Raw genomic sequence first — 72089 nt, forward strand, 5'->3', positions numbered from 1 at the left:
TTTAAAATGTTGCGTACTTCAAGCCTCTCCAATCTAGCCTCTACCCCTCTGTGTTTGTAGGGATGGGTGTAAGCAATAATGGCGTTGTCTCAACCTAGACTTCCAATTGATGGAACTATTGCCATGTTGCTTACTCCTTCCTATCTGTTTATTTTCTGATTTGTTAAGACAAATTACCTCAGCTTGGTGAAGGGGGCAGAACATGCAAAAATCACAGCATCTCCATGTTTTGGTTAGCAGATAAAATGGAGATCAGAGTTTGAGGAGCACAAATATTAATAAAACTATAGTGGCAGACCTGGAAATGAATCATTATGGCTTCAACTCCATATGAAGAGTTTCATTCCAAAAAGCTTTATACCCATTTTCATAAATGTTGGTAAATTGGCTTTTATTGTTTAAAGAAATTAGGAAATGCAATAAAAGATTTTATAATGAAGAAATGTACAAATGAGAACACATTGTGACGTCAATATAAAAAAAATGTTTTTGTAAATAATCCAATCTGTATGTAAAACGTTGATATTTGACATCAGGCATTTAGCATATGCTCTTATCCAGAGTGACTTTCAGTGAGCACATTCATCTTCAAATGGCTAGGTGAGTCCACCACATATCACAGTCAAATATACAGGATACTAACATTCCATTCCAGCTAAACAATATAGCGTTTTGCAAAAAAAAGTGTCATTTTCATACACATCCAACCTCTATGAATAAAAAAAATAAAAAAAGAATAGTAATATTTTACACACATGAAGGTACCTATAATTAATGATGTGGGGGGAAACACAAATGTGAAAAATTGGTGCATAACTCATTTTGGAAATAAACTCTTCATATACATCAATATACTCGAGCACAGAAAACCCTCAGAACTATTCTGGGGTTGCTGCTATAGAAACCCCTGCGAATATATTTAGCCCACTACCAGTCATTCAACTCAAGTGCAAGTCTCATGTGTAAGATCCAGCTGGATTTGGTTGAAGCTAAGTCTCTCATTAGCTGCATTGCTTTTAGAGGGGAAAACCAGTTTGACAGTTAAATTGGCTAAATTGCCTCCTGTTTTCCTCGTCATCGCGACGATCAGGCAGAAAGCCTTTGAAGGCCGGGATTAAAACCATGTGATTTATTTTAATTGGACCATTAGTGGAGAATTAGCATTAAGGCCCATACCCTTGTTAAGGAGAAACACCAGGTGCATACCAAGACCCCATTAGCATTGCCTTCGTTAGGCTTCATTAGGCCTGCTTGCTTTTAGTCTCTTGTTTGCCACTGGTCTATGGCACTATCATGTTTTGTGAGACTTGCCATTCTGATGCAGCTCTGTGTAGATCCTATGAGGGACTCAACCCATGGATGTGGTTCTTCTCAAGGCTCTCTTCCACCACTGCAGATTTCACCCTATGCTACTTTTTTAACGTATGAATAAAATGATAATACGTTAAGTCCTAGTTAATGTATTATCAAAGCAGTCGGCTACCTGGGTTGTGTTCAGTTGGCATGAAACATAGTGAAAAGAGGAGATAGATAGTATCTGAACTTGTCCAATGAGAAACTAAAGTTTATTTCCTAATTGGTGTTTCCTAATGAAGACAACCCACATCATTGCCTCTCTTTCTCCACCTCCAGGCTCTTTGGGATGACGGGGAACTGTGCAGCTTGCAGTAAGGTGATCCCGGCCTTTGAGATGGTGATGAGAGCCAGGGAGAATGTCTACCACTTGGACTGCTTTGCCTGCCAGCTGTGCAGCCAGAGGTAAGATGAGGGGAGCCTCAAGGCTATATTCATTAGGGCACACAACAGAACACGTTTCGCAATGGGAAAAAAACTTGAGTCCCAAGTACTCCCTCCCGGTTTGATTCTGTTTTCTTCTTTTTGGTGCCTAATGAATGAATCCCAGTTCACCCCACATACTGTGTATGCCTTGAAAGCAGGCATCAAGTGACCCTGAAAGGAAAATAATCATGATAGATCCTGTAAACAGCTTGTTTATGTGAGTAACAACAGGCATGTTGAGTATCTGTTTGACTGCCTGGTGCTTTTGGAACATTTTTAGCCTATAAGGGGGGCTTAAGGGATGGCCTCTTAATGAGCATTTGAGGTCAGACAAAATGGCGAAACAACCAGCTAAGAGTTTGGGCTTGAAGCAAGTACAGCAAATACCAAACAATCAAAATGTATGAATGCTTTAAGATACTCTCTGGAACAAGGTCAAATGTTTTTTCGAGCCTGAAATTGAAGCACTGTATATGGTGCGGCAGGTAGCCTAGCGGTTAAGAGCATTGGGCCAGTAACCGAAAAGTTACTGGTTCGAATCCCTGTGCCAGCAAGGTAGAGCAAAGCACTTTTTCCCTTGAGCAAGGCAGTTAACCCACAACAACTGCTCGCCGGACGTCGGTTTAAGGCAGCCTCCCCCACACCTCTGATTCACACATTTCAGTCGAATGGATTCAATTGTGCAACTGACTTTCCCACAACGTGGCAGTAGGCCTTCATACTGTATGGAATGCAGCATACTGTATAAAGGCCTATTCATTTCCTTTACCCAATGACTACTGCTTTTAAGGACTTGGGAAGTTTCATTGGTCTTAAATGAAGGCACTAATTTGTGTGTGTTTGTGTGTGTGTCTGCAGATTTTGCGTGGGAGACAAGTTTTTCCTGAAGAACAACATGATACTGTGCCAGCTGGACTACGAGGGGGGGCATCAGAATGGAAACTCTGCTGATCAGGCTCTGTAGGCTCTACTGCTCTCTGCTGGTCAGAGACTAGCTAACGCCAGTGGACACTACTCCCTACCGGTATGCCCGGACAGTCCTCTTCTCATCACATCAGGGCTGTATTCACTAGGAACCAAATGGAAGAAGGACCTACACTACATGGCCAAACGTATGTGGGCACCTCTTCAAATGGGTGGATTCGGCTATTTTAGCCACAACCGTATGCAGTAGAATGGCCTGTAGAGCTCAGTGACTTTCAACGTGGGACGTCATAGGATGCCACCTTTCCAACAAGTCAGTTTGTCAAATTTATGCCCTGATATGTTTCTAGAAGATTTTGTGCTTCCAACTTTGTGGCAACAGTTTGGGGAAGGCCCTTTGCTGTTTCAGCATGACAATGCCCCCATGCACAAAGCAAGGTCCATAGAGAAATGGTTTGTTGAGATCGGTGTGGAAGAACTTGACTGACCTGCCCAGAGCCCTGACATCAACCCCTTCGAACACCTTTGGGATGAATTGGAACGCAGACTGCGAGCCAGGCCTAATCGCCCAACATGCTCTTGTGGCTGAATGGAAACAAGTCCCCGCACCAATGTTCCAACATCTAGTGGAAAGCCTTTCCAGAAGAATGGAGGCTGTTATAGCAGCAAAGGGGGGCCCAACTCCATATTAATGCCCATGAAGTTGGTATGAGATGTTTGACGAACAAATGTTCACAAACATTTGGCCATGTAGTGTACTTCAACTTTTTCAATAAGAAACTCTTTGTTGCAAAATGTTTTGCTGCGGTGTGCTAATGAATACACCCCAACTGACAGTTGTGGACAGTGCAGGATTAAGCGCCCAGTTCCCGATGCTCAGCGACAACGGTGATGCCACTTTGCCTTGACTTCTGCTATCCTTACTGTCCTTGACGGTAGACTCACCACAGAGTTATTAGCGAATGAAGCGGCCTTGTGCATGGGATATTACTCTCATTGACTGAAACGAGGAAGGAGAACTAATGAGCATTGACGTGCAAAACAACAACAAAAAAGTAAAAGACGTTCAGAGCAATATGTTTGGACTCTATTATTATTAAAGCTGCATTATGTTACTTTTTGGCTGACCTGACCAAATTCACATAGATATGGGAGTTATAGATCTGTCATCTTTGCATTGAAAGCAAGTCTAAGAAGTGGTAGAGCTGTTTGATGTGCACCATTTTTTTGCTTCCCATTTAAATTTTGTTTTTGCATCTTTTGGTTTTGTACACCCGCTTCAAACAGTTGAAAATTCAATATTTTTGGTTATGGAAAATGTTTCCAGCTGTTTAGATGGTACAATGATTTCTCTACAGTATACTTGCTTGATTTGTCACTAACTTTTAGAATTTTATCAATCAGGGAATGGCGGAGCAATTTCTGCATAGTTCACCTTTAATGGTTCTGCCCAAATCATGGCTAAGGAGAAAGCCACAGCACTCATTTGTTTGTAGGGCTGCCTCTGTTCACAATAGGCAGGTCCACTGGTATTGCTGGTATTGAGTTCTGATGTACAGACCCTTTAATAAAGGGTAATAACTAACATGCTCTGTCTCTGAAGATATTTGTTTTTAAGTTACCTTTATGAAGAGTAGTATGATTTGTTTGCACAGCTTTTGACTTTCAATAAAGACTGAAACATTTTATTTGAGCACTCATGTATTCACCACTCACACTCGCTACTTATAGCTGGATAGCAGCAGCATATAAAAGGACTGACACTCTAATTAATAATCCAGGCCATCTGTGTGTGAATACACTAACAAGGATACCTACACCTTGATGATACAAGTCCCTGGGACCTTTGTGAAATAGCTCCTTGATAAAGCTGGATACACCTGTGTTCCTTTTTCAAAGCCTCTCATTTGAGGGGCAGTGAGCAGACTGAGGTGATACCCTTCTCACATTAGTGACCCTCTCCATACTGTACAGGCTCAGATATTTCCTTTTCATACTGGCCTTCCACCATGGTTCCAACAAAGATTAAGGATATACTCGCAAGATTCTTGCCCCCCCCGACCAATAATGGGAGTCGTTGTCCACAAAGTGGCATGGCAAGCTGTCACGCTCTCGCCTATTCCTCTCTTTAGATTGATGGATATATCTCATTATTTGAATACATTTTTGAATATTTGATGAGGGTTGTTGACGTCAATCGCCTGTATTGAAGGGAGAGAGACTCTATGCCACTAGCCACAAGTTGGGCCTCTCGCTTTGCCTCTCTTGCTGGGTCCACCAACTATAACCAGTCAGTTGTGGACTCGAGTCACATGACTTGGACACACATTTTATGATTTGAGACTCAACTTGACAGAAAATAAAACAACTTGAGACTATTTGGAGCCTCAAGACTCAGGACTTTGACTTGAGACACATGACTTGGAATTATCTGGCCGGGTTTTGTAACGTTTTGTCAATCATTTTGGAGCACAGTCTCCCTATACTTCGGCTCCTCTCCACGCAGCCAGAAAAAAAGCAGCCGCAGCATCCCCCTCGCAAAAACAATGTGCAACAGACTGATTAGACCAGAAAACGTTCAACCAACACAGGTCGGGTGGGATTGGGTCGCATGCAAACGTCAAATTGTAGGGAGAGTTTGGCGTAATAAATATGCAGCTCCTAAAAATGTAGATGATCAAGAATATTAACTGTTTACTTTTCAAGCTCACCAGCAATAGAGTGTCAAACAACAATTACTAGCATTGGTATTCATTAGGATCACCATTAGACGCTGCAACAGCAGCAGCTACTCTTCCTGGGGTCCACATGAAACATGACATAATACAGAACATTATTAGTCAAGGACCATACTATACTGAACAAAAATATATATGCAACATGTAAAGTGTTGGTCCCATGTTTCATGAGCTGAAATAAATGATCCCATGAATTGTCCATATGCACAAAAAGCTTATTTCACTCAAACGTTGTGCACAAATCTGTTTACATCCCTGTTAGTGAGAATTTCTGGCTCCCAAGTGGGTGGGCCTATGTCCTCCCAGGCCCACCCATGGCTGCGCCCCTGCCCAGTCATGTGAAATCCATAGATTAGGGCCAAATGTATTTATTTCAATTGACTGATTTCCTTATATAAACTGTAACTCAGTAAAGTTGTTGTATGTTGCATTTTATACTTTTGTTTAGTATACATAATGTACGTTTAAAACGTCACAGACAGCCTACACATCAGTACACACAATACCTAGGTGTAATACATAATACAGAGCAAATTACAATACAATATATATAAAATGGCTGTGTCTCTTCACAGTCCCCTTTGTGCAGTAAGGTGTTCTTTTATCTGTTTTTTTTAAATCTGTTTTTATTACTAGTTTGTGGGTCTGGCCATAAGACTTCATCCACATCATATGCGATGTTGTCTTGACGAAGGCAGTGTGAAAAGTATCGCCTGGAGTGCCGTATCCAAGCCTGGCATGACCCCTGACCGATGTCCCCACACGCCTCCTCCATTGCCTGTAGAAGGGGTATGCGTTGGTAGGGCTGGCGATCGTACACCTTCCAACGCCATGCAGAGAAGAATTACTCAATAGGATTAAAGAACAGAGAGTATGGGGGGGAGATTTGAGTGCGATGAAAAGTGGGTGACCTGTGAACCAATTGCGGACCACAGCAGCCCGGTGGAAACTAACATTGTCCCAGATGATAACATACCTGAGCTGCTCTTGCCCCTGGTCATTGGGGATTAGTGTGTTGTGGAGGGTGTCCAGAAATAAGATAATGTGTGCAGTGTTGTATGGGCCTAGGATTGCATGACAGTGAAGGACGCTGTTTTGACTAATAGCTGCACACGTTATGTTGCCACCAGGTTGTCCCGGGATGTTGATGATGGCACGGTGTCCGATGATATTTCTGCCACGGCCCCTTGTTTTTGCAAGGTTGAAACCTGCCTCGTCCACATATATTAACTCATGATGCACTGCATCTGCTTCTAGCTCCATGAATCTCTGAAATAGACGAGACAAAACAAGGTAACACAGTATGAAAAGACAGGGAACAGTCAATATGATGTAGCACCATACACTTCCAGATCCACTACCAATGATAGGATAGTACAGCTTACCTGCACATATTCATACCTCAGTTGTTTTACACGGTCTGAGTTTATTTCGAAAGGGACTCTGTACAGCTGCTCCATCCTAATTCTATCGCGTTTCAGTAGACGAGACAGTGCAGAGAGACTCACTCTGTTGATGTTTTGGAATATGGTTTTATCTGCCCTTATGTGGTCCTGCAGTTCTCTGAGTCTGATGCAGCTATTTGCAATGACCATATTTACAATGTGGGTCTCCTGCTCTGGGGTGAACAGTTGACTTCTTCCACCAGATACTGGTTTTCTTGCAGTTCTGTAAAACATTTGAATGGTTTTAGTGATAGATCCTTCTCATTATGTAAGTACAGTACATGCTAATGTACCAGTAAGACTACAGCACTTATAGTTACTTACCGGTTCTCATTTCGATATATCCGGATGATACCTGCAACAGTATAACGGCTCAGATTTGGTTGAACCCGTTGCCCAGCCTCCCTCATGCTCATCCCATGGTTGACAACATGGTCAACCACAGTCGCTCTGATTTCATCAGTTATTGTCAGTTATAGTGATGCAATCAATCTCTTCTCAACTTTGAGCCAGGAGAGAACGTGTCGCTTTGTTCTGGACCAACTGCAATTTACCTATTTTACTTGTCCCTACCTGTACCTACTTTACCTGTCCCTATTTGCTTCACATGACCACACACTTGGGTAATATTCCTTGTGAAACATTATCTAGGACCTGTCTGATTGACTGAGATGTCAAGAAGGCAGAGGTCTGTCCTGTTATGGACAGACCTCTTCCCATTTTAGCAACCATTGAGTCTATGTTTTGACCACGATAGCGGCATACTATGTTTACACCAATTAGTTTAGTGTCCTCAACTTGCTCAATCGCGACATTATTCAATAATATATCTGGGGTTAGGTTAGGCCAATGAGGTTAGGCCTACTGATGTTTTGGTATGTCAAAATTGCTTGAAATCTACTTATGAAGCTTGCATTTGGAATTGAATGTTAATATTAATTATTACTTGCGCAAGTCGAGCTCTCCAAACTCCCGCCAGTGGAGAGCGCTTGTTCCGATGTTGAAATGTTTGCTGCTGCTTTCACACGTTTAAATGCATATGTGGTAAATCTATATTCCATCTAATCCTACAATAATTGCAAGCTTTTCATCCCTGTACCGTTTATTGCAACCCGTAGACATTTCTGTTTCTGTTTCATGTTTGAATAAGATTTTCATTTAGCCCCATTTAATGCCTTTTCAGTGGGCGCTATGTTTCTTGTGCACATGGACGTTTGCAAGACTCGTGAGAAGTTCTGTGTAATAGGAGCGTGCGCCTTTCAACGCGCATAGAAATAGGCTACGTGGCCTGGGCGCCACACTTTGGAGTCAGGATTTTGAATAAGATAAAATGATTTCTCCATTAATAAATGGTGATAAAATATCATTAATACTCATTCAAAATTACTAAGAAGGATGTACCAATGTAAAAATGTATGTAGAAATGGCATTTTATATTGTAGAAGCACTGTATTAGTTGTAATTGCCAATTAGGTAATTGTATGGACCAAGGGAGGGGCCAAGTGCTTATACGAGACAGATTCGATTTGGTTTCTCAAGGGGAGGATGTGCAGTTTTGCCCTCTACCTGTGTCCATTCAGATAGGACAGGTTAAAGGGATTCTTCTGTACTTTTGTATACTTTTTAGCTAGTAGTTCTGAAAGTAGCACCCACCAGCCAAAGGTGGTCCCAGAAAATGATGTATTACATCAAATGCCAAGGAGCTGAAGCACATTGGCTAAAACTCGAAATTGCTAGAGGGTTGGCCCTCATGGGGGGAAATGTAGGGAAAATGGTAATACACAGCTTTCAGAAAACAGTCGCTTTCAAACTAGGGATTTTGTGGATAATTGAGGTAAAACAGTAATTTGCTCATAGATTATGCATGTATGAACTACACATTGACATATCCAGCGCAAAGCGGGAGGTTTAAAAAATACCTACTAGTTGCCAAAGTACCGGAGCATGTCTTTAAGCCTGATACAGAAGCTATTTCTTTTGGGCTATTGCCTTTGTATATTTGGTAAATGCACTGGTATATTTTGGATGATATGGTGCTTTCACCATTGGATCACCAAGACCTGTAAATAAATCTACCATCTGAGCACGTCAACCTGCTGATGTCATGTCCTTAGACTGCTACATGGTCCCCATTTCACAATTACATCATCAAAATGTGTTGTAGACAAAATAATGAAAATGGCTGCCTAGTAGTCTCAATGAACAGACAAAGATTTGTAGTTGAACAAGTTGCTGCATGGATAGATTTTTTTTTACTTGACTTGAAAAAACTTGTGACTGGACTTGCTCAGAATACAGGACTTGGACTTGTGACATAAGACTCATTCAACTTGGAACTCAACTTGAAACTTGCTTGTGACTCAAATAATAGTAACTTGGTCCCACCTCTGTAACCAATACAGCTGGCCTGGTCTTTGCACAAATTGACTTGTCTCAGTGGTGTGAATAGGGTGGCTTAGTTTCCCTGAAAATTCACAGACAGTGGTTTATTCGTATCTACATGGTAAATGTATAAAATTGATATCATAATGAATGTTATGGGGCAATGAATGCTGGACTAATCTACAGTAAGTAGTGACGGAGTGGCTGGTCGGATGGTGCACATTCTTGACACCAAGGGAGATTCTCGTTTGTAAAAAATTCTCCTGCCCTCTCTCCTCCGTGACCCGGAACCAATAAAGTGATCGAGAAGTGGGTCAATTCTTTAGTAGGCAAACGGAAGAGTGCCCTCCCCTCCTCGATAGCCACCTTTCATCGAAAATACTCGTGTGTATCCTATTGCAGAATCGTTTTAAATCTGCCACCCCCTTTGAATCAGCTTTTGTTTTGTCAGAGAAAAACACGCACACGTTTAAAAACAATATGCTACGTATTGTTTTATCTATAGAATGTCTTGCACAACTACCTTAACTTGTTTACACATTTATTTTGGGATCCCTTGCCGTAAACATAATTTGACTCATGACGTGCGAGTGGGGAAGGACCGTCTCATTTTAAGCAAGCACAATTCCATCCATGTTCACTCTCTTCGCGGACTGTCCTCGATTAACGTTGACCTTTTTCAAAAGGAGGCGAGAGGGCACAGGGGGTGAGCAAATCAAATTGATAAAAGTCCCAACCAAGTCTTCAACGCACTGGGTTGACAGTTCCAATTAGGTCTTTCCCTAGGTATTACCATTATCTAATCCAGTGGCGACCCGTCTTTCAGGGCAGGTGGGGGCTTGCCTGTTTTGCATGTTATTTTGGCATTAATATGTGTCACATATCAGTTTGCAAACAATGCAACAAAAATATATATCATTGAGTTAATAAATCCGCATACAAACAGGCAGCTCCAAAATACAGGTGTTTCTATGGTAATGGGGCAAACCAGCAGAAAATAGGAGCATTGCACCGTGATTGGCTCAGCATTGCACCGTGATTGGCTCAGTGTTCTGTCACTTATGGGGACACTGCGTCACTCTCCTTTAGTAAGGGTAGACATCAAGAATGTGATCCCTTTGGGTCCCTGCCATAGACTTAGATTGAAAGTGCCCTTCCAAGAAGGCTCAAGGTCATTGGCCACAGATAACATGATGTCAAATCATGTTACATCTACAGTAGCTTTGATTGGACTGAACATCATACCTTCAAAATCTTCATCATCATAAATCAAGTAGACAATCTACTGGCAAATCCTTTTTAATCATTGTCATATGAAGAGAAAAAATTAAGAGAAATTATAGATAAAATGTATCGGTGCTCATCGGCCATTGGACATAAACATTACACAACCATTTGGAAATCGTAAATTCAACAATGAGTTGTTTGGAAGGAATTGGTGACAGTGGCTAACCGCTAGCATTGCAACTGAGTACTCTCAGACTGGGAAAATACATTTTGAACGGTCATCCAACTCGGAATTGTAAATCTTTCTCTTTCTTTGATGACAAAATTTGCCAACGAAGGACCACCGCGCACTAAAAGGTGAGTCCAAAAATGTCTGCATAAATGATGTAATATGTCAGGGAGAGCTGGTCAAACATATCAGCTATGTTTGTAAAAAGGCATTAAACGACGCTTTATGAACTGTTTTGCTGCCAGTCAAGGCTCTGCTGATAGCCAGGTGTAGTAGTGGTAAGGATTCACTCCATGGAGCTGAAAAGAAAGCTCTGCTGTTGGGACAGATTTATGTAGGCCCTAATAGTTTGTGGGCACCGCTTGACACCGTTATTGTGCAATTAATGCATTGTTTAGTCTTGTGTTATGTAGTGGCTTTGCTGGCATGCGTCTAAACTTTTTTGCCCTACCAAGATTTTCATGCTAAAATCGCCACTGATCTAATCTATCACACAGTCAGTAATTATAGCAGGTATAAAGAGTTTTTAAAACGATTTTACCATATTTGGCTATTTCTTACAAAGGGGATGTAGTGCCATCACAGCCTTTCTATTTGGTCGAAATAAATGAAGGTTCTCTGGCGCCATCTTCTGGAGAGGTACATCCACTACAACAAATGTTACACGAACAAGAAAGTGTACACAAATTCATGATGCTGAGGAGACACGCATCATCTACATGACCCTCTTGTGTTTTCAGTTGTTTGTGTAATGTTGTCGTTTTTTTGGGACATTTCTCTGCAAAAGCAACATTGCGGATGTAACAATGTCGATGTCAACATTTCAAAACGTTACGCTCGTATCTTGCCTGGTGTTCTGCGTTGCTCTTCTGGTTCCGAAAATGCTTCTAGGCGGAGGGAAGAAGGGTGCACAGACCGAGGATAAGTTCTACGCTCTAAAAATTATACATATCTTTATTATTCTAGCTATTATAGGTTCCAGCATTAACTTTTTTTTATGCATGTGTAACGGATGTGAAATGGCTAGCTAGTTAGCGGGTGCGCGCTAGTAGCATTTCAATCAGTTACGTCACTTGCTCTGAGATATTAAGTAGGGTTGCCCCTTGCTCTGCAAGGGCCGCGGCTTTTGTGGAGCGATGGGTAACGCTGCTTCGTGGGTGACTGTTGTTGATGTGTGCAGAGGGCCCCTGGTTCGCGCCCAGTGTTGGGGTAAGGGGACGGTTTAAAGTTATACTGTTACATTGATGCTGTTGACCCGGATCACTGGTTGCTGCGGAAAAGGAGGAGGTTGAAAGGGGGGTGAGTGTAACGGATGTGAAATTATTATTTTTTTATTTTTTATTTCACCTTTATTTAACCAGGTAGGCAAATTGAGAACACGTTCTCATTTACAATTGCGACCTGGCCAAGATAAAGCAAAGCAGTTCGACACATACAACAACACATAGTTACACATGGAGTAAAACAAACATACAGTCAACAATGCAGTGAAAAATAAGTCTATATACAATACAGTGATGTGAGATAAGGGAGGTGAAGGCAAATAAAATATATTAAAAAATAATAATAAAAAAATGGCTAACTAGTTAGCGGGTGCGCCACCTCTGTCTCCTCTGTCTCCTTCCCCTTAACAGGGTACTTCAGAAATGTGGGCGCATAAAGTTGTTGCTCCAGTGTAGCCCGCGTATTAGATCACAGTGTCAGGTTTATCTACCTCATTTGCGTTGCAGGTTCAGGACGCTTTCCTCCCATGGTGCACAGGCAGATGGTTCCGGACAGTCAGGGCCAGAGGGCTGCTGGGTACACCAGGACACACAACATCGAGGCCAGGGCTAAGGGTGGTGGTGGCACAGGGGTAGGGACTGGGGGCAAGTCCAACCTGGCAGGGCAGATCATCTCCATCTATGGCTTTGGGATCCTCCTTTACCTCCTCTGCCTCCTGTTTAAGGTGCGATGTTGTGGGGTTGGTATAGGGTACACACACGACATGCAATAGTCATGGGCATTTTAAAGAAAGTCTGTGTTTGACTTTCTCTCGCATGTTAGCATTTTAAATGTGAAATGGTGCTGAAGGCAAAAGTTTGCATTTGAAAATTAATAGAAGACTAATCTTGAATCGAGTACCTGCAGTTTTGGACTCTCTCTCTACTGCACCTGCTGTCTCTAACTCTGAATGATCGGCTATGAAAAACCAACTGACATTTACTCCTGAGGTGCTGACCTGTTGCACCCTCTACAACCACTGTGATTATTATTATCTGACCCTGCAGGTCATCTATGAATGTTTGAACATCTTGGCCATGTTCTGTTATAATCTCCACCCAGCACAGCCAGAAGAGGACTGGCCACCCCTCAGAGCCTGGTTCCTCTCTAGGTTTCTTCATAGGTTCTGGCCTTTCTAGGGAGTTTTTCCTAGCCACCGTGCTTCTACATTTGCATTGCTTGCTGTTTGGGGTTTTAGGCAGGGTTTCTTTACAGCACTTTGTAACATCAGCTGATGTAAGAAGGGCTTTATAAATACATTCGATTGATACTTGTGCCCATCCAAACATGTGTGCATATACTAGGAGGAGGACACGCATGCACACAAACTCCATTGTTTCCTATTCTCACAGAAACTATTTGTTTATGATCGGTGTGTTGAATGTTCAAAAGACACATTTATAGCAAGGTTTAAATCATATTCCTATTGTGTTCTCAAAAGATAACATCAAAGGTGAAGAGCGTCGTACTTGCCGAGCTCAGATCTCCCTCGGTGAGAGGAGAGAACAGGAAGGTGTAACCGTTGTCCTCCTCCTCTTCATCCGAAGAGGAGGAGCAGGGATTGAACCAAAATGCAGCGGATTGTGAAGACATGATATTTTAATAAACAAGACGGAAAAAACACGAAACGAAATACACTTGGATGATTAACAAAATAACAAACGGAGTAGACAGACCTGGACGACGAACTTACATAAACACGAAGAACGCATGAACAGGGAAAATAGCCTACACATAAATAACGATGAACAAACAAACCGAACAGTCCCGTATGGTGCGACAAACACTGACACAGGAGACAACCACCCACCACGAACACTGTGAAACAACCTACCTAAATATGACTCTCAATTAGAGGAACGCCAAACACCTGCCTCTAATTAAGAGCCATACCAGGCAACCCATAAACCAACATAGAAACAGAAAACATAGAATGCCCACCCAAACTCACGTCCTGACCAACTAACACATACAACAAACTAACAGAAATAGGTCAGGAACGTGACAGAAGGAAAAGATCAGTGACTTACTGTGTTTGTATTCCGTAATCTAATCTCACGATTCTTAGATCTTTCCCCTTCAAGAAGATTGATAATTATATAGAAAGAAACAGCAACAGTTTATAGTACTACTTTTAAATAGTTAATTTCAAAAACATGAAATCTAAAAAGTTCTGCTTCAATTCAGACAATGCCAGCCTGGAAAGTACAGTATTTACCCACCCTTGCACTCTCCTCATTCTCTCTCGTCTTCTCTGCAGCTGATTCAGCTGCATCAAATAAAAATATTTGATAGAATTTTTTGGGGGGGGAATTTAATTTAATTGAATACAATCTGAGGGAGCTGCGGGATAAGCTGAGGGAGCTGCAGGATAAGCTGAGGGAGCTGCGGGATAAACTGAGGGAGCTGCGGGATAAGCTGAGGGAGCTGCGGGATAAGCTGAGGGAGCTGCGGGATAAGCTGAGGGAGCTGCGGGATAAGCTGAGGGAGCTGCAGGATAAGCTGAGGGAGACAGAGATGGTAATGGAGAGGATTGTTTCTAAAGCCAGCTACAGCTCTAAAAGGTTTGTTGTTTACCTGCCGTTCTCCTCAACTCTCTCATTTATTCTCCCTTCAGTCTTTCTCTCATTCATACTCTTTGCATACGAAAGAACATACAGTATATTCAAAGTGTAACTTAAAAAAAAAAAAAGGTTTTATCTGGGTCATTCCTTTCCCACCTCGCATGGTTTTTCATGGCAAAAATATTTGATTGAACATTTTTGGGGGGGAATTTAATTTAATGGAATACAATCTGGGTTGAACAATGTATTTACTATTACTGTATTTGTACTGTCAACTGTAATTGCAACTCCCATTGATTGACTGGTGAATTCTAATGATTAGACCCTGACCTATGGCTGTGATGTGCTGCTCTCTCTGCAGGGTGACAGGGGTGAGTGCCGACCAAGAGGAGAGACTGCTTCTCCAGCTGAGAGAGATCACACGGGTGATGCAGGAGGGCCGCCTGGCAGAGGGGGTCGTCCCACCAGAGATGGGGGCCCAATGCTGGGAAGGTATAATGGGATTGAACCCCTTTCTGGGCCTTTTTCTCCACCACCCAACATCTATTGTTATATGGGGATACTTCCTTTGTGCTTATTTAATGGTTGTCACACCACGGTGGCACTTTTATTGCTTATATGGCATCATTAAAGACTTGTCTGAATATGTCATCCACGCTCAACAATATGGAAACTCACTCTACATACTTAGATGAAGTTGCGTAGAAAAAGGAATGGGGTGGTGAAATAATTTTCTGTCATGGACAAAGGATCTCAAAGGGTGTGCTGATATTAATTAATAATTGTTTTTATCTGAATGTGCAAATACTCAGGAATGATAAGCAAAGAAGGTGGATCCTTTTGAATATGAAAGTGGACAAAAAAGAGATTTGGCTCATTAATCTATATGGTCCAAATCAGGATGATCCACACTTCTTCGAAAACATTTATACCATTTTATTGAACTTACAGGCAACAAATGATCTAATCATTATTGTAGGAGACTATAACACAGTGTTAAGTACCTCAATGGACCGTAAAGGTAATCAATCTACAAACTATCATCACTGTGCCCTTAAGGAAATCACAAATATTATGGACACATTAGAAATAGTGGATATTTGGAGACTAAAAAACCCCGACCTAGTGAGATATACATGGAGGAGGCTTAATCAAGCTAGTCGTCTTGACTTGCTTGTCTCTTGCTCTCTTGCATCAAAGATTTTAAAAGTTTTAATAGGAGACGGAATGCGATTGGATCATCATCTAATTGGCATTCGCATAACTCTTATTGATTTTCCACGTGGATGGGGATATTGGAAATTTAATCAAAGTTTACTGGAGGACAATTTATTTTTAACTAAGACAAAATAATTTATAACTGAATTTTTCCAATATAATATAGGTTCAGCAAATCACCTTCTCGTTTGGAATACCTTTAAATGTACCTTCAGGGGTCATTCAATTCAATAATAAAAAAGCAGTTTCTGGCTAAAGAGACAAGACTAACAAGGGAAATCCATGAACTAATAGTACAGGTAGATAGCAATAAAAATGATACTACAGAGATACAAAATAAGTTAGCGGATAAACAAAAAGAACTTGAGGAACTTATTCAAGAACGATCTAATATAATCTATTACAAAAATAAAGCAAACTGGATGGAATATGGAGAAAAATGCACAATATTCTTCCTGAATCTCCAATACAGGAACGCTAACAAAAATAATTTACAGAAACTGGTTACTGAAGACGGAGTCATCTTTGATTCTCCGAATGATATTTTAAAAGAGGAAGCTAATTATTTTAGGCAGATGTTCTCTTTTCCTTCTCATCCTTTACCACTGAATGAAGATTATGGTAAGGAATTCTTTCCAAATAATATAAAAAATTGAAAATTAACAAATGTACAGAAAGATCAGTGCGAAGACCAAATTACAGAGGAAGAACTTTTTGAGGCTATTAAATCCTTTCAGTCTGGAAAAATCCCAGGGCTTGATGGCACACCGGTAGACGTATATTTTAACTACTCCTATAGAAATTGTAGTCTGTCACGTACTCAGCAGGAAGGTCTGATTTCTCTATTATTAAAACAAGACCCAGATGGCAAATATAGACCCAGTCTATCTAAAAAACTGGAGGCCCCTTACAACCCAATGTTGTGATGCAAAAATACTAGCAAAATGCATAGCACTCAGAATTAAAAGGGCTTTACCAGTTATTGTTCATCCTGATCAGACAGATTTTTTACATGGACGATACATTGGAGATAATATACGACAACTACTAGAAATAATAGAACATCATGAAACATATAAGAAGCCAGGAATGGTATTTATAGCGGATTTTGAAAAGGCATTTGATAAAGTAAGACTGGATTTCATTTATAAATGCCTGGATTTTTTTCAATTTTCGGTAATTCTCTTATAAAATGGGTAAAAATAATGTATAGCAACCCCAGGTATAAAATAGTAAATAACGGCTACTTCTCATAGAGTTTTGAATAGTCAAGAGGAGTTAAACAAGGGTGTTCGCTGTCTCCATATCTATTCGTTATGGCCATCGAAATGCTAGCTATTAAAATCAATAACAATAATAACCAATAACAACATTAGAGGATTAGAAATCCAAGGCTTAAAAACAAAGGTGTCTATGTATGCCGATGACTCAAGTTTTATATTAAGTCCGCAAGCTAGATCCCTGCAATGTCTCATTAAAGATAACTTTTCTGTACTCTCTGGACTCAAACCTAGTTATGATAAGTGTACAATATTACGTATTGGATCCTTAAAAATACAACTTTTACATTACCCTACAGTTTACCTATAAAATGGGCTGATGGTGAAGTAGATATACTCGGTATTCATATCACAAAAGATATAAATAAGCTCTCCACAATGAATTTCAATAGAAAACTTGCAAAAATAGACAAGATCCTGCAACCATGGAGAGGTATATACCTGTCTATTTATGGACAAATTGCCCTGATTTAACTCCTTAGTTATATCTCAGTTTACTCACTTACTTATGGTGCTGCCTACTCCTAATGATTTGTTTTTCAATTCATTTGAGCAAAAAATATTTCGCTTGATCTGGGACGCTAAACCAGACAAAATAAAACGTGCCTATCTATAAAATGAATATGAATTGGGTGGGTTGAGATTATAAAAAATAAAAGCACTAAACCTCTCTAACAGCTTCTCTCATTCAAAAGTTTTATTTGAACCCTAAATGGTTTTCAAGTAGATTACTAAGAAAAGGTCATCCATTGTTTAAAAATGGCCTTTTTGCCTTTGTGCATGTCTCATTTTTGATTAATTGAAAATTATACTTTTTTCAAAGTATCTCTCTTTTTCAAACAAGCATTGCAGAGCCGGCTACAATTTCAATTTCATCCCCCAGAAAAAATAGAACAAATATTACAACAAATATTATGGCTGAATTCAAATGTGCTGGTTGATAAAATACCTATATTTATGGGAAAGATATTTGAAAATTGTATTTTGTTCTTAAATAATACTGTAAATTGGAATGATAGAGTTATGTCCTTCATGGAGTTATCAGAATTGTACTGAAAGGTCTGCTCAATCCAAGAGTACAACCAATTGATTACAGCATTGCCCCAAAAATGAAGGAGGCGGTGGCAGTGGGAGGAGGTAGGGAACTGGTCTGTCTACCCAATATAAAGGATCAAAACTTGCAGAGGAATAAAAATAGCATAAATAGGATGTGGGTGGCCAGCAGAGATGAATGGGATGGGCTTAGGGTTGGTGTGGAATTGGAGACAAGTGGGAGTAGAGTTGCTGTGTGAGAGATAGAATGATGGTCAAAGATAAAGTAAAAAAATATATAAAAAATGTAAGTACAAATAAAACATAATAAAAAGTACACTAAGTGGCAGTGTTTTTACAACTAATGCCGGTTTGCCTGAGGCTGATGCCGTGCAGGTGTTTGTACACATGCATATACACACACTCTCATTCAAATAAACACATACAAGAACACACACATACATGTAATAGTGCCAGACATGCACACAAACATATACAGTTGGCATTGCTGTTATGATTTCAGTTGTCCTTGATGTCCTTTGTTTTAATTTAAAAAATAAAAACATTTTGTTTGCTGTTTTTTCTGTCTTTTCCTTTTTTCTCTTTACCGGTAGTTCATTCTCTTGGTTGTTGGTGCATTGGGGGGTTCTTGGGAGTTGGAGAATGGAATTAATTGTATTTTTTATTTTCTTCCTGGGAGGGCTCTCGAATGGTTGAGGGACAGCTATTGGGGTACTGTGGGGGGATCTTGGAAGGTTTGGGTTAATGTTTTTTGGTCTGGTGGTAGATCGGTCAATATGCCCTTGAGCAGGGCATTGACCCTGGATGCTTCTGTGTGTCACTGAATGGGAATCTGTTGGATGACTGGTATGATGTAGTTATTGAGCGGCTTCACTGCAAGTATGTTTAGAATATTCAATAAATAATACAAGGTAAATTAATAAAACAATATGGAGCTATACCAGATTTGGTGTAACATACAGTAGGGTTTAGTGCTTCTGATGAGGACTGTGCAGTATGTGCTCGAATTACAAAGTGACTGACGATGAATGGAAATGGAAACTTTATTAGGTACTGTATATGTATCCATGGTTGAATTAGGTTTCCCAGAAGATCCCCATCCATGCTGGGAAGAGCCCTTCTGTGGATGCGACCATTCCCAGGCGACCTGCACTGCGGAGCAGCCAGAGACGACCAACGAGAGTGGGGCTGACCAGGAGGAGGGTGGGGCTGAGGATGATGAAGGTGGAGCTGAGGCAGGGTCTGATTTGAGTACTGATGAGGGAGCTGCTGATTTATCCACTGGGAATGAGGAAGGTGGGGCTAAGTGTGATGTGGTAGGGACTGAGGTAGAGAAAGAAGGAATGTACCGGGAGGAGGGTGGGGCCAATGACAAGCTGGGTGTGGCTGATAATGAGATGGGTGTTGCAGAGGAGCAAGGGGAGGAGCTTGAGTACACACTAAAGATGTCCATGGCGTTGGAGTGAGAGGAAAAGGATAGTGTCAACGGAAACATAAACTGGCCGTTCTTAGATGAAACAAGAAGCAGAAGAAATAACCACAAGGAAACACTATTGATTCTTCCCTAAATTCCTTCCTATACTTGGGAGAGAGGAGTGCAACCTGCAAACAAGTCTGAGTACGTCTGTCAATAAATATTTCTTTCTAGCCTCTCAAAGCTTCAATACTGGATGGGCCCTAGCATGAAGGCTGGCAGTTATCCAGTCTGTAACAGAGTAGAGGAGCAAAAAGCTCCACCTGAGAAAGATGGTATCCCTTCTCTTGCTAAGTGACAGTCTGAAGCAGAAGTCATACAGTACCCACAGTATTGTACCAGTGTCTGGTTAAGGAGTCCACCATTGAATAATACCTTTGACACAATGTGCTTACAGTAAACTGACTGATTGGGATTGTATTGTGCCCCTGCACTTCTGGACTTAAGGATTCTTTTTGTCCTTAGTGCAATAAACTGTTTTTAGAATCAATGTGAAATTTATCTAGAACTTCGAGACCTTGGCTCTGACATTTGTCAAAAATGAGTCACATAATTGATCTTTAGCTGGTTCTACATGTCTGTGTGAAGAAAATTAAAGACTACAAAGTTCAATCTGCATAAACCCATCTGGACTTTGCGCTGTAAGATTATCTGCAGTCCAATCACAAGCCTGAACAAAGAGACGTGTTCTGATTGGTCTGTCTTTGCCATCGCCCTCTAAGTATGGTCTATGCTAGCCAGAAATAATGGCACGCAAGCAAAAAAAGTCTGAAATAAGTAAATTGTGATGAGTCAGAACCCATGATCAGACTAATTACTACCTATAGTTATATCATTTATGTATTCAAATAGCTAGTTGTGACTGAACATATCTGCAATTGCAACTTCTACATTTCTTCTAATGTCTCAGGATTTTGATGCTCTGCACTCCAGTTTCCTTTTAAGGTGAGGTCAAATGTGTAATGAAAGGATTCACTATAAAACACTTGGTCTGGGATGTGAAAACTTTGATTATTAGTATCTCAGAACTATGCTTTGCATAGATTGAACCTTAGTATAAATGATAATTGGTGACCTTGGGACTAAGGTTCAATCTACACAAAGCATAGTTCTGAGATACTGATAATCAAAATGTTCACATCCCTGGTTACTTCATGGCTATAATGCAACACTGGACCACTAGTTATGAAGAAAAACTCACTTTTATACACTATTGATTAACCTGTATGCCAATGTTATAAAAAAGTAGTCACTGCTGTGGAATATCTCCTGGTTGGACAACCAACAACCTTAAAATAAAAAAATAAGTCTCAAGTATGTGTCAAACAAACACATTGGCACCAAATGAGAAAAAAGGTTTTATTTATAGAATTTAACATTCTACCAATAGAAAAGCAACATCCAATGTTATTAGCAGAAAGCGTACAATTCACTTGTTTTCAGTAAGTGGCATATTGTCACAGTACAGAATTTCCCCATTGCAGTCCAGTGAGTGGTGCCTTGTTGGATTTGGTTTCTGGCCACCGCAGTGTGACAAGAAGTGTGTAATCATTCTGCGTCCTCCAAGTCTCAGATATCCATTGGCTCATCAGGTTTGTCTGCTGCAGGCTCATCTGCAGCCTGGATGACCTAAAGGACAGACAGAAGGAGAGGTTAGCAGTGGCCCACGTCTTGATTGGCTACCGTTCAACGTTATGACAATTCCAACACTTGATGTGTTCAGGCAATTTTGTGATGTCATGTTTGTTAACCACTCTAATATATTTACATATACAAATATCTTTGAGGGTGCATTATACTACCCTGGATTCCAAATGAATTGTTCTGTTTCAGTGTGGTTCCAGGCTAGCATTAATCCAACCACTTTCCTCAAATTACATCCATTGTTAGCTCCAAGCCGAATCCTACCTTTCTCTGTGGCCTCTCCTCTAGACCCACGAGGAAAGGAGCCACGTCATCATCGTCGTAGATGGTGAACTCCATGTCTTTCCCCACAATACCGATGGAGACATTCTGAAAGGCAGGGAGAGCTACTCAGTAAAGGCCTGGGTTGTGTTCATTAGGCACCAAACAGAAGAAAACCGACAAACAGGGAGGAACTAACTGGACTGAGAAATACAAATTTTATCATAAATGTAGCAAAACATGCTCTGTTACATAACTTAATAAACACAGCCCTGTTCAGCAGGGAAGGAGGGGTAAGATCAGTTGGTTGAGCCATAGCAGCTTACCTTAGTCGTGAGGTCCTGTTCAGCAGGGAGTGTTTCTCTGAGCCCAAGCAGACCATGCCTGATCAGCTCATTCAGATTAGCTAAATACAGACAATGCAATGGACAAAGTGATAAATGCAAAGAGCATGTGCTGAAATGTGTGTGAGGTACTACAGTTAACAAGCATCAAACGGTATCTACTTTATTAGTAAGTGTCTGAGTAGACATGCATTTGTGCCCTCAGGTATGTATTTGTGTTAGTACTTGTGAGAACTACAAATACAGTGTGTGTGTGCATGCTCTCACAGTCCAGGAAGGTGTTCATGTTTCTCTCTAGGTATGTGCGGGCAGACTGGGAGCGGGCTCCAATGGACATGGCTTTGCAGTCGAAGTAGTTTGCAGAGGGGCAGGTCTGGAAGATATGAGGCCCCATGTCCTACAAGAAGAAACCATATGGAGAGAATGACAGATGCTCCACATTACTAATTAGTATTGCTTTAAGAATCACATACTACTTCTAGAGTGTTACACCCCTTCATCAGCAGACCTAGTTTCCATTAAAAAAAGATGACAAAGAGAACTCACGTCGTAGCCAGCGATAAGCAGTCCCACACCATAGGGTCTTCTTCCATATCTCTGTGTGGGGATTTGGGTTTCTGAGGGACTGTTAAGTCTAAAGCACAGCACGCCAATTCCCAAACCTGACCTCACCTATTAACTCATGAAAAGGCCAAAGTGTACATTTTGACATTGAAACATTGATTGGAATGCCGGTGCAGGCTTCTAGAGGTGAATATGTGAAAACACGACAAAGGATACTGCTTCCAATGAGAGTGACGAGGCGCGACACTGGGAGAGGCCTGTCAAACACAAACCTGGAGTCCAGGCATTCCTGCCTCATGAAGTTACTGTCAAGGATGAAGGAAGGGGAAATCTTGACACAGATTACAGTGGATACACTTTGCATACGAAGTCATGGTATTCCTGCAACTAGACACGAGATGTGTGTGCGTGTGTGTGTGTGTGTGGTACCAGAGGAGCCTGGCATCTGCAGTCAGCCCGGCAATAGAGATGCCAATGTGTTCATCAACATGGAGGATCTTCTTCTGGTGAGCAGCCAGCTCAGACTGGGCTCTCTGTGGATAAACACAGAACAGTCTCACTCAACAGCCCATTGATAGTCACTGCAAGTGTAGAAAGTACTTAGTCAAGAGTAAGGTACTACAACCGTGGGACAGCCACATTTTTATTTCATCCCAGGGTATCTTACCTGGCCTGGCACACCGGAAACTTAACTTTTGCTGAGGGTGAGGCGCTCTTATTCATTTAAATTAAACCTGGGCATAGGAGCACCGTCTACTTAGCACAAAATTACCCTCTGGTTCTATTTTCTAGATTGCAAAGTGTGGCTCATGTCCGCATCCAGTGTAGCAGGTAAATAAAATAAAAAAATACTTTTCCTGACGTCTCGGTGTAGCTCCTATGTAACTCTTGACAAAATAAAGCTGTCACAGTGTAGAATAGAAGTGGGATGTTACTGGGAAATACCTTGAGAGCAACCAGGACTGCATGGGTTCTGGACTTGAGCCCCACTGTAGCCGAACCTTGTTTCACCGCCTCCATGGCGTATTCGATCTGGTGAATGCGCCCCTGAAACAAGTGCATTGATAATGTTACCTTATTTGGGAGACACTGCAGGGAATCTCATTCCCCAAACATTTAGAATCATTTTCATTGTCCGTTGAGTTATGTTAATGCTGTAGTGAGTACCTTGTAAGGTCGCTTTCTCATAAGGCAACATGGCCCTTACCTGAGGACTCCATACGGTGACGTCATTGTCGTACTGGTTACGGAACTACAGAGAGACAAAAAGGCAGTAGTGTCAACGTTTTCACGGTATATTTGTCAAGAAATACACATTACATGTTTTACTTACGTAGTTATCTGGCATTGCGATAAGTTATCTACCAAAAAACAACGACACAGAACGTGTTTGCCACCCTAGACTATGGTATTGTACTGCTATAAATAAATTATAGCGCAAGCTATCAAGCAACCAATCTTGTGGCTTTGTTTACAGTCACCTGGCATGGGGGTGCACCTACAGATTCAGTCAGTAGAATAGGACCTCTATGGGTGCACCTCTCATGACGTCAAACACGTTTGAAACTTTTAGAGGTAGGTATGACAACTAGCTACATTTGTTTCAAGCCCCAAAGTAGCTTGTTGCAAGCATTTGGAAGACAGCACCGCGAACAACCATGCAATTTCAATCAGCCTTTGACTCCATAGGTAAGGACGGTTGACTGCAAATACCAATGGCATTCGGCAAAGTTGGGTAACCTTTATGGCAGTCAAAAAACGAAAGTGAAACAATCAACATTACACTGGCTAACGATAGCTAGCTAACGCTATAGCTAGCTACCTAGCTGTGTTAGGTAGCTAACTAGCCATCTAAAATTAGCTAACTTAGTTACGTTACTATGTAACTAACTGTTAACTAGGCTAGTACTTTTTATTTATTTAATCTTATTGAGATAGTTTGCTAACCATCTAGCTCGTGCATAATTATAAACTTCCAGATGCTTGCTGTTTTGTGCTTACTCATAGTGCACTCGTTTCCTCTGTTGTGCTCATAGACTTGTGCTAAGCTAGTCTAGCTAACGTAAGGTTAATATCCTTTCAACGAGTGATAGCTAGCTGCTCTAGCTAGGATCCTTAATTATCGAACACTTTTGCCATTCAATAAATGCGATTAATTGTATTACTTATTAAGCAACATTCGCGCTTAGAAACGTAAAATAAAATGCATGCTTTATTCATTCTTACCATCTCTGCTGTTGCTTGGTGAACTGTGACTCTGGATTGATTTATTTCCCTAGATCTGTGACGTAAGGCAAAGCAGTAGATCTCAGAAGTCCATCCAGTAGATTAAAATTCGAAATCCAATCCCGTGGTGTAAAGCCTTTAAGGAATACTTTAAAGTAATTTTACTTATTAAAAAAATAAATATTTTGGGCAATTTTTACTTTTACTCCACTACATTCCTAAATAAAATAATGTCCTTTTTACTCGATACATTTTCCCTGACACCCAAACGTACTTAGTTACATTTTGAATGGTCAGCAGGACAGGAAATGGTCAAATTCACGCACATAAAAAGAAAATCCCTGGTCATCCCTACTGCATCTGATCTGGATCTCTACTAAAGTATGGCAATTGGGTATTTTACCACTGATGTAAGCAAAGATTGAAAACGTTAATAATTTTTTACTTGACCAAAGACTTGCAATTTTACTGTTTAATTTAAATGATTCCTGTCAATTTTGATTTTGATTGATGTTAAAATCCATTCCAGAAAGTATGTGCATGGTTCTCAGAACGTTGCAATAACTGGAATGACATATTACTTGCAGTAATAAAAGCAAACAACATTTTGTTTTAACATTTCTTTTTCTGCAACGAAATACATAATTGCAGTGTTTCTAGATGAGCACTGGATGGCAGCAGTAAATTGGAAGTTTACATCACAGGCTACAGTAAACTGATACTGTGTGTGTGTGTCCACTTTTTTTTTCTTTGACTGGTTGGCTTTGACAGTTATTTTGTTCAATAGGATTCATTACGCTATACATTGTCTTTCTTATTTTATGAAGTATACAGTACTACAATCTCTCTATAGGGGACTATGGCATAGGTCAGGTAGTCATGTTTTTCCTCAATCTGCAGGGTTGCTATTTCAAGTCAGGACAGGTCTGCAAGAAATGCTTTGTATTTCATTTTCAATGTACAGAATTCCTTTGAATGGTGTTTTATCACTAAGTCCGGCTAAATCAGTCAGAGCTACAAAAAAGAGGTCTTGTCAATTCAGTAGTGTTGAGCTGCCATCAAATTAAACCTGGATATGTTGCATTCTGAATAGACAAAATGACTCTCGAAGGAAAAATAACTAGACCAAAATAAACTTGCATCACTCCAATCAAAGCAGGGATAGGCCTAACAACAGTGTAGGCTACTTTTGATTCACAATGTGCAACAAGAGCATCATGGTCACAACCCATGCTCTGTAAGCCTGTCATAACAGCAGTGAACACAGCTGAGTGTAGTATACAACATGAACAGGCTCATGGATGCAGGGTTTATTTGATCCCTCTTTGAATCCCTCTCTCCCCACTCTCCACCTCTCTCCGCCCACCCTGTCTTTTTTTATTTGGGTTGAAACGGCTGGACACTGAGAGCCGAGACTCTGTTAATGATATCTGATGTACCCTTGATCCGGAGGGAGATTAATTAAGGGAGCTGTGCTGACGAGCCCTCCTCCCCTGCCAAGGCAGATGCAGTGGTGGCCATTACGTCAGCGTGCCTCCTTTGTGATTGAGCTTCTAGGAGCTGTGCTGAGCTCAGCATATTTCGCCAGGGCTTCATTTAACTCTGCCAAATGGCCCCCTTTTAATTTTTCAAATGGAAGAGTGGCCTGAGTCACTCTGTGACGGGTCCAAGCCACGCCGCCAGTCCTCACACGCAGGGAAGGAAGAGGAGGAGTGCAGAGGTGTTTAAAGGTGTAGCGTTATGGATTGGGAAGACGAAAGCAAGGTTGCTCACCCAGACCAAGTCTCGGAAAAGAAATACGTCAGTGCATTGTCAACTGTACTTAGCTATCTCAATCAGTGACACAACAGTGTGTGTTACCACAAATCCAGAAAAATTGTCCCTCAAAATGTGCTTGAATATGTTTTTGAAGCCCTTGTGGGGTTCCGGCCCTTTGACCCTCATCACTAAGGTCATTGTCATCACAGACAAAGTCAAGCATTTTCATGATTTGGAGTTGTAGTTGGACCTCAGAGGTGCATCTTAGTCCTCCCAGCGACTCACTGGAGCGAGAGATGATGACATCAGCGTCAGCAGTGGACCTGTACGTGCCTCCAGATATGGATTGCTAGAGTATCCGGAGTGACTAAATGTGTCTAAATATGCCCTCATCTCACACCACTGTTTCTTAAAATAGGCCAGCGATGTGTTTAGCCTGGGAATCAGCTGGACTAATGGGCCGGTCTGCCAAGTATGCATTAAGCTGGCAGGTACCACGGAGCGGGTCAAGGGTCATCAACAGCACACAGAGTGAACGGAAAGCCCTCCTCAATAGGTTTTATGAGCATGTATACATATTCATTGCCTTTTCCTTTTTCCACTAAATGTCAGGACACGCAGCAGCAGGTGGTGGAGGCGTTGAGAGTCATGCAGAATCTTGCCATCCGTTTCCTTGCGTTTTCTCAAAGAGTTTACACAGCATTTTGGCGGTAAATGGTTGAAAAGGCTTCTTCTGTCTCAAACCAGGAAGAGCCCATTGTGGAGCACTTACTAATATGAGAGCCAGATAGATTGCATATTCACTCAGCCTTTGGATCTAACAATAGCTAGCCAATAAGTGGCGAACCTCATGCTGTGTCACACATTTATACAGCTCAATCCCCTAGACTAGGGAAACGCATGGAGGTCATGCAGCAATGATGGAAGTTGACTGTTTGACTGAAGACACCAGGGTTCAGTTGTTCAGCCTTCTAGATATATAGTCCCTCTCCTCTCTCAGTGCTCCTCATTCGTTCTCATGTCTCGTTTTCCATGAGACAAATGCTTCCTCGTTAGAAAAAAATGCCTCCTTATCTGATGTTTTCTGTGTTCCCCTAAAACATCACTGCTGTAGATAATTTCTAAACATTTTCAATTTCACAATTTTCAAGCCCCATAATACATTTCGTGCTGGGAATCATGGAATCAAGAAAATGTCACTTTGATGTTCATGCACTATATGGATTTCAGTACAGATTGTCTCAGTACAGATTGTCTTAGTACAGGGGCCAGGAACCTGATGGTCCAGAGCCACATGGAGGCTCTTTAACTGTCCCTTTGTGTCTCAGTGGTGATCTATAATTAGTCATTTGATCTGATCAATACATTGTACAATGCCTGATTGAGATTCATGTATGTAGATAAACAGCCATGTTGTCTCTCCCCTGAATCATCTGGCCTTTGAGGTTCTGACTGACAGCTGTGATGGCTCTTATGTGTGTGGTGTGGTGTTTTGTGGGACATCATGTGTTTTTTGATGTGCTATCGTTCTAGGCTGCTCTGATTCTGCTCTGACAGGTGTGACTGGCAGGCTCTAGCCTCTGGGCCGTCAGTGTCCATCCAGTCAAATAGAGACAGGAGGAGAGGGTAGTCCCCGCCTCCTCCCCTTTTTGCCTGTCAACCATGATGTGAGCGTGCGGTCTAATCGGAAATCAACAGGTGGTCTCGGGAGCGGTCCATTGAGGGAGATTCCACGGCAGGACTCCAATACATCAAGGGCAGGATGATCTAGGGAGGTCTTTTGATGTGTCAGAGTGAATTACTCCAAACAAGTGTTTCAAACCCTCAGGTGCTTTTCATGTGTGACAGCTAGGATGTTTATCACAACTGTAATTTCCTGGCAAGGTTACTCATATGACTGGTGAGAGGGGAAGGGGGAGTGTTATCCTCAGATAAAAAGAAAGCTTTTGTCATTGAACTGTCATCATTCTCACATCAAATCGTCTTATAGATGTCCCTGCCTATTGTAGCACCTACTTCTTGGTGCTTTCTTCACATAAAGGTTCTTGGCTTTTCAAACAAAATAATCACACAACAAGCACTGACAGACAAAACACAACTCCCCCAAGTTAATGTAGACACCATCTATTTCTTCAACCTCCATTGTCAGTGTAGATGGAGAAATCTGTCGATGCCAAGTCTGGGAAGCAAGAAGACGTCAAATCATTACTGAACTCAAAGTATTTCCCTTGCTCCCCGGCAAATGCTCAAACATTAATTGCATTTGCTCATCCGATACTGTAATTTTGGATTAGCTAATATGAGAGGTCACTTTTGGAGACGGGAGAGATTCCTGGCTCCACTTCATCTGCTTTATGAGCAGCCTCTTCAATTTTCTCACAAATTTTTCTCTGGAGTTTGACAACAAATCTATGAGCTGGGTTTTCAGCCTGTATGGGTTGGGTATGAAATGAGAATCCTCAGGAATGTGTCATTAGTCAATCTGCTGTGAAGCACAGTATCTTATATTTTCCTTAGACTCACTATAGTGTAACTCATCAACAATAATACTGTGTTTATAAATAGGGTTGCAAATCCCCAGTTGGACAAATTTTGGAATCCGCTTGGAATAACCCGAAAATCCGGGACTCACTGTTAGTCTGCACCTGTTGTCTACGAAGCATGTGTCAAATAAAACATTTTTATTTGATGCTCAATATGTAGTCTGTCCATGAGAGATTAGCGCACCTCTAATATCATTATCTATTCCGATGAGCATGGTATTTCTCTCTTTAGCCAGTACATGTTGAATGGCTTCACAGCATAGTGCACTTATTGAATTGACACCCAATAACTGATTCCAATCACTACCCATGTCTGTTTGGCAGGTTTCACATTCATGTTCTATGTACATATTTATAGAGCACAGATGTCAAAATGTTTTTTAGTAAACACATTCAAGGAACATTCAAGGTATATGAGGAGTTAGGGATTGTTTCATACCCTTCGTTGAGCATATAATGTCATCCAGGAGAGACTGAAGGATTCATTCTGACACAGTGGGACCATGTCCCATTGCAGAGGACTGAGCAGGAGAGCAAACCAGGACAGGGATCGTTGTCCATCAGTATTGTGGGAACAGACCTGGGAAAATACAGTACAATCCATGACATTAAAAGCTTAACCCTGATCACAAGTATGTTCTTTGCACTTGGAACACTTTTGAATGAACTCATGAATTTACTATAGGACATTTAACAGCCAGAACACTTAGCAAATGAACACTGACATTGCATCTGATTGAAGCATGTGGAGACTCCTTTTTCACTATATTGCATTGTCATCTACACGTACTTTTGATACCTGTGGTAGACAGTAAAACTTCAGGCCAGAATTCATATAGCACATTCCCACTCTCTGCTTTCAAAGTTGTGTTTGAGTTGCACAGCAGCGTGTCTGTTATGGAGGGAGATGACACTTGATTTCCATTGCGCCGTGCAGAAATCCACTTTCTGCAGTTGATTGAATCTCAGCCTTAATCTGAAAGTATTCACATCCCTTGACAATTTTCACCTTTTATTGTGTTACTCCTTACATTTAAAATGAATTAAGTTGTGATTTTGTGTCACTGGCCTACACACAATACCCCATAATCTCAAAGTGGATTTATGTTTTTAGAAATGTAAATTTATTAAAATTGAAAAGCTGAAACGTCTTGAGTCAATAAGTATTCAACCCCTTTATTAATCCTAGCCTAAATAAGTTCAGGAGTAAAAATGTGCTTTAACAAGTCACATAATAAATTGCATGGACTCACTCTGTGTACATTAATAGTGTTTAACATGGTTTTTGAATGACTACCTCATCTCTGCACCCCACATTTACAATTAAGATCCCTTAGTCAAACAGTGAATTTTAAACACAGATTCAATCACAAAGACCAGGGAGGTTTTCCAGTGCCTTGCAAAGAAGGTCACCTATTGGTAGATGGGGGAAAATGTTTAAAAGCAGACATTGAATATCCCTTTGAGGATGGTGAAGTTATTAATTACACTTTGAATGGTGTATCAATAAACCCAGTCACTACAAAGATACAGGCGTCTTTCCTAACTCAGTTACCAGAGAGGATGTAAACCTCTCAGGGATTTCACAATGAGGCCAATGGTGACTTTAAAACAGTTACAGTATTTAATGGCTGTGATAGGAGAACTGAGGATGGATCAACAACATTGTAGTTACTCCACAATACTAACCTAAATGAAAGAGTGAAAAGAAGGAAGCCTGTACAGAATACAAATATTCCAAAACATGCATCCTGTTTGCAACAAGACACTAAAGTAATACTGCAAAAAATGTGGGAAAGCAATTCACTTTTTGTCCTGAATACAATGTGTTATGTTTGGGGCAAATCCAATATGACACATTACTGAGTACCACTCCATATTGTCAAGCATAGTTGTGGCTGCATCATGTTATGGGTATGCTTGTAATCGTTAAGGACTGGGCAGGTTTTAACTTGGTCATTATGGGGTAAAAACAATCCATTTAATCAATTTTGAATTCAGGCTGTAGCACAACAAAATGTGGAATAAGTCAAGGGGTGTGAATACTTTCTGAAGGCGCTGTATATCGGCGCCTGATCCTACATAAGCTATTCTACTCTGAGACACTTTCTGAATAACAGCCCAGGGATTCACAAACCAAGTTATCAGTCGATGTCCTCATAATAACGGTCTCGGTTATCATACAAGCCTGCTAAGATCTAATGCTATGAATTGGTGTCGCAAGAGTTAGGTGGGGGGCGAGTGGTCAAGTGTTGTTCCTTAGCTACCTGGCTGCTCCTTCGGCTAATCTATTCATTAAAGTTGTTAATGGGCTCTTGTGCTTCAGAATCTATCATGTCACAATAATTACTTTTTACGATTGACAGCACTTTCACTGCGTTTGACTGATTGGCCAAACTGTCCCGTTTCCCAGTAATGAGGGATAATGCAATCGCTAGATCTGAACATGGCGTATTAATTTCATTGTTGCCACACCGGCTGAGCCATTAGCTTCAAGACTCAATTACGTCAAAGAGGGTGACATAACCAGAGATGCGAGAGAGTAAGGTCAGAGGTGAAGTGTGGGATGGCCTCAAGCCGCCTCCTGCTTTGGCTGCCTTCCTCTGAAGAGATGCAAAATACCCGACAGAAGGGAGTGAATGGCGACCGTGGATGTCAAGGAACTCAGAAGGTGTAGAGATTGTTCCAGGTCCTCTCTTCGAAGAACAGGTTGCACCTCAAGTAGTTTAAAATGTCATGTTTTTATTGTCACGTGCAAAAGTACAGTGAAATGCTGTTCTTGCAAGCTCTTTTCCAACAATGCAGTAACCAATATCAGTAGTACTATAAAATAAAGTGGAACAAAAACACACGAGAGATAGAAATAAGATGAACGTGCTCACACCAGGACTACACAAAACAGTACAAATATGATACATTTTCTCCCCTTGATCAAAACAATAGTTAGCCTACGTAGAGTAAATTTGTTGTCAACACTTTACATTGAGCTGCTCTTATACCTGTGTAATAACACTTATTACTACTGTAACGACACTGTTATTACACATTATTTCAGTAATTGCTTTGTAATTGCACAATGATGGAGTTAAATAGTTTTTTAAATATTCTACAAGGCTCAATATCCATTACTATGTGATTATAATACAGTTACTAAAGTACCACGTAACATGTTAATATAATGTTATTACTGTAGTAATTACAGGGTTATTACACCGATATGAGAACAACTTAATGTAAAGTCTTCCTGCATTTTCCAATTAATCAGCAACCTGGTTCTGCAGACCAGATCTTTTGGAAGTGAAATACACAGTACAGAAAAATTGGATACTCCTTCATTTTTAACTCTCAGCTTTGCTGTGGAGGCAGAAATGACTGCAGACGTTGGCCCTCTGCCATGTTTCATAACCGCATACCGTTTAACTTTCTATAAATACCGAAGGACTCGGTCCAAGTTGATCAAGTGTGATTGAATCTGAAATGGCTCCAAACGTGGGAGCCAAGTTTCCTTGAGGAGAATTGCTGCCTCCATCCTGGCTTCTGACTCACTAAGATTTCTTCTCCGGTTGCATTGGGATGATTGAGCCAAACGCACAGTGGTGTCACTGCAATATCAGCCCCCCAAAGCAAGATGGTTATCTTTTAAAAGTGTAGAACTTACAGTGTTGGGCAGTAGTGAACTACATGTAGCTCAACTAGTAATTGAATTACATTTTGCTGTAGCTTGGTGGTAGTTGAACATGACACTTAGCGTCATAACACGTTATGACACGGTCATAACCATGTCATAATATGTCATAAGAGCAGACATAACTTGTCATAATATGGTCATGACTCTATTGTGTTTTTTTAACGTCTTATTTTACAAGTGTAAAAAAGCGCAAAACCTACCACACAAGGCAAACCATTCCATTACACCATAGCCTACTTGTAAACATTATGTTTATGTTATATAACATTTTCTGAAATTGACCATATTAAATTATCATTGTAATTGCACACACGTAATTGCACAACTACAACCACATACCTACCTCAATGCTCTGTTGCTGATGACTGGGATGAATGCAGGAGCAGATTTCAGGTGCAGGGCAAGACACTCATTTTGTGACTGATGACTGATATAAGATCATGTACGTGAGAGGCCTATCTGGCTTGTATGATTATGATGGTCATAATGCAGCTTGACAGTGTCACAGCGATTTAGATGGTATAATGATATACATTGCTTGTTTTGTCACATAAACTGAATTTAGACGAGCCATTCGAATTTTAGCAACCAGGAAATGGCAGAGCGAATTCTGAATATTTCATTTCATTTGAAAGTTGTTTTCTGCAGCCTCCCTCAAGGTCTTCACCTCCACCCTTGGATGCAGCAGATGCATTACTTTTTCTGAAAATATATAACTAAAGAACTGAAATCTGAGAATAGAGTATGCTACAATGCAGTGACACCGCTAAAGAAAGCTGAAAACTAAAACTTCATACCAAATATATTATGGCAATAGCAAACACTTTCACACATTCTCAAATACATTACAATCCTGTTTCATAACATAGCTAAAGCTAGCTCTCAACTTTTCATGTAGCTAGCTAGCTAGCTAGCTATCTATCTAACAGTTAGCTACCATCTAATTAGTGTTTTTTTCAGCTAACGTTAGCTATCTTATCACTAAAGACGGTGGTGTGCAAAACAAATAAATACACCCATCCAATGTTAAGGCAACAACAGTACATCTGATTCACTCTATATATACAGTGGGGAGAACAAGTATTTGACACACTGCCGATTTTGCAGGTTTTCCTACTTACAAAGCATGTAGAGGTCTGTCATTTTTATCTTAGGTACACTTCAACTGTGAGAGACGGAATCTAAAAATCGGAATCTAAAATCTAAAAATCCAGAAAATCACATTGTATGATTTTAAAGTAATTAATTAGCATTTTATTGCATGCCATAACTATTTGATCACCTACCAACCAGTAAGAATTCTGGCTCTCACAGACCTGTTAGTTTTTCTTTCAGAAGCCCTCCTGTTCTCCACTCATTACCTGTATTAACTGCACCTGTTTGAACTCGTTACCTGTATAAAAGACACCTGTCCACACACTCAATCAAACACACTCCAACCTCTCCACAATGGCCAAGACCAGAGAGCTGTGTAAGGACATCAGGGATAAAATTGTAGACCTGCACAATGCTGGGATGGGCTACAGGACAATAGGCAAGCAGCTTGGTGAGAAGGCAACAACTGTTGGCGCAATTATTAGAAAATGGAAGAAGTTCAAGATGACAGTCAATCACCCTCTGTCTGGGGCTCCATGCAAGATCTCACCTCGTGGGGCATCAATGATCATGAGGAAGGTGAGGGATCAGCCCAGAACTACACGTCAGGACCTGGTCAATGACCTGAAGAGAGCTGGGACCACAGTCTTAAAGAAAACCATTAGTATCACACTACGCCGTCATGGATTCAAATCCTGCAGCGCACGCAAGGTCCCCCTGCTCAAGCCAGCGCATGTCCAGGCCGGTCTGAAGTTTGCCAATGACCATCTGGATGATCCAGAGGAGGAATGGGAGAAGGTCATGTGGTCTGATGAGACAAAAATAGAGCTTTTTGGTCTAAACTCCACTCGCCGTGTTTGGAGGAAGAAGAAGGATGAGTACAACCCCAAGAACACCATCCCAACCGTGAAGCATGGAGGTGGAAACATCATTCTTTGGGGATGCTTTTCTGCAAAGGACGACTGCACCATATTGAGGGGAGGATGAATGGGGCCATGTATCGCGATCTTGGCCAACAACCTCCTTCCCTCAGTAAGAGCATTGAAGATGGGTCGTGGCTGGGTCTTCCAGCATGACAACGACCCGAAACACACAGCCAGGGCAACTAAGGAGTGGCTCCGTAAGAAGCATCTCAAGGTCCTGGAGTGGCCTAGCCAGTCTCCAGACCTGAACCCAATAGAACATCTTTGGAGGGAGCTGAAAGTCCATATTGCCCAGCGACAGCCCCGAAACCTGAAGGATCTGGAGAAGGTCTGTATGGAGGAGTGGGCCAAAATCCCTGCTGCAGTGTGTGCAAACCTGGTCAAGAACTACAGGAAACGTATATCTCTGTAATTGCAAACAAAGGTGTCTGTACCAAATATTAAGTTCTGCTTTTCTGATGTATCAAATACTTATGTCATGCAATAAAATGCAAATGATTTACTTAAAAATCATACAATGTGATTTTCTGGATTTTTGTTTTAGATTCCATCTCTCACAGTTGAAGTGTACCTATGATAAAAATTACAGACCTCTATATGCTTTGTAAGTAGGAAAACCTGCAAAATCGGCAGTGTGTCAAATACTTGTTCTCCCCACTGTACATGGCTAATTGTACAAATCAAGTATAGAAAAGGCCTGTGTATTAAATGTAAGAAACCCCCATGGGCAGCATTAAGTGTATTTACACGAGTACATATGTTCCATGCTAATGATATGTATTTTAGAAGGTTACTTTTTATGAAATGTGTATCTAATGATTGCATACTAACTGCTAACGTAGCTAGCTAGTTGTTGTTAGCGAGCCATCATTTGTAAAAAGTAAATGCATCCAAGACACCATCTTGTCTCATTGACTTACATACAAAGTTAACTAGCTTAGCTTTGCTGCAGTCACATGAAGGGGAAAATGAGACAAGATGGTATCTCGGATTAAATGTATTTTCATTATAAACATTTGGGCTTTTTAATGGTTTCATGTCTTTTTACAAATGATGTCTCGTCTTATGTGTATTTACATGAGTACATAAATTAAACACTTAAATTATACATCAAAATTACAAGAAAAATAATCATAGTTTAGATAAACTAGCGGATCCTGGCGGGGGGCTGCCACCGGAGGACTTGTACGTGGAGGTGGCACCGGAATTACCGGATTGTGAAGGAGGACACACGCTCTGCTCAAGAGTTTTCCAAAAGGGTTCTTCAGCTCTCTCCTTAGGTTTACCTGAAACCAAAAGGGTTCTCCTATGTGGAAATGGTTATTCAAAAGGTTCTCCTATGGGGACAGCCGAAGAACCATTTTAGGTTCTAGATAGCACCTTTTTTCTGACAGTGTTCAGTAGGCAGTAGGGAATCCTTGCAAGTAAACATAACAAAGAGATAATGATTAGCTATAATGTGGTGCACTTTTGCTATCTCTGTGGTTTATGTCTTCAAGTGTTTTGGACGGTGTAACTAATGTCACATGCAACAACTTCATTCAATATAATAGGCCATTTTTGGAAACTGTTCTCTCAAACCACACCATTGCCAACTGTCTAGAGATCAACGCCTGACGTTTAAGGATTAGGGAGCCGGTACTCATGGTACTGTACTGTATACTCACCGAGATCCGGCACTCCAGTACTCAGATCTGGTAACCCAGCACCGGTCCACATCAACCATTGGTCTAGTCATTGATTGCTGAAGGGGCTCTTTTTCTCTCTGGCCCCTTTTACTTGAATGAGAGTGGAGGAAGCAGCCTACTACAGTAGCAGAGCGGTGTGCACGCAGACAGCACTGGATGATGTCAGGGCTAGCCAAAGCTTCCCCCCACCAGGGGCGGACTTAGAGAATTGGAGGCCCCAGACAGAGGCCAAAGTGTTAGCTAAATTGAGTTGAGTGCTCATCATCTGTATTCTAATTTGCTCATTATATTAAGGATTTTTTGCACGTTATGTAGCTTAACAAGTGTATTTTGCTCTTCACTCGTGTAGTACACTCTTAGAAAAAGGGTTCCAAAAGGGTTATTTGTGGAGGGATAGGGTTCTACCAAGAACTGTTATGATCAGAATAACCTTTTTTGGAAGACAAGGGTTCTTTGTAAGTGAAAGGGTTCTACCTACAACCTTTAACATCCTAAGAACCATTTTTGGAAGAAAGGGTTCTTTGATTATTCTTTGAAAGGCAAGAAGTATTCTTTGGAAGGCAAGAAGGATTCTACATATAATCATATATAATATTTCCTAGCAACCTTTCATAGACCGTTCTAGGAAGACTGTTTAGATGATGCAACTTTGAAGCTTCCCGCAGATTTTTCTGCTGGACCAACCTGCTGAAGCAAGACAGAACGAGAGCAGTGAACTGAGGGGGGGGGGGGGGGGGGGGGGGAGGCTCGAGAGGAGAAAAAAATAAATATATTTTTTATTACTATTATTTTTTTATTTTTTTATTATGCCCAGTCCACGGGGCCTCTGATGATGTGAGGCCTGAGGCAATTGTCTCTTCTGCCTAATGATAAGTCCGCCACGCGCTATATGGCGTGACCAACTAATTGATGCCCTAATGTTTCAACGCTTAAATGTAATTTCTCTAATGCTCCCAGGATGAACAACAGAAACTCCAGCAAGTGCTCGGCTGCTCTTACAAGTCAAGTGGCACTTCCCATTTGCCTTTAAGTAATGACCTGTCCCCAAATCTGAATGTGGCATTTGTTTGCGCCCCCATCCCACTCGCATAATGAATGAATTGATGTATGTTGGGTGTGTGTGTGTTTGGGTGTGTGTGCCTGCCTGCACTCTAGGGCCTTGTGGGTAATCCCAGTGTGATGGAAGTCGGCAGGTGTTCAAATGTTCCCTTACCGCCCCAATGGGAGAGCCCCCAAAGACAAGAGCTTGGTCACACACTTGAACTTGAATTTAATCAAGGGAGAGCATCCTTTGTGGTGATGGTGTGCAGCACTGATTAGATTTGGAGATTGAGAGCCATTAAAGAAGGTTGGAGTCTGCTAATGACTTAAGTGCTGTTGCTTTTTTCTTGAGGAAGTGATTTATATGGACAGGGGACTGCCCCCGAACCTCGGAGCACCCAACAGTGAATGGAGACACTGATAGATCCATAGATCAATGATTCACTGATAGATCCATAGATCAATGATTCACTGATAGATCCATAGATCAACGATTCATATCACTCCACTTTGGCCCCATCACGATGTATATCTCTGATATAAGGATTTACGGTCTCTGTACGTTGGGGGTGCTTTGTAGCGTTCAAAGGTGTCTATATCCTCATCAATCTTTGTTCGTGATTAAAAGTTTAAATGTTTTGGTGGCGACATTGTTATTAGTGCATATTGCATGTTAGATTACTGGATGATGTAATATTTACTTTTCTTAATCCCATGGCATAGAAAGACAATACAAAGTTTGAAGTAAAGAACTAGAAAATGTCAATTTCCTGATGAAAATATGTGTCCTTGCTTCAGCAGTCTAAAAGAACGGTCGTGTCCGGATACCTGTATTTGCATCTTCTATAGGAGGCAGTTTGGTTATTTGAAATGATGTTTTATACTGATATTTATATTTGTTGCTTCCTGCATACATTTTTTTATAAACATTATGTTCTAAAAAAGTATGTAGTACGATTAATACACACAGTAATACTGTAAAAAAATGTAACTTAAATATCCAATTTGTCTGGACTTCAAATTGGGAAATTGTTGAGCTGACATGAATTACTACTCCACTAAAACCCAATGATATTTACTCAATGTGAGTTGAAAAAGAATTAACTGAAATATTGTCATTTGCAACACAAATAGCTGAGTTGATCACACGAGAGTTATGTTTGCTGACACTTACAACATAAAATACTGTTCTGGCTTAAACACGTGTTTAACATATTACCCAGTATACCTTTCTGCAAGTTGTATTATACATATTATTTATTTAACCTTTATTTAACTAGGCAAGCCAGTTAAGAACAAATTACTATTTACAATGATGACCTACCCTGTACAACGCTGGGCCAATTGTGCGCTGCCCTATGGGACTCCCAATCACGGCCGGATGTGATGGAGGCTTGATTCAAACCAGAGACTGCAGTGACGCCTCTTGCACGAAGATACAGTGCCTTAGACAGCTGCGCTAGTCGGTCAGGGATCAGTTACAACTGAAACATGTATTGCAGAGGCTGATGCATTTCACCAGATATAGTAAGTTGATTTGTTCTAACCCTTATGTGATCTGTGGTTACTCAGATTTGATAGATCTACCTGTCTGGTCCATTATATGGATCAGGACTGAAACTGGTTAGTAGTCAAAGGAGACACTAGTCTGTCACAAACATACTTGGCTCAATCAAAATAAAAATATAACAGCCATCCGTCAATAATACAATAATTTCCATAGTTGAGCAGAAATCTACAGTATATTATAGCTCATCCAACTTCAGCTCTCTTGGCGTCATGGACCAACGTATAAGGTGTTGGGTTGACACTTGACAGTCAGTGAACCCGGGTTTGAGTCCCTGCCTGGGGCTATCCCCCAACTTCGCTACGTTGGTCCATGAAGCTTAAATTGTTCAGCTGATGATATCCTTACATCGTTGAGTTGAAAGGACTTGAAATCGAAAGTTAAGTCAATTTATAAAATCAAGGCAAACAGATTTCTAGTTAACTCAACTTCGGCAAATGTGATGAGACAACTCAGGAATGTATGTTAACAGAACTTTTCTGTCCCAAAGTTAAAAACCGTAAAGCAATAAGTCTGATTACTCCATTTGGATGGATGTATGAAAAATAGCCCCAGACCATTATTCCTCCTCCACCAAACTTTAAAGTTGGCACTATGCATTTGGGCAGGTAGCGTTCTCCTGGCATCCACCAAACATAGATCAGTCTGCCGTACTGCAAGATGGTGAAGCGTGATTCATCACTCCAGAGAACGCGTTTCCACTGCTCCAGAGTCCAATGGTGGCGAGCCTTACACCACTCCAGTCGATGCTTGGTATTGCGCATGGTGATCTTGCGGCTGCTCGGCCATGGAAACCCATTTCATGAAGCTCCCGATGAACAGTTCTTGTACTGACGTTGCTTCCAGAGGCAGTTTAGAACTCTGTAGTGAGTGTTGCAACCGAGGACGGTTGATTGTTACACACTACGCGCTTCAGCACTCGGCGGTCCTGTTCTATGAGCTTGTGTGACCTACCACTTCGCGGCTGAGCCGTTGTTTCTCCTAAACGTTTCCACTTCACAATAACAGCACCTACAGTTGTCCGGGGCAGCTCTAGCAGGGCAGAAATTTTACAAACTGACTAGTTGGAAAGGTGGCATCCTATGACGGTGCCACGTTGAAAGTCACTGAGCTCTTCAGTATGGGCCATTCTGCTGCCAATGTTTGTCTATGGAGATTGCATGGAGGTGTGCTCAACTCTATAAACCTGTCAGCAACGGGTGTGGCTGAAATAGACAAATCACTAATTTAAAGGGGTGTCCACATACTTGTGGCCATGTAGTGTGGGGCTGGGACCTCTGCGCAGTCCATTTGACTGTGATTTAGCGCCTGGGACTTCGGCGCCGCTCACTGTTCAATAACACTAAAAGGCTCATCCTGTCTAATGTGGTACCTCTGTGACGCATGCAGGGAAAGGCCCCCCCACTCTCCTTCTCTTACACACACACACACACACACACACACACACACACACACACACACACACACACACACACACACACACACACACACACACACACACACACACACACACACACTTTATGATGCTTTGCCCGCTATTGAAAAGGAAGGGAAATTAGATGATGCCACCTGACAAACAGTTCTGTAATTGCTTTTGAAAACAACTGTCTTTGTCATCAGGGATTCTGCAATGATTCCCTGTTGAAGTCCACTTAATGTATCCATTGAAGAAGGACATGGACTGGGGCAGGGATAATCATTATAACGCATTAGCCATGTTTTCATAATTCATACCAATTTTGTCTTTTGGTATGTGGACTAGGTAACTTGTAGATGAATAACGTAATGGTGAACCCTTTATAAACCCTGTGTTACTGTGGATCATTGAGACACAGTCATACTCATTAACTCAGATTACATTAGAGGAGTTCAAAACCATGATCAAATTCCACATTTTTTAAATCTTAATTGTATAAAATAAGGACATGTAAAATCATATTTTTACGAGTTGAAGTCTTTGCAGTGATTGTATTCATGATGGTAATAAATGCTCTTTTATTTAACTGCTCAGATAATTGTAAACTTTTTTGAGTAGAGCAATCGGCCGTATTTGAGTTTCAGCATGACAGTGGAATTGACTGGGGTACTTGATCCCTATGTCTCTTGGTTGAGTAGCACCAACCTATGAGTAGATGGGACTGCAGTATACCTTCATTCCCAGCAGATGGCCCTGCCTACTAGTACTTTGCTGTGGCTTATCAATTTGGCATTTGAAAAATAGCATGCGTGTAACATTTTTGGAAGCCTATAAAATATTTATTGCGAGGGATGGTTGCCGTGGAAATTCATTGGATTTGCTCCTCGTTAATTAATGACCTCAATGGAAATTTGGATATCAAATTGTCCAAATGACTGGTGGATTTTGTGAATGGAGCACTTAGTGACTAAAGAATGACGTCATTGCAAAGCCATATCCCTTTTTAGTGTGCCAAAAGTAAGGGGTGTCATCCGATTGGCTCGCAGGAGCATCTCAGCGACGGGATTGGCCGATGGGAGATAATTAAACACCTACACAGTCAATACACAAATGCAAGCAGTGGATATATAGGCTTGTGCATTGGCACTGCATGCTACAGATCCAAGAGTTGGTCTTCAAAGTGAGAGAAGTCAACTTAGGCGTTTCCTACAAAGCTATAAATTTTTGGGGGCCCGGTGATTAACACAAAAGGTAAGTGGAGAACTTTAACCAGATCCACATGGTGGAGACTGTGTATTTGGATGGTAGGTTGACTTAATGGCTTGTGTCTGAGGACTCTGTAACTCGGTTGGATATGGAGTGTGGACCTGCATTTTGGCGCAGTGTGATGTGATGGTGACGGTAATGGGATTGGGATTGAAGTGTGGCCGTAGGGGTCACAACTCTCCTTCAGCTCTGTGGTGGAGGCAGAACAGAAAAGATGGAAAGAAAGATGAGAGAGAGAGAAAAAGTGAGCAATGGTGAGTGAGATACCAAAGAGTAAGTAAGAGACGGAGAGAAATAAACAGTGAGTAGAATGGAGAGAGAGATGGAGTGCTTGTGTGTGAGAAAGTGGTGGCAGCTCATTACACTAATGTACTGGTCCTCCTCTGGGAGTTGGCACACTGGCTGGAACCACTATCCCCTCCTCACAGCGGCTAGCTAACGCTACGTCCCCTCAGTTAGCACCAACCGACAGGCTTGGACCCCCGTCATTCCTGGACACGACAAGGGCTCCTCCTCAGAGAACTACCTCTCCTGTGCTGTGCTGTACCCAATATTGTGAGACTGGAGGAATAGTTTGCTCTGTGGAGAAGAGTAGAGACTGTTTGGATGGAAGGTGTCATGGGGAGACAGAAGGATGGATATGCAGCTTGAGAGATCAGTGCTACTGAACTGAACTAGTGCGGTAAAGCTGAGTCTGCCGTAAATACATCATCTAGCAGCTCATTTCAAACTTAACAAAGGAATCCTTTAACCAACAGTTTTATTGTGTTACATTTAGCCGTACAATGCTTAATCTCATTCTGGTAAAAGTATGCTGAATGTTTTTGTGTTGGCGACCTGCTTCTCTCATTGGCACATGTAAATGTTAATGTAATTGCTTCACTGATGGGACTGTCTCTTTGCTGTAGGGGACCATGGTTATGTTGAAGATCTCTGCTTTCCTTGTTGCCTATGCCCTGGTCATTTGCCAGATGTACAGCTCACAAGCAGCCCCTGCCAGGTGAGCCCGACGGACATACAGAATGTAAAAAATGACACTCATACACATACATACATCACACGAGCTCACACACACTTGTGTAATCTTTCATGAAAAGATGGATAAGACGTGCTGCCATATATAACTGTATTATTTTAGAATGAAAATTATGAGTTACATTTTTTGGGGGAAATAATTTTTATGTGAGAAAAGTTACATAGTACACATGTTTTGGTCTGTAAATTGTTGATTTAGAAACTGTAACAAATACATAAAAGTTCATATGTTCCTTAATCCAATATCCCAGAAGTGCACTGCAGTTAAAGGGACAGCAATCCATGCTTAGGTTTAGTTTCCCTGGCACTGTTTCCACATGCTAACATTGTTGAGCTTCACAATCAATTTGAAATAGTTTTTGATGATTTGGTCATGATACACGGAAAATGCTAATATCGGTACCATGACTTGAATGGGATTTGTGCCACAAATGCTAAAATGTTGGCACGGTTTCCACATGCTAGGGAAACTAAACTAAAGCATGGATTGCTGTCATACCTTGTCGATAGACTGCTTAAAGGGTAAGGAAACCAATGTGTAATTTTGTAATTTGGGTGAACTATCCCTTAAGGTGTAAAGGGGACTGTAATGACATTTGCAGAAAGAAAAAACACCACAAAACAAGAGTAATTTAATTTAGGAGAGATAAATGAGACATAGAAAAACATCCAAGCCACTCCCCGTTATAAATCTGAACTAGGTCACACGTCGGCCCTTTTAGACGGAGTACTCTTAGCAGATGACTATTTTCCATGTTGGCTGGGGTCCATTCCATTCCCACGTCATATCTTTAGACTCAGTGATGCTCTGAGGATCTTTTTTTTTTCTCCCCCAGGTGATAACTCCATTTGAGTTTTTACGTTGATCCCTGTGCATCACCCACCCCCTTTCTTACTCCTCTAGAACGGGCATAGAGTCCATGACAGACCAAGTCACGCTCACGGACTACGAGGCACGGAGGTTACTCAACGCCATAGTCAAGGAGTTTGTGCAGATGACAACTGAAGAGCTGCAGCAGCAAGTGAATGAAGGCAATAGGTACAGACAACTGCTTTTTCTTCCTGCATTTCGAACAGCCTGAGTTTGCCTCTTAGCTACCAATTAATGGACTGATGATGAATACAACGTGATGATCAGTATTGATGGTCAGAGCTACTTTTATATTACCTGTGTGGAGAGACGTCTTCTAGCCACCTGCCGTTTGATTTAATCCATTTGGAGGTATGTGCTCAGAGGAATGGTTACTAACTCCATCTCAAGGAGAGAGATCCAGATCCTAATCCCTCCCAACTGATTCTCTGTCGTAACTCCTCCCACGTGGATAAGTTTGACATTCAGTTATTTGAATGGATGAATGTTAACAGTGTGTTTGCCTGCTGCAGATATTATATTAGCGGGGAATGACCAACTGGATGGATAAGTGCATGGTCTCAATTAGTGGAGGCGGAAAGAGTTGCATGACAACAGGAAGCTACCCGTTCTGTTCTGTTTGGGGTGAAATGAGGGTGGGTGTGAAGATACAATGAAGTTGGAGCATGGGGGTTGATGTAACGTTTTTGGAAGGGAAGCATGATATTTTGGAAATGTTAATTTATTGCCTATGACAGCACGTCTGACAATGCATTGTGTATGAGACATGCATGAATTAAAGGGGGATGACACAGTACTAACGTGAGAGAGATAAAGTGTGTGTGTGTGTGTGTTGGAGAGAGAAACCTGCATGGGTCCAGCTACTATGAGCCTGTTTTCTGCATGTTTGTCTCTCCCCTCTGACAGCATTGAAAGACCCCTAACCAAGCGCTGCTCCAACCTCAGCACCTGCATGCTGGGCAAACTGTCCCAGGACCTGCACAAATTACAAACGTTCCCCCGCACAGACGTGGGCGCGGGCACGCCTGGCAAGAAACGCAGCGCGCCCGAGAGCGAACGCTATGCAAGCTACGGAGAGACACTTGACAGCATCTAACCCTTCGCCCTCCTCCTGTTCCCACTCTTTTTCACTTTTAATTTGAATGTCCTCCTGGTTTTAAATCTCTGTGCATGTAGATTTTGCCTGCTTGATTGACGTTATGAGCGGATCTCCCATCGCAACGCCCCCGTGATTTTTTCCCTTCTTCTTTTGATAATTCCTTTCCCCTTTCGGCAGAGAATGACGTTGTATCTGTTTAGACAATCGAAATGAGAACTTATCTAAATTACAATTATTCAAAAGAATGACTCGAAATGTATAGATGTTTTTTTTCTGAGTGTATATTCATATAATTTGATTCCGTTACAAATTCCTAAAATCTCCAAATTCATGAGAGATAACCTACGTATTATTCGACCATAATAAATGGTTTCTTTATGCGGTACCATGTTTCTTTTTCAATAAACCTATTTTTATACCAGGAAGACTTTTACTTTTTATTCTTAAGAAATGTAATGTTAGTACTTATTTATTTTATGGAACTTTGACTCTTCCAACAACTGCATTCAATATTGTTTGAATTGCAGCATAGAATAAATCATAGTTATAATAGCAGTTCCAATATCCTTGAACTGTCTCTAAAACCCTCACCAAGTCTCAAGGTAAGAATTATGACCAACTGAACCATTCTAATGATCGAACATTTCCAGAGACTATATTAATCCTCTGTCTACTTTTATGTGTGTGTGTGTGTGCGTGTGTGTAATAGTGCACTTGTGTAGGCCATCTGTGTGTGTGCTTGAATATGTGTATGTTTGTGAGTGTCTGGCATGAGCGTGAACACAAATGTGTATTGTATGTGTACGAGGTGCGGAGCAGGGCTCACCATTAACCCTGTCTCCATTCCTGAAGCAGCATTACAGCACAGAAGCGAGCCTGCAACACGGCCACCTGTGTGACTCACCGCCTAGCAGATTTTCTGAGCCGGTCGGGGGGCATGGGCAACAGTAACTTTGTCCCCACTAACGTAGGCTCTAAGGCTTTTGGCCGGCGGAGGAGAAACACACAGATGTGAACAGTCCAACAACCTTCAGGGTGAATATTTTTCCTCCTCGCTGTCCTTTCCGTCTACGTTCTTTTGGTTAGGCCTTATTTCTATTCTCTAGCTTTTAGTTAAATGCCTGACATGACGACTGTATATATGAATGAACAAAACCATTGATCACGTGTGAAGACTCAATAGATATTTGAAGACAAGAAAGCCGGTTAAGATGGCGTCTCATGGAGACATAACATGCGCAGTTTGAGCTACTCCAGGAAGTGACGTTGCAGGCTAGTTCAGTGTTGCCCCCTCTCATTGAGTATCTCAAGTTCAAGGCCGACCGGGGTACTGCAGGCTGCCATTAGCTACTATAGTACATTATCCTTATAGCTTCTTCTGTATGTCCAAGGACATACATCTGGTGTAATAGAAGCAATTATTGGTTCCATGATTGTCTACAAAATGTGTATTTATTGACACAAAGATTGACTACAAAGATTGCCATTTTCCCCTTCACTAGAATGGGGCACCCTGTTTTCTGGAAACAATGCCTGCAATACCGTGGTCGGCCTTGAACTTCGTGGCTTCAATGAGAGGGAGCATTAGAAAATATATCTATATATATTTTTTAATTAAGATTTTACATATAGATAATTGATTTCCTGTGTTGATGACAAATAATTGCTTGGTCTTCTTGTTTGCTCAGAGGACTTAAGTTTTGTGACTGACAGAAGGCGCTGGGCACTGAAGTTGTTGACTTGTCTGTTCTCTCCCTTCCTCTCTCTCTTCCCTTTCAGATGTTGACCCTCCTTAACGCGATGACATCAGAACATATCTGGGAGAAAACAACAAAACAAACAGAAAAAAACACTGGCTTTATTATCCACTCTCCCACAGTCTACACAAAGAAACCCCTTCAGATTGTAGGACTCCTCTCATTCCCATAATGTTATGAACCTTTAATTTAGCTTTTTGCAAACCAGAGGGGGGAAAAATGAAAAAATTAGAGCAACCTCCGTTATGTACATTGACAGCTGAATCCGATACCTTTTTTTATACATTAAATTAATTTGAAATGTATGGAGAAAGCATCAGTGCTTATTTATTATTTACTATCTATTGTCTTAGAGCACATTTGTACCATGTGACCCATTTGCCCTGTCACTCATACCCCCTGTCCCCATGGCAACTGTGACCCGCAGGGATAGACATTAAAGATCAGCTTTCCCTTGGCTCTCTCACAACTGCTGTCTTGTGCCTTGATGTAAAACACTTTACATGACATGATTGTACAGTATGTTTCAAGATTATAAGAAGATTACGAAGAAGAGAATGAAGATGAAAAATATTCAAGAGATTAATATTGTAACAATTGTGAATTTCAGCAAGATTAAAATGTATTTTAGATACATTTGGGTTTGGGGTACTTGTGTTGTTCTTCAAAAGTTTCATGAAATGTTTAGGTGAAGAGAGAACCGTTGTGTTGATAGTATATTACCTTTACATGGGACGAGTGGCTTCAGTTACAGACCATGCAGATTTCTCCGTAACACTTTGGTCTAACACTGAAACATGTTGGGAATTCTGCAGCAAAGAAATCTGTTCTAACTTCACTGTAAAATCCCAATGTGCTGTCATTACTCAAAACTTTTGAAGAAATCCGGGTACTGTTACTAAAAGTGATTTTGTAGTCATTACTCAAACCGGTAGAGTCACTGTGACCCTGTAGGGGTCCACATTTGTGTTGCATGAGCTTGACTTTAAAAAAAATAATGCCCTCACTAAGCCACGCCTCCAATATAATTTCCCAGTGTACCTTGCTTGCCTTTGAGTGAATTGTGTGACTGAGATCTGGTTGTTGAATTCATTTGTCCTGTGGCCTAATTATAGTCTTTATGACAAAGCCTATCTCATAAGGCCTTATTTTGAAGCCTACCTTTACCCAGATAAAGCAACCAGAAACACATGGTTTGCAGACCACATCAGGCCTGCAAGTAGGGTTACAAAATTCCCAGATTTCCTGACATTCCTGGTTGGAGGAATTCCTGGAACCTTCCATCCAGGCTATCTGGAAAACCAACCAGAATTATGCAACCCTACTTGCAAGTCACATTATGCAGACTTGTGAAGTGCTGTGCAATTCCTATTGGAATCCAACTAATGTTAGGATATCCAATGGCTGGAATTTTTATTTACCATCAACCTGCATAGATAATGAGTTAATGAACATTGGCTTAGGAAGAGTGTGAGGAGACTACCTAAACCAGTAACTGGTGCAATTTTTTTTTAACTAAATGATTGGATTAGTTTAGAAAAATAGGCCCAGCGTCGTTAGGGAAGGTTTGGCCGGCAGGGATATCCTTGTCTCATTGCGCACTAGCGACTCCTGTGGCGGGCCGGGCGCAGTGCACGCTGACCAGGTCGCCAGGTGTACGGTTTCCTCTGACACATTGGTGTGGCTGGCTTCCGGGTTGGATGTGCATTGTGTCAAGAAGCAGTACGGCTAGGTTGGGTTGTGTTTTGGAGGACGCATGGCTCTCGACCTTCGCCTCTCCTGAGTCCGTACGGGAGTTGCAGCGATGAGACAAGACTGTAACTACTACCAATTGGGGAGAAAAAAGGGGTAATAATAAATAAAAAAATGAGTTTGAATAACATTAAACAATGAAATAGACAATATGAATACATTTCTGTTATGCTGATGAATGAGGACCCAAAAGCGACGTAATAGAAACAGAGTCTTTATTCCAGTCTTAAACAAACAATGATTCTCAATCCTCTCGTCAGTAGAGAGGAACGACTGGAGACGCGACCACAGACTGCAGGTCGCTTCAGGAAGGCACAGGCCGTAGCTGACATAGACACCTGCTCACACGCAGCATCTGACGAAGGCAAAAACACGACAGGGCGGAACAAGGACACGGAACAGCAAACATCAAACAAGAATCCGACAAGGACAGAAGCGGAAAACAGAGGGAGAAATAGGGACTCTAATCAGAGGGCAAAATAGGGGACAGGTGTGAAAGAGTAAAAGAGGTAGTTAGGAGAATGAGAAACAGCTGGGAGCAGGAACGGAACGATAGAGAGAGAGAGCGAGAGAGGAAGAGAGGGAGGGGGAGAGAGAGGGATAGAAAGAGGGAAAGAACCAAATAAGACCAGCAGAGGGAAGCACAGGGACAAGACATGATGATCAAAGACAAAACATGACAATTTCTCAATATAACAGCAAAACCTAGCAAGTGTTCACTTGTTCTTGCTCAGGCTTTGAAAGCTTTGTCATTCATCATCTCAATCAGACAATTGAAGTGTAAATATTATGATAAGATTGTTTTAGCTTGAGAGGCACAAGCCTTCTCCAACCAACAAATGTGTGACCAGTTGTTTCTCCAAGCCAATGAAGGCTTGTTGGGATTTGTATTTCATTTCCATATTATGGTATCTATTTTCGCATACACCCACCTCATTATTGTGGAAAACTCAATTATTATTTTCCTATAAAAAATACAATTACGACAGTCGTGATGGAAACAGGTAGTTTCGATACAATTTTAATAAATGCTGACAGATAATTTGACATGGTCGGGTCTTTGTGTCGCTAAACTTAATCATGCGAGAAATGGTGGTGGAAACGCCTTTATGTGAAAATATTGAGAGAATAAGCATCATATTTATGTAAACTTGGATTCACTCGATGATATGGTGTGTGGTCCTCCCACTACGACTCGGGAAACCATGCAGTTTATTAGGCTACAGATGAAATACGTTATAATGAACTTCACAGGGTGGGGAAAGTGCACGGTGATGAACTTCACAGGGTGGGGAAAGTGCACGGTGATCTTGATGCTCCTTTCCAATAAATATTAAGGGTCTTATTTCGGAAAGTATTCAGACCCCTTGACTTTTTCCACATTTTGTTACGTTACAGCATTATTCTAAAATTGATTCAATTGTTTTTTCCCCTAATCAATCTACACACTATATCCCATAATGACAAAGCAAAAACAGATTTTTAGACAGTTTTGCTAATTTATTAAAAATAAAAAAAACTATAATATCACATTTACTTAAGTATTCAGACCCTTTACTCAGAACTTTGTTGAAGCACCGTTGGCAGCGATGACAGCCTCGAGTCTGCTTGGGTACGATGCTACAATCTTAGAACACCTGTATTTGTGGATTTTCTCCCATTCTTCTCCGCAGATCATCTCAAGTTCTGTCGGGTTGGATGGGGAGGATCATTGCAGAGCTATTTTCAGGTCTCTCCAGAGATGTTAGATTGGGTTTAAGTTCGAGCTCTAGCTGGGCCACTCAAGGACATTCAGAGACTTATCCCGAAGCCACTCCTGCGTTGTCTTGGCTGTGTGCTTAGGGTAGTTGTCCTGTTGGAAGGTGAACCTTCGCCCCAGTCTGAGGTCCTTAGCACTGTGGAGCAGGTTTTCATCAAGGATCTCTCTGTACTGTGCTCCGTTCATCTTTCCCTCGATCCTGACTAGTCTCCCGGGCTCTGAAAAACATCCCCACTGCATGATGCTGCCACCACCATGCTTTGCCATATGGATGGAGCCAGGCTTCCTCCAGACGTGATGCTTGGCATTCAGGTCAAAGAGTTCAATCTTGGTTTCATCAGACCAGAGAATCTTGTTTCTCATGTTCTGAGAGTCCTTTAGGTGCTTTTTGGCAAACTCTAAGCGGGCTGTCATGTGCCTTTTCCTGAAGAGTGGCTTCCGTCTGGCCACTCTACCATAAAGGCCTGATTGGTGGAGTGCTGCAGAGATGGTTGTCCTTCTGGAAGGTTCTCCCATCTCCACAGAGGAACTCTGGAGCTTTGCCAGAGTGACCATCGGGTTCTTGGTCACCTCCTGACCAAGTCCCTTCTACTCAGATTGCTCAGTTTGGCCATGCGTCCAGCTCTATGAAGAGTCCTGAGAAATGTCCTTGTTTTTGAAAGAAAAGCATATTTTTGGTCCATTCAAATAATATCAAATTGATCAGAAATACAGTGTAGGCATTGTTAATGTTGTAAATGACTATTGTAGCTGGAAACGGCAGATTTTTTATGGAATATCTACATAGGCGTACAGAGGCCCATTATCAGCAACCGTCACTCCTGTGTTCCAATGGCACGTTGTGTTAGCTAATCCAAGTTTATAATTTTAAAAGGCTAATTGATCATTAGAAAACCCTTTTGCAATTATGTTAGCACAGCTTAAAACTGTTGTCCTTATTAAAGAAGCAATACAACTGGCCTTCTTTAGACTAGTTGAGTATCTGGAGCATCAGCATTTGTGGTTTCAATTTACTGGCTCAAAATGGCCAGAAACAAAGACCTTTCTTCTGAAACTCATCAGTCTGTTCTTGTTCTGAGAAATGAAGGCTATTCCATGCGAGAAATTGCCAAGAAACTGAAGATCTCGTACAACGCTGTGTCCTACTCCCTTCACAGAACAGACTAGCTCTAACCAGAATAGAAAGAGGAGTGGGAGGCCCCGGTGTACAACTGAGCAAGAGGACAAGTACATTAGAGTGTTTAGTTTGAGAAACAGACGCCTCACAAGTCCTCAACTGGCAGCTTCATTAAATAGTACCGCAAAACACCAGTCTCAATGTCAACAGTGAAGAGGTGACTCCGGGATGCTGGCCTTCTAGGCAGAGTTGCAAAGAAAAAGCCACATCTCTGTCCATTGTCTGTGTTCTTTTGCCCATCTTAATCGTTTATTTTTATTGGCCAGTCTTAGATTTGCCTTTTTCTTTGCAACTCTTATTCCCCAAATCCAGATATCCAAAGCTGATACAGACATACCCAAGACCACTCAAAGCTGTAATCGATGCCAAAGGTGTTTCTACAAATCAAATCAAATAACATTTTATTGGTCACATACACATGGTTAGCAGATGTTATTGGGAGTGTAGCGAAATGCTTGTGCTTCTAGTTCCGACAGTGCAGTAATATCTAACATGTAATCTAACAATTCCACAACTACCCAATACACAAAAATCTAAGTAAAGGAATGGAATAAGAATATAAACATATAAATATATGGATGAGCAATGACAGAGCGGCATAGGCAAGATGCAATAGATGGTATAAAATGCAGTATATACATGAGGTGAGTAATGCAAGATATGTAAACATTATTAAAGTGGCATTATTAAAGTGACTAGTGATCCATTTATTAAAGTGGCCAATGATTTCAAGTCTGTATGTAGGCAGCAGCCTCTCTGTGTTAGTGATGGCTGTTTAACAGTCTGATGGCCTTGAGATAGAAGCTGTTTTTCAGTCTCTCAGTCCCAGCTTTGATACAACTGTACTGACCTTGCCTTCTGGATAGTAGTGGGGTGAACAGGCAGTGGCTCGGGTGGTTGTTGTCCTTAATGATCTTTTTGGCCTTTCTGTGACATCGAGTGCTGTAGGTGTCCTGGAGGGCAGGTAGTTTGCCCCCGGTGATGCATTGTGCAGACCGCACCACCCTCTGGAGAGCCTTGCGGTTGTGGGCGGAGCAGTTTCCATACTAGGTGGTGATACAGCCCGACAGGATGCTCTCAATTGTGCATCTGTAAAAGTTTGTGAGGGTTTTAGGTGCCAAGCCGAATTTATTCAGCCTCCTGAGGTTGAAGAGACACTGTTGTGCCTTCTTCACCACACTATCTGTGTGGTTGGACCATTTCAGATCGCTGGTGATGTGTACGCTGAGGAACTTGAAGCTTTTCACCTTCTCCACTGTGGTCCTGTCGATGTAGATAGGGGCGTGCTCTCTCTGCTGTTTACTGAAGTCACCTCCTTCGTTAAAAAGTATTGACTCAGGGGTGTGAATACTTATGTAAATTAGATATTTCTGCATTTCATTTTCAATTAATTTGCTAACTAGAAATCTAAATACAATGACAAAGGGAAAAGTGTTTAGAAGGTGTTTAGAAATAACACCTTCTAAACACTTTTCCCTTTGTCATTGTATTTAGATGGGTGAGAATTGTTTTCAATTTAATCCATTTTGAATTCAGGCTGTAATAACAAAATGTGGAATAAGTCAAGGGGTATGAATACTTTCTGAAGGCACTTAGGTTCCAGGCAAAGGTGCTTTGGCAGTGAAAACTACATATGTTTTAGAAGTCTAATGTTACTGAAACGTGTGCGATCGATGCTACAAACAATGTGCCCTTGGGCCCGTATTCATAATGCATCTACAGAGTAGGAGTACTGATCTAGGATCAGGTCCACCCCAGTCCATTCATTATAATCTAAAAGGCTAAACTGATCCTAGATCAGAACTCCAACTCTGAGAGGCTTTATAATGAATATGTGCCTTTGTGTTTTTAAGTTCCTCTATGCTTTTTATCAGCACAGAGACTAGACAGAACTGTGGATCTGTACTCCATTCCCCTCCGGCAGTATAGAGGCCTCATCTGTCATTTGGTTCTTTTTACAGCCTTTCCGCTGTCCTCGTGCTTTCTCAGTCTCTCTGTCTGGGCTGGAAGCAGCTCCGGAGTCGTCGGGACGTGCTGGAATCAGAATGGAAATGACAAAAATATTCCATATTTTGATAACTGAAGTTGAGGGCTGGATTGGGGAGAGTTGTGCATCTTTCTCGATAATCGATCCTCTTCGCCAATGAGAAAAAACAGACCTAATAGTGAACATCTGTATTTCGTTGGGTCATTTCAGTTGGAAATTAGATGGTTCATAAGACCTAGCAGCAAACTCCAATTTCCAGATAGAAGGATTTACCCTCGCTCCAGTTCCCCAAAATTTACACCACAGCCCAACTCTTGTTTAAAAAACGATGACATCAGTCAGTTAAACAGCCAGTATAAGTGAGGATTATTTTCACACCTTGCAATGTTAGTCTCTCTGCCACATACAGCGACTACAAACACTTTCCTGTTTGTAGTCGCTGTAATAAGCGACTACAAACGCTGTAATAAGGTCAAATTTAAGAGGAAATTAGCATGTTTGCCGTCAGATTATCTGAAACTCAATACTTATTAATCCTACTCTCATGCATGCCATAAAATAGATACCTTGTGTGTGTTTGTATGTATGTTTGTATGCGTGCGCTCGTGCATACCTTTCAAATATTAAAGACCAATCATTCACTCAAACATATAATAACCATGGCTAGAAGTTTTCTGGATTCGTGACCAGAGCAGGAACAACTCTGGTCCTTGCAATAACATTAGAGGCAATGCAGACTGACCAAAGCCTCCATCTGTTCCCTCGTAACACGAACCACCAGAACTCCCGTTTATATTTTGATCCCCCCCTTCTTTTTTAAAGCTCCCACTTTTCTAGCAGGTAGTCATTTCCAAGCTGACATGCAACCAGACACACTGAACGGCTCATGGTAAAAGTCCAGAAACAACACACTCACAGCCTCCTCTTACCTTCCCAAAACCCCTTTTTCTCCTGTGACTTCTCAGAGGAAGGTAAACACCATTTTGCCGTGGCAGAAATGTGATTTCATTCTGCTGCGATAGCAAGTTCTGCCGTCTAGCTCTTTTCTTCTCCCGCTCCTTCTTTTCCAACATCTGGATCCTAGTTCCTCATTTATTTATGTAGTATGCCTTTTTTTGTGGGACTTTAAAAGTCCTTTACCTTTTTCCCTTGGCAGTTTCGCCACCAATTTGACAATTAGATTTTCGCCATAACTGGTGAACACGGCAATTACATGCTCGACCACAGAGTCTCTCCAAAATAGAGCGGTGCGGCTCATATGGCACACAGAAATAGAATAGTTTTCATGTCTGTTTGGATGGCCGCCCAGCTAAAACTATGCTCAGCCGCTTGACTGACATAGGGATGTGGGCTTTTTTCTCCCCAAGAAAAATCTTAGGGTCACGAATCCTGACCAAAGACTGAGGCAGTTGAGCTCCCAGTTCCTCGGTTGGGCTGCGAGGAGAGAGGAGGTTGCAGGGCAGGGACAGAGGCTTGTGCCTCGACAATGAAAACTCCAGGGGACACTTAACATTTAAGATGCTGACCTGAGGCTGGGGTAAGTCTGGCAAACACTCTCTCCTATTTGCTGACTGGGAGATCACATAAGACGGAATGGGGGTCTTGTGAGGTTGTCTGTACTTCTTTAAGAGACTAACTTCAATATAACTTAGTGATGGGATAAACTTGAGAGTTGTCTATTACTGCCTGGTATCTGACTAAGTCTTAGAATCATTCGCCTCATACACACACCACTAAGCTCATCAGTAGAAAGCGGAGCTCATGGCATCTTTGAGTCTGTTTCTCACTGTTACTGCTGTTACTGTGTCGGTTGATACAGAACCTCTGCACTCTAAAACATTGTGGATTAAAAACAACCCAGTGCTGGGTAAATAGTGGACAGAACACATGTTGAGTTATTTTGACCTACTTAGTTGGGTTGTTTTCTTTGAAGACAGGAGGTGTGGCTAATAGTGGGGGTGTGGCTTTCAGGTAGTTATTTTTGGCCACATGTAAATTGCATTCCTGATCATCATGTTAAGTTCATACACTGCATATTTCACTTTCCTTAAATATTTTTGCCCAATACATGATCTAACATATACTTAAATAATGTTTTATTAATTTTTATAACAAAGTGGTAACTTTCCCAACATTGGGACATGCATAGGTACTTGATGAATTCATACTCTTGGGTACGGCTCACAAACGTTTCAGTGCTCGACTTAAAGATAACAATACAACAAAACATAAGAAACAGAATGACATTTACTCTCACGAGTGGCCAAAAAGATCTATCTTAAAGCCACTCCCTTACTAAGCCATGCCTCCAGTCTTTTGATCTGATCCAGTGGCTCATAGCTCAATAACCCAGCATCAATAACCCAACAACCCAACTGAGTGACCCAACTGGCTTGGTCAAAATAGCCCAATTTATGTTCAATATTTACCCAAATTGGGATGTTTATAACCTCACTTTTGTGTGTGTGTGTGTGTGAGACACATTACAATGGCATCTCCCATGGCAATGCTATCATCATCTGCAGGTCCGGATATTTAAGCCCTAGGTCAAACAGCGCTCTATCGCTGCACTGAACTACAAAATATGTCATTTTCTACTTGGAAGAGCAGAGACAGAGTGCCAGCCAAAACAATAGAGTGCGCCTCGGAATTTGATGAAAGTTTGGCAGCGTCTTCCGCTCTTTCGGTGAGGTACGGGTGAAGCACACCTCTGTTTCATACCGTGCGCCAGAGCAGTTCTTCCACTGTCGGGAGAAATGGTAATGATTGTTAATATGTTTTAATTGCATGCAAATAAAGGTTTCTTCTCTACCACAACGGAATCATGGCATCAGATTCTGTAAGAGGTCGCTGTCATGCCTGTATTCGACCGAAAACCAACGAAGTCTGCTGCAGTTTTGAGAGCGGTTGAATGAAAACAATCAGTATCTCAATCAAAGCTCTTAACCATGCCAGTCCGTTCTTATTTCTATTCAGTTAGACTCGTCTGAACAGTGCGTAACTGGAGGACTTTGTGTCTGTCTGGGGCACTGTGGAAGCGCTGATACCGATATCACCACGTCCTCTTTCTCGTACGTTTTAACGGAGTGGTGAACTTTTTGATAATTCCAATGAGTCTATTGACCAAATCACCGACTGGTATCACAGTTGTAAATACGATGTAATAACATTGTAACATAGTGTACCTACATTGTAATTACTCTACGTTTCTCAGCTGTTCATATTAAGCACATGCTCCGCTACCCAGGCATGGGAAAGCAGACTCCATTCAATATTCGGGTGCATACAGATGGTCTTTTCCCCCATTTAGAATGGGCCATTCTAAATCGAAACTGATTTTACATATTAGTAAAGACAAGAATTGAGAATAGTCTGATGGGTGAAAACATGATCACTTGAGAACAGCGGGTGCAGCCTTGAGACAAGGAAAAGAGTGAACTGTTTTTTACTTTCTCAAATCATCAATAACTATAAGTCCCATCATGCAGCCCATATTAGTTTTGATTTCTAAGATATTCTAAGGTTTGTATCAACCACAACTAAAGTTGGCAAATAACTCTAAATCTAGCATATAGGACCTGTTTCAAATAACTCTAAATCTAGCATATGGGACCTGTTTCAAATAACTCTAAATCTAGCATATAGGACCTGTTTCAAATAACTTTTATGCTCAACATAGCCACTTCATATGCACACTCACTCAGTAATGAGAAAAATATCCTTTCTATTTTAGTTCAATTATATTCTTCTCACTATAAAATCATATGATATACACTGAACAAAAATATAAACGCAACATATAAAGTGTTGGTCCCATGTTTCATGCGCTGAAATAAAAGATCCCAGAAATGTTCCTAAGTTTATTCCTCTAAAATTGGTTTGCATCCTATTAGTGAGTATTTCTCCTTTACCAAGATAATACATCCACCTGACAGGTGTGGCATATCAAGAAGCTGATTAAACAGCATGATCATCACAAACCTTGTGCTGGTGACAATAAAATGTGCAATTTTGTCACACAACACAGCTGATGAAACTGATGAGTATTTCTGTCTGTAATAAAGCCCTTTGTGGGGAAAAACTCATTTTGATTGGTTGGGCCTGGCCTCTGCCCTCCCAGGCCCACCCATGGCTGCGCCCTTGCCCAGGGCCTCATTAATTTATTTAAATTGACTGATTTCCTTATATGAACTGTAACTCAGTAAAATACTTGAAATTGTTTCATGTTGCGTTTATATATTTGCTTAGTATAAAATAACGGCACGGGACTGATAAGCATAGCTTGTCTGCTAAATGAAATAGCCTACAGCTTACAGAATGGCACATAGCCAGATAACATACAGTAGGCCTCATATTCTGTTCTTCTGAAATACATTTTCTTCATATCTTGTTTCTTTAGACCTGCCTATAATGGATGTATTGTGATGGTACATATTAAATGGATTTATTAGACTTTTAAAAATGTAGATGTTCCAAAGGCGCGGATCAGTGGCTTGTAGGCGCCTTGTAAGCTTGGAGGCCTGAAGATGCTAAACATGTTTATGTTAATTAACGGTCAATTACTGTGAGACCGGGCCGGATTAATTCATGTGCTTAATTTTAAGAAGTTATTTGGCCACTTTAGTTGTAATATACCTTATCAAAACATGTAGGCATATGGGTTAGGCAACATAAGGTGTGCAGCTGTTTCTTACCTTACTGCATACAAGCTTGGCATCATTCACAAGTGATAATATATCATTTGGATAGGCTAATGTTGTCACCCATCAGACTATTATTGATTTAATCTTGTCTTTACATATAGTATACTAAATACTAATCGTGTGAAATTTGTTTTGATTTTGAATAGACCATTATCATGCACTTGTCTTGAAACAGGGGCAGAGGAAAAAAATACATGTCATCTAGGGACATAAATAACGAATGGAGGACGGTTTTCCAGTGGTTAATTTTCATACCAGCCAGGTAGTCTATACTCCTGTTGTAAAGCGAAGCACTCTGCTTAATATTAGGAAAGCTAAGAAATAAATATAGTAGGCCTAGCCTATTGAAAGCTGATGGGATCCTCCTCTTTTTAATAGAGGCCATAAGAACTCTGTTTTCTCACACAATTGCATAGCCTATAGAAATGTTGAGCAAAATGAGCTCATGGGATCTCAATAAGTTTGATTAGATTTTCGATTACATTTGCATTGTTGTCAGAGTGATTAGAGGCACAGTAGAGCGCTAAGTACCAGGCAGTGAGCGAGTTTGGTAGGCTACTAATAACCATGAGCAGCATCCAAGCTTGGAGAAGCCTAGTTACCATGACTAAACAGTCACATGGAATTTGACTGCGGTCATGACTCGTGACTGCCGGTGTGGCGGTAAAACAGTCACCGAAACAGCCCTAAGACCGGCAGTCGTTTGCCTGACAATAACCGTCTGACGAAATTTCATGACTGCCACAGCCCTAGTGACACCACTCATAACTGTACAGGGAATCATGTGCTCTAACAGAGAAACTGCTAACTCATTGCCCCCCACATCACCCATCTTGCCAATTGCTGCCCTCAAGGCTTCATCAAGGCCTACCATGTCTCTCATAGACCAATATGTGCCAGACCAGACCATTCAGTGGATCATAGACCAATATGTGCCAGACCAGACCATTCAGTGGATCATTGACCAATATGTGCCAGGCCAGACCATTCAGTGGATCCGATTCCCTCTTTGTGTCCCACTGAAAATATGCATTGTGCGGGGTTTTATTCAGAGTTAGGCCTGGGCTGCAAACCACTGAGGCCATTGCTGGTTGGAATCTGTAAATCTGTGTGTTGGGTGTGGGTGGGTGCTGTGTAAGATGACAATGATTATAGTTGATTATTGGCCGGGGTAGGCCGTCATAGTAAATAAGAATTTGTTCTTAACTGACTTGCCTAGTTAAATAAAGGTTAAATACAATTTTAAAAAGTAGGCAACAATGATTGATTGGTCTCTGTGTGTGTCTGTGTGTCTGTGTGTGTGTCTGTGTGTCTGTGTGTGTGTCTGTGTGTCTGTGTGTGTGTGTGTCTGTCTGTGTGTCTGTGTGTCTGTGTGTGTGTCTGTGTGTCTGTGTGTGTGTCTGTGTGTGTGTCTGTGTGTCTGTGTGTGTGTCTGTGTGTGTGTCTGTGTGTCTGTGTGTCTGTGTGTCTGTGTGTGTGTCTGTGTGTGTGTCTGTGTGTCTGTGTGTCTGTGTGTCTGTGTGTGTGTCTGTGTGTGTGTCTGTGTGTCTGTGTGTCTGTGTGTGTGTGTGTGTCTGTGTGTGTGTCTGTGTGTCTGTGTGTCTGTGTGTGTGTCTGTGTGTCTGTGTGTGTGTCTGTGTGTGTGTCTGTGTGTGTGTCTGTGTGTGTGTCTGTGTGTGTGTCTGTGTGTGTGTGTGCGCTTGTGCATGCACATGTTCATGGTCGTATGTTATGTGTGTATGACTGGCTGCTTGCCTGAGGCCACATTAGCAGAGGTCCTCACTCTCATTCTTCTCTGGCCTGTTGAACAGCTGGGAAGGGGAGTGGCCTGCCTGACTGACTAACATGAACCACACATGTAGATGTGGCCCCTAGCTCTGGCCCAGTGGCGGCTGCTGAGGGGAGGACAGCTCATAATAATGGCTGGAACAGAGCGAACGGAATGGCTCAAACCATGAAAACCACATGTTTGATGTCGTTGATACCTTTCCACATATTCCGCTCCAGCCATTACCATGTGCCCGTCCTCCCCAATTAAGGTGTCACCAAACTCCTGTGCTCTGGCCCCTGACTGTACTCCCTTACTGTTTAATTAGCTTCTCTCTACAAGCGTGGTAATTGGTGGATTCCACTTTAAAAACCTCCTCTCTCCTTCACAACCCTCCACCCATAGTCACCACCCATCATCATAAGAGGGCCATGATGGGGTAATGTGTTGTCGTGACCACTGTCTGATCATGGGTATAGATAGCATGGTGGGTGTGGCTCAGTCCATTGACCACTGCTATACCGTGCATTTGAAAAGTATTCAGACCCCTTGACGTTTTCCATGTTATGTTACAGCCTTATTCTAAAATGTATTAAAAACATTTTCCTCTCATCAATCTACACACAATACACCATAACGACAAAGCAAATCGATTTAGATTTTTTTGTGTGCAAATAAAAAATAAAAAAATGAAATATCACATTTACATAAGTATACATGTGGGACCTTATATATAAAAACTATTTAATCAATTTTAGAATAAAGCTGTAATTTAACAAAATGTGTAAAAAGTCTAGGGGTCTGACAAGGGCTCTGAATGCTCTGTAGTAGGAACCCGTTATGCTTCAGCTGATGCATACAGTATATGTGTTTGATTGTAATGTCTAGCTTGGCTGGAAGCACTGTGCTTGATGTAGCTAAAGTAGCAGAGGTTCCTCCAGGAAATAAATGGAGAATGGACCTGTACAGAGACATAACATACACAAATATCCTTGTAAATAGAATATAACTAAATATACTGAACCATTTAAGGCATATTTGGCTTAATCCCAAGACACTAAGCTTAATCTGTGTCTGGGAAAGCGGCCCATAGAGTTAACCTGTTATGAGTAACGACTGTTGTTTTCTTAACCCATCACCATGAATTTGAATGATAACATATTGGCCTACAGTTAGCATTTTGCCATGCGTTGTTCCACCAGTGGCTTACTCCGTTGTTATTGTGTGTCTCTCCTCTTCTGTCTGCATCTGTGTGGCCAAAGCGTGTGACCTCAAGGCGAGGTCAGTTCGTGTTTCCTTCCCTACCCTCTGGAGTCCCTTGGTTTAATCCATCACTCACACGGTGTCGGCCTGCTCTCCTCCTCACATTTACAACCCAAGGTTATACTGTGTTATTCTCAATGGAAGTCCAGGGCCTGTATTCACAAAGCGTCCGAGTAACAGTGCAGGATGTAGTATCAGTCTTGCCTTTTAGATCATAATAAACAAGACAGGGAGGGACCTGGGAGACCTGATCCTAGATCAGCACTCCTACTTTGAGATGCTTTGTGAATACGTTGTCTGGTTGATGAAGCTAGCACCGCTATGGCTTTTATAGACTATGAATGAGGTCTCACAGATTTCTCCCTCCACCCGAGCCCAAAGGCAGAATACACTATGAAACTTCAAGGCAAGCCCTCTTTTATTTTCTCAAGTTGTTTTTAAGGAAATGTCCACTGCCAAAAGAGTAAATTTGTGGATTCCCTGATGAATTACAAATGTTTCAGAAGTCAGCTAAAACTGAAGTGGTTGGCATGTTTAAAGACACAGTCCTGCTGTCTTTAGTAACTTTAGTCAGGACAATACTTTGCCAGGTTAGCAGGACGTTCCTACGTGAAACTCCAGGCACAAAAACAAAATGTTGTTTTCTGTTCACTTTCATCAACCTTCTCCGTTGTGCCTGTTGTTCACACATTCATCTGCCCTCTCATTGCCCAGAACGGTCACACCTGATCTTACCTCCTCCCACTTTCTTCCATTTTTGAAGACATTTATTTTGAATTGTTACAGCAGTCACTTGATCAATCAGTAGGTATCTGATCAATATAATGGATAATCTGCGCCGACTTCCAGCTGTTGACCTTTTAACCTGGGGAGTTTAATGTACTGCCCTCAATAATGTATGTTTCTGTCACTAATAATAAACAAGTGGGTTAGCATGACATGAGATAGCCTTACCCTTCTGTCTCTACCTCATTTGCTTCCCTCTTTCACGGTCTACCTCCACTGCCTCTCTCTATACCCCCTTCTCTCTCCCTAAGTTCTAATTGGAAAACTGGAAGAGGTCTACGGGCTGGAAGGTCTTTAGTGTTAAACTACTGGGAGATGGAGTATGGGAGTTGTGTTAGGGGGTGAACATAGAAATCCATTGTGTGTGAGGTACAAATGAGGGGGTGAACATAGAAATCCATTGTGTGTGAGGTACAAATGAGGGTAATATCTATCTCCTCCTCCTTACAGTCAGTGTTGATGCAGTGGAGGGTTCCTCAGGGAACCTTGTGAGGGAACTCTTAACTGCACCACAAATTGCACCCTATATCAAGGATCATCAACTAGATTCATCCGCGGGGACCATTTTTTCATGAGCAGTTGGTCAGGGGGCCAGAACATAAAACCTTTCAAGCATACATTTGTATATGATCACATATACAGGTAACTGCCAAAATAATGGAGCCACTTGTGTAAGTGAGAGATACATAGTATAATGAAAGCAGGTGCTTCCACACAGGTGGAATTAATTAAGCAATTAACATCCCATCATGCTTAGGGTGATGTATAAAAATGCTATGCAGGCCATTATTTTGGTTACAATGGCTATGCGCTCATAGGATGACAGGGCATGAGTGGTCACTGAATGGTTTGATGAGCATGAAAATAATGTAAACCATATACCATGGCTTCTCAGTCACCAGATCTCAACCCAATTGAACACTTATGGGAGATTCTGGAATGGCACCTGAGACAATGTTTTCCACCATCAACAAAACACAAAATGGTGTTAAATCTCTCCGATACAGTTCTAAACACTTGTAGAATCTGTTCCAAGGTGCATTGAAGATGTTCTGGCTTGTGGTGCCCCGACGCCCTATTACGATCCTATTTTCATGTTTATTTTATTTTGGAATTTACCTGTCTCTCTATTATGCTATTATCTCTATTATAATTTGGAACAGATTTCCAAAAATAAAATCACTTGGAGCTGATATGCTGGTGTTTTTACAGTCTTTTATGTCCCCTCCCACATAGTGTACTACTTTAGACCAGGCCCCTGCCCCCATATAGTGTACTACTTTAGACCAGCCCCCCCATATAGTGTACTACTTTAGACCAGCCCCCCCCCATATAGCGTACTACTTTAGACCAGCCCCCCCAGACAGTGTACTACTTTAGACCAGGGCTCCCCCCATATAGTGTACTACTTTAGACCAGGGCCCCCCCAGACAGTGTACTACTTTAGACCAGGCCCCTGCCCCCACATAGTGTACTACTTTAGACCAGCCCCCCCAGACAGTGTACTACTTTAGACCAGCCCCCCCATATATTGTACTACTTTAGACCAGGGCTCCCCCCATATAGTGTACTACTTTAGACCAGGCCCCCCCCAGACAGTGTACTACTTTAGACCAGCCCCCCACATAGTGTACTACTTTAGACCAGCCCCCCACATAGTGTACTACTTTAGACCAGGGCCCCTCCCCCACATAGTGTACTACTTTAGACCAGGCCCCCCCATATAGCGTACTACTTTAGACCAGGGCTCCCTCCATATAGTGTACTACTTTAGACCATGGCCAATGGGGCTTTATTCAAAAGTAGTGAACTATAAAAGGGAATAGGGCACAGCACTCCTCACTCTCTCTGGTTTTTGTGGCCTATCACCACTTCCTTGACAAGCTGGTCTATCCTTTAGCGATGGTAGCCTAACGTCCTGAGAATGTGTCTGTTTTACTGTGGGCTTTTGACTGTGTGGTGGAACAACACGAACAAAAACACCTCCAGAATTCTACTTGGGCTCTGAAATTATGTTTGTTTTTTTGGGGCTGTGTGTAGGGACCCAGGTCTGGGCATGGCCCCCCTCTCCACCTGCACACACACCCCTTCCTCTAATGTCAATCAGCTGTAGATTTCAGTTGCAAAGGATCCCCCGCCCTTTCCTCCAGGCCCTCACTTTCTGTGTGGCCCTTTCATGTAGGATTAGTTCCACACCCACTGAGGTACACAGGGCAGTGTCTGCTCAGGGCATATTAATGGGATATGAGGGCCGTTATTTACATCATGGTTGGTGTCAGTGGAGGGAGAAGGCTAGACAGCAGGTTGTAAATTGCATTTGCATTTGACTCCTGTGTTTTGTAGGTCCTTCATTCTCATATGAAAGTGAAGAAGAGAGGCAGCAAACAGGGGCAAAGCCATTGCTAAGGCATTCCATCTAACTGGGGAGCAGTGTCACGGAAACGCCAGTGACGTCATCGGGAAGAGATTGACGGTAGAAGATTGAACCAAAACACAGATTATCCATTATTTTGATCAGATACTCAAGTGGCCGCTCTAACAATTAAAATAAATGTCTTCAAAAATGGAAGGCAGAAAGAGGGAGGCAAGGTCAGGTGGGACCATTCTAGCCATTGAAAGGGCATAACGGTTTCCACTAGTTACCACAGCCACAAAGCGGTTTTGTAAGAATTCATGAAAACAAAAATGTGCTTTTTGATTTTAATTTAAGGTTAAGTTTAGGCTTAAAGTTAGCAGTGTGGTTAAAGTTAGTATTAGGTTTAAAATCATATTTTAAGAAGATAAATTGTAGAAATAGGCTGGGTTCATGACTTTGTGGCTGTGGTAACTAATGACGAACTGGAAGAACTCAGATATAAAGTGTTTCTTCTCAAAGTTGCCGGGATGTCACGTGTCCTAATTATATCAGTACACTCGTAACAACCTAATCATTACAAAACTTCCATTCTATCAAATAAGCCCCACGTAGCAAATAAGCCATTCAATGTTTTGTTAACTAAATTCGACATTCTCATTGACCTCCATACCAACACTCGCTTGGTTAGCGAAAAATAAGAAAAAAAAAACACCACCTGCTGGACAAGACAGATTTGGGGCCCAGTTACCTCTCTCGCTTTGCCTGTTCTTCTCTGACCAAAATGGTGTTGTCAGCGATGGCTGAGAATTTACTTCAAAGGACCTTTTGGTCTGATAGTTGTTTCTTGCCAAAGGAGCGGAACACATCAATCTCATAAAACCTTTCCAGCAATAGCAAGCTGTGGTGTATTAGTGACAGATGTTTTTAAGGTCAACTGCCCCTTAGAAAACAATTTCTCTGATTTAAACAGCCTACGTCGGTTAGAAACATTAATTCTAGTCTCAAAAGTGACTAAAAAATAGGATAATTTTGGTCATAAAGTCTGTCTCGTCCAAAACAGAGTTTTGTAAGTGAGTTCGTCACAACTTACTGGAGGGTTGGGTATGGATTACAATCATGCACACTTGCCCACTAACATGAGAGAAGCAGATGTACGGATTGCTCTCTATCCAATCATATAGCAGCCAGAACCTCCAGACAGTGAGACCGACCTGCCCGTTGCGCACAAAAAAATGCTAGGTAAATAGTGGACAGAACACAGGTTGGGTTATTTTTTTCATCACATTCCCAGTGGGTCAGAAGTTTACATACACTAAATTAGTATTTGGTAGCATTGCCTATAAATTGTTTAACTTGGGTCAAACATTTCGGGTAGCCTTCCACAAGCTTCTCACAATAAGTTGGGTGAATTTTGGCCCATTCCTCCTGACAGAGCAGGTGTAACTGAGTCAGGTTTTTACGCCTCCTTGCTCGCACACGCTTTTTCAGTTCTGCCCACAAATTTTCTATAGGATTGAGGTCAGGACTTTGTGATGGCCACTCCAATACCTTGACTTTGTTGTCCTTAAGCCATTTTGCCACAACTTTGTGAGTATGCTTGGGGTCATTGTCCATTTGGAAGACCCATTTGAAACCAAGCTTTAACTTCCTGACTGATGTCTTGAGATGTTGCTTCAATATATCCACAATTTTCTATCCTCATGATGCCATCTATTTCGTGAAGTGCACCAGTCCCTCCTGCAGCAAAGCACCCCCACAACATGATGCTGCCACCCCAGTGCTTCACCGTTGGGATGGTGTTCTTCTGCTTGCAAGCCTCCCCCTTTTTCCTCCAAACATAACGATGGTCATTATGGCCAAACAGTTCTATTTTTGTTTCATCAGACCAGAAGACATTTCTCCAAAAAGTACGATCTTTGTCCCCATGTGCAGTTGCAAACCGTAGTCTGGCTTTTTTATGGCGGTTTTGGAGCAGTGGCTTCTTCCATGCTGAGCGGCCATTCAGGTTATGTCAATATAGGACTCGTTTTACTGTGGATATAAAATCTTTTGTACCGGTTTCCTCCAGCATCTTCACAAAGTCCTTTGCTGTTGTTCTGAGATTGATTTGCACTTTTCGCACCAAAGTACATTCATCTCTAGGAGACAGAACGCGTCTCCTTCCTGAGCGGTATGATGGCTGCGTGGTTCCATGGTGTTTATACTTGCGTACTATTGTTTGTACAGATGAACGTGGTAACTTCAGGCATTTAGAAATTGTCCCAAGGATGAACCAGACTTGTGGAGGTCTACAATTTTTTTTTTTTTCTGAGGTCTTGGTTGATTTTTTTTGATTTTCCCATGATGTCAAGCAAAGAGGCACTGAGTTTGAAGGTAGGCCTTGAAATACATCCACAGGTGCACCTCCAAAATTGACTCAAATTATGTCAATTAGCCTATCAGAAGCTTCTAAAGCCATGACATAATTATCTGGAATTTTCCAAGCTGTTTAAAGGCACAGTCAACTTAGTGTATGTAAACTTCTGACCCACTGGAATTGTGATACAGTGAATTATAAGTGAAATAATCTGTTTGTAAACAATTGTTGGAAAAATTACTGCAAAAATCTCTGAAGCTGGAGACTCTTACCTCCCTCACTAGCTTCAAGCACCAGCTGCCAGAGCAGCTCACAGATCACTGCACCTGTACATAGCTCATCTGTAAATAGCCCATCCAATCTACCTCATCCCCATACTGTATTTATTTATTTTGCTCTTTTGCACCCCAGTATCTCAACTTGCACATTCATCTTCTGCACATCCTACCATTCCAGTGTTTAATTGCAATTACTTCGCCACCATGGCCTATTTATTGTATACCTCTCTTATCCTACCTCATTTGCACATACTGTATATAGATTTTCCTACTGTATTATTGATTGTATGTTTGTTAATCTCATGTGTAACTCTGTGTTGTTGTATGCGTCAAACTGCTTTGCTTTATCTTGGCCAGGTCGCAGTTGCAAATGAGAACTTGTTCTCAACTAGCCTACCTGGTTAAATAAAGAATAAAATAATAAAAAAAAAACTTGCCAAAGCTATAGTTTGTTAACAAGAAATTTGTGGACTGGTTGAAAAACAAGTTTTAATGACTCCATGCTAAGTGTATGTAAACTTCCGACTTCAACTGTACATAGGCACGAAAGTAACTCACACTCTTGCCTTTTTAAAGCCTTTTTAAAGTGTCATATTCACATGTGTTGACCATACAACAGGACAAATTAAGCTGAATGTCATTTACTCTCACAAGTGGCCAAAAATAATTATATGAAAGCCATGCCCGTACTTAGACAAACCTCCAGTCTTCTGATCTGACCCGGTGGATCATAGGTCAACTTAAAGAAAACAATGGTTTGTTTGTGAACAAAATGGCTGGGTCAAAATAACCCAACATGTGTTCAGTCCAATATTTACACAAATTTGGTTGTTTTTAACCCAGCATACTCGACAGTCAATCTCTTTTGTGTTCACACAGCAAAGACCTTGAAGTCGTCAGCCACTCAGCCTTGTTCAAACACTCCCAACCAGAAGGTTGCAGTACCGTTGTTTGGCAATATATGTCTATCTGTGTTCCTTAGTTTATGGTCTAGATTACAATGTCAGTGAACTAGCTAGCTGCACTAATGTTGCTATTTTGTAGAAAGCCCTTGTTGATACTAGCCGGATGGCCACAGCTAGATAACTACCTAGCAAGATGAAGAAACTATTTAATTCACTCTCCATAATCCTATAATGCCAGTCCTGAGCCAAATGTTTAGAGTGCCAAACATTAGCATGTTCGCTAGCTAGCACAACATAACTAGACCTACAGAATGGCACCGGAGTGGACTGCTGCTGTTTTTTCAGAGAGCGACGCCTTCATGGCACGTCGATGACGTGGCCGGTCTTCATTTGATCGACTTTATCTTTGTCAAATAAGCACCAAATCGGGGTCAAACAAAGCTAGCTAGATAGCCAATGAGTTGGGCTTTACGGCAGTGTCGGGACCCTGTATCTGTCGCAAAATGTAGCTGATAACCTTGTGCGACAGCAAGCCTTTTCCTTTTGGACAAAAATTATAAGAATATGGAGAGTTATGAAGTTATGAAAACTGGTTGTTTTGCAAATGTTGAACTTATAATATGGCTACTAATACTGGAAAAGCTAAATCAAAGTCCAAGTATACAGATTTGACGATAGTCTTGCAGAAAAATGTAATGTGAATGTGAATGTCTCCTTCACGATTTTCCCAAATGTACCTAGGTGACTTCACACTAAAAGTCATGTAGTTTGCTAATACTTCAAGTTATCCGTCTGCACATACTCTGCTGCCATCTTGTGGACACCATCAGAATTAAAACCAGAGTGATGGCTAGATTTGGGGCCTTTCTGTTGCATTTCAAAGATGGTGGTAGGAAAAAAAGTAGTTTTCTTTGTATTTTCTTCTACCAGATCTATTGTGTTATATTCTCCTACATTCAATTCACATTTCCACAAACATCAAAGTGTTTCTTTTCAAATGAGACCAAGAATATGCATATCCTTGCTTCAGGCCCTGAGCTACAGTCAGTTAGATTTGGCCAGGTATTTTCAGTACAAAAGGTATTGTTACCTGGCCACATTTCATCTTATCTCCCCATTCGTCAGGTGATGTCTTCATGACCATAGGCCTTAATACCAGAATGTTCCAAGTTGACAATAGTGCCCCACTACCTGACCATGTGTTAACTTGCCTCCAATAAGGACAGTATGACAATAAGAGCTATAGCCATGTGTTGTGTGGTCTCTGCCCCTTTCATTATTAATAAGAAGTTCTTGCTAGCCTCTGTTGTTTGGGTGTCGGGTATAGCAGCGATCTCCATTTGTTGAAAGAGACTCAGGATCCAGTTGCAGCCTAAGAGTGTGTCCAAAATGCCACTATTGCTGAGATAGAGCTCTGGTAAAAAGAAAAGTGCACTATGGGCCCTGGTCAAAAGTAGTGCGCTATATGCAGAATAGGGTGCCATTTGGGAGGCAGACAGACTTTCTTAGTGTACCTGCGACTGGCGCTTAGAACCATCCGGGGCCTCTTTTAGCTGTGTGTCTCAACCGAGGCTTCTCTCACTCGTCATATTTATGTATTTAGCCCACTATTGTTGATGGACAAGGATCTTAGAATGCATTTGGATATTTCTCTTGGCTTGCCGGTCATCTTTCAGGAGGTATGGCAATTCTGTCATTCACTATTTATAAAGTCAAGGGAAAAAAGTTATTGCTATTTTTTATTACAGTATTAACATGACAGTGTGTTCGTTTTAGCAGGCTTGTGGTAAAGCTATTGGGATATTATGGGGCCGGTTTGATTTGGAAAAAAGGGGGAATAGTTGGCTCTTGGTGTCTAAGCAGTTGAGCTGGTTGGGAAACACTTTGAGATTATGCTCACTTTGAAGCAGAGTTTCAATCATTCTAAGCTTATCTGTCCACACTTGTTACCATGACATTTAACAGAGCAGCTGACCTCAGAGCACACTTGTGTTTATGTACCTTATTTTACTAGGCAAGTCAGTTTAGAACAAAATCTTATTTTCAATGACAGCCTAGGAACAGCGGGTTAACTGCCTTGTTCAGGATGACAGATTTGGTAAGCAGGTAACTCTGAGTCTTCCCTTCCTGTGGCGGTCGTCATGAGAGCAGTTTCATCATAGCCCTTGATGGTTTTTGCGACTGCACTTGAAGAAACTTTCAAAGTTCTTGACATTTTCCGGATTGACTGACCTTCATGTCTTAAGTAATGATGGACTGTCGTTTCTCTTTGCTTATTTGAGCTGTTCTTGTCATAAATGGACTTGGTCTTTTACCAAATAGGGTTGTCTTCTGTATACCACCCCTACCTTGTCACAACACAACTGATTGGCTCAAACGCATTAGGAAGGAATGAAATTCCACAAACTAATTTTTAACAAGACACACCTGTTAATTGAAATGCATTCCAGGTGACTACCTCATGACGCTGGTTGAGAGAATGCCAAGAGTGTGCAAAGCTGTCATCAAGGCAAAGGGTGGCTACTTTGAAGTATCTAAAATCTATTTTGATTTGTTTAACACTTTTTTAGTTACAACATGATTCCATATGTGTTAATTCATAAATTTTGATGTCTTCACTATTATTATACAATGCAGAAAATAGTAAAAATTAAGAAAAACCCTGGAATGAGTAGGTGTGTAATTTTGACTAGTACTGTGTGTGTGTGTGTGTCTATGTAACCTGACCCAGCCTGATCTAATTTTCCGGGGGTTAATATGAGACCACTGGTCCTCTGAGGGAGAGAACAGAGCCCTCTAGACAGCAGACCGCTGGTCCTCTGATATGACGCCTTAAGAAAGAATGCTCCCAGGCCCAAATGCTTGACATGGTTTTTTGTAGACTACCGTCGGCCTGACTTGGCCTTACAAGGAAGCCCTCTTATTTAGTCAAATCAATCTCTGACTGGAGAGTCAAGTCATCATCTCCCAAACTGGTGACTGACAAGGCTCCAGAGGGCAATTAGGGATTATTGTGGCATACAAGAGAAAACCAAACTGAGGGTCTCTCTCCAAAGCCGTATTACTGTGTTTTTACATGGTCTCTCTCGAAAGCCACATTACTGTGTGTTTTTACATGGTCTCTCTCCAAAGCCGCATTACTGTGTGTTTTTTCATGGTCTCTCTCCAAAGCCGCATTACTGTGTGTTTTTTCATGGTCTCTCTCCAAAGACGCATTACTGTGTGTTTTTACATGGCCTCTCTCCAAAGCCGTATTACTGTGTTTTTACATGGTCTCTCTCCAAAGCCTCATTACTGTGTGTTTTTACATGGTCTCTCTCCAAAGCCACATTACTGTGTGTTTTTTCATGGTCTCTCTCCAAAGCCACATTACTGTGTGTTTTTTCATGGTCTCTCTCCAAAGCCGCATTACTGTGTGTTTTTACATTAGGGGCCTCTCAGACCCTGTGTGTGCGCGTGTTAGGATTGGGTGATGTTTGGGGAGACCTCTATGACATTCTACTCCAAATATCGCCATATCCGATATAATTATTCTGCGGTGTTAATGACAAAATCATTACAGACCGTAGAATAATTTGTGCTTATTAAGAACATTATAGTACATTCTCATGAAATAATCTTTGTGTCTAAAAAAATAAGGCTTAGTTAATTAATTTAGACTTAATTTTCAACATATTGATATAGCCAGCTGATAAACTGCACAGTTTTTATTTGTAAAGTACAAATAGAGTACAGTCTTGCACATCACAATGTATCGTCTTGTATTTCACCATATTTCGTCAATGTCAAATATCACAATATTTGATTTAATCATATATCGCCCCAACCCTAGTACGTGCGTTTCACGTTTTATTAGTCGTATGTACAGAGTACACATGGTATACACTGCCCAAACAAAATGCTTAGTTGCAGGTTCCTTCTGGACAATGCAACAAGAAATAATAAAAGATAAGACTAGGAACATAAAGTAAGTGGCTCAGTAGAATAGAATAAACATTTTAGCATAAGTATAATACAGGAAGACGCAATCTATAGTCCAATATTTACACGTGTATCAGGGAAGGGGGGATTAGGGGGCAAGTCAATTGTTTAATATTAGCAATAGTAAATAAGAGTCTGGTAGCAGCAGTTGTGATGTGTGTGTAGCAGGAATGTATATGTGTGTATGTCTGTGTGTGTGTGTGATATGACTTTGCCACACTCGAACGGCTAGGAAGAAAAAGTTTTCCCATATTTCAAAAGAGAAAGCCATTCAGGGCAGTGGAGTCCCAAAAAATTGCAGAGAAAGCAATGTTGAATAGATTTCAGAACTGAAGGAGAGTGATCTGGCTGGTCTAGCAGTAATGCTGCTCTCGGTACACATGTCTACAGTGTCGGCATACTAGCCTTTGATGCAACCTCTGTCTATCTTTCCCCACTGTCACCCCCTCTCACTCTGTCCAATAAAATCTGAAAATGCCTTAAAAATATACAGTGCCAGAAAGTATTCAACCCCCTTGACTTTTTCCACATTTTGTTGTAGTTACAGCCTGATTTTAAAATGGATTACATTGAGATTGTGTCACTAATCTAAACATAATTCCCATAATGTCAAAGCAGAATTTAGTTTTTAGAAAAGTGTACAAATTAATTTAAA

The 72089-nt window shown here is 41.4% G+C and overlaps 3 protein-coding genes across 5 annotated transcripts in view; 2 read left to right on the forward strand and 1 right to left on the reverse strand.

Annotated features, from left to right (window-relative positions):
* The window catches only part of LOC129854984 (rhombotin-1-like), a 5825-nt gene extending 1434 nt beyond the window's left edge, over positions 1-4391 (forward strand). The window contains exons 3-4 of the mRNA XM_055922204.1: positions 1633-1758; positions 2638-4391. Of these exons, the coding sequence (XP_055778179.1) occupies positions 1633-1758; positions 2638-2743 (232 nt within the window). The 3' untranslated portion in view covers positions 2744-4391. The remainder of the gene's footprint in view (positions 1-1632; positions 1759-2637) is intronic.
* Positions 4392-20921: 16530 nt separating this feature from the next.
* LOC129854985 (proteasome subunit alpha type-1-like) lies at positions 20922-24715 on the reverse strand. Its single transcript, XM_055922205.1, has 10 exons — positions 24616-24715; positions 23597-23641; positions 23335-23436; positions 22819-22922; positions 22606-22694; positions 22372-22442; positions 22093-22222; positions 21808-21887; positions 21485-21589; positions 20922-21205 (listed from the first exon to the last, which is right to left on the reverse strand). The coding sequence occupies exons 1-10, from the start codon at positions 24616-24618 to the stop codon at positions 21146-21148; spliced, it is 789 nt and encodes a 262-aa protein (XP_055778180.1). The 5' UTR covers positions 24619-24715; the 3' UTR covers positions 20922-21145.
* A 16756-nt stretch (positions 24716-41471) lies between these two features.
* LOC129854987 (calcitonin-1-like) lies at positions 41472-47267 on the forward strand. 3 transcript variants are annotated; one of them, XM_055922207.1, is made up of 5 exons: positions 41478-41586; positions 42510-42601; positions 43541-43675; positions 45459-45641; positions 46386-47267. In XM_055922207.1, the coding sequence occupies exons 2-4, from the start codon at positions 42516-42518 to the stop codon at positions 45619-45621; spliced, it is 384 nt and encodes a 127-aa protein (XP_055778182.1). In that variant the 5' UTR covers positions 41478-41586; positions 42510-42515; the 3' UTR covers positions 45622-45641; positions 46386-47267. The 3 variants fall into 3 exon arrangements, with proteins under 3 accessions (XP_055778181.1, XP_055778182.1, XP_055778183.1); XM_055922208.1 differs by having other exon boundaries at positions 45462-45641; XM_055922206.1 differs by lacking the exons at positions 45459-45641; positions 46386-47267 and adding an exon at positions 44414-45031 and having other exon boundaries at positions 41472-41586.
* Positions 47268-72089: the final 24822 nt, after the last annotated feature.

The sequence above is a fragment of the Salvelinus fontinalis genome, chromosome 5 (genome assembly GCF_029448725.1).
Source record: "Salvelinus fontinalis isolate EN_2023a chromosome 5, ASM2944872v1, whole genome shotgun sequence".
Lineage (NCBI taxonomy): Eukaryota > Metazoa > Chordata > Actinopteri > Salmoniformes > Salmonidae > Salvelinus > Salvelinus fontinalis.

What these genes read in the sequence shown, in the direction of transcription:
- LOC129854985 (XM_055922205.1), bottom strand. An exon ending in TGCTTATCGCTGGCTACGAC is followed by an intron (nt 22,223 to 22,371) that starts GTGAGTTCTCTT and finishes TTCTTCTTGTAG; the next exon opens with GACATGGGGCCTCATATCTT. An exon ending in AGGAGAGGCCACAGAGAAAG is followed by an intron (nt 21,206 to 21,484) that starts GTAGGATTCGGC and finishes TCTGTCCTTTAG; the next exon opens with GTCATCCAGGCTGCAGATGA.
- LOC129854987 (XM_055922206.1), top strand. Translation starts at nt 42,516, where the DNA reads ATGGTTATGTTGAAGATCTCTGCTTTCCTTGTTGCCTATGCCCTGGTC. An exon ending in TCACAAGCAGCCCCTGCCAG is followed by an intron (nt 42,602 to 43,540) that starts GTGAGCCCGACG and finishes TTACTCCTCTAG; the next exon opens with AACGGGCATAGAGTCCATGA. An exon ending in CAAGTGAATGAAGGCAATAG is followed by an intron (nt 43,676 to 44,413) that starts GTACAGACAACT and finishes CCCCTCTGACAG; the next exon opens with CATTGAAAGACCCCTAACCA.